A 72,089-nucleotide genomic window follows, 5' to 3' on the forward strand; every position below is an offset into this window, starting at 1 on the left:
TAATCAGAGATAATTACATCGACTTGCTCCTTCCACTCCCCTGCCACGTTAAATGTATGACCCAGATAAGTGTATGTCTCGTGTCTTGAGTAGACTCTCAGTGGCTTGTTGTTAACTGTAAATAAGGGATCGACCTCAAATTTTGCTCGATACCAGCGGTTCCCCCCAGACCGTCTTTCATAAAAAACTGCACATTTTGAATCTTTGACCTCTAATCCAGACCACTCTAAGAAGGAGTCGGTTCTGGAGAGCATAGTGTTTATGACTTCCTTTAGGGGAGCAAAATCACAAAGCCACTTTAACCATGGGTTAATAGCAAGTATACAATTGACTGTGCTCCATGGACAGCCTGTCTTTATACCTACTTGGAGAGAGATTGGGTCTGTGAGCTGTTTGCCACAAATCACCTGTATGTATGAACCAGAGTCCTAACTATGTCATAAAAGACCTGGGGCAGATGTATTACCTCTAAGGCTTTCAACATGACATTATGAGCACACACACACAACATGACATTATGAGCACACACACACACACACACACACACACACACACACACACACACACACACACACACACACACACACACACACACACACACACACACACACACACAGAGTATGCTTTTAGTTCAGCCTCTGCATAGTAAAGCAACATGTATTTGCATTTATTGTGTTTACCCACAGCTACATGACTAAGTTGTCTGTTGTCTGATCTCACCCTCTCATTTGACTGGGAAATGTGATGATGTGTCAAAGATGTTGTGTTTTATGTATTGTGAATAGTTACACTTACTACATGATGCACTTACTCTGGGGTGAGGAATCTCGTACAGGACCGTGTAAACTTCGTCGACTAAAACTATGATGAAAAATATCCGTCGACTACCTTTTTACACTGACAAAAACTAAATAAGAACTAAGCTATGATGACTAAACTCAACAAATAAAAACTAGACTAAAATGTTGGGGAGGGACTAGTGGAGATCCAGTAGAACTAATAAGAGTCATTTTATGTCTGGTTGCGATTAGGTGTTGCGCTATAGGAAATAGCAGATCAGATCTAAGCTAGGGGTGCAGGAAAAAAATCGATTCGAATCGTGTTTCTAACATGGTAAGATTCAGAATCGATTCTCATTTTCCAAAAATCGATTTTTTTATTAGATATTATTTATTAGATATTATGATTTTTAAGATTTTTATTTTAAGATTTGTTATTATGATTTTTTAATTACAATAATGTATTAGATATTATGTTGTGTTTGTACAAGTTAAAAGAATGTGTGCAAGCATGAATAAATCAGACATGTTGTCTTGGAGAGTACATTTACTCTGCTTTCATGCCAGCAGACTGGAGTAGATCCGGATATATGAATTGAATAGAGAATCGTTTTGAATCGGGAATTATTTTTAAATCGGAAAATAATCGTTTCTCATGCATAGAAGGAAGCATGAGGTCAGTCCGTTGTCTCCCCAGGCGTGGCAGAGGGAGAGCAGAGCCCAGGATTACATAGGCAATTGGCACTGGGTGGAAAAATGGATTACAAAATTGTGGGATAAAAAATTAAAAAAAAAAAAAAAAAAACGTTTCTGAATTCGAATCGTTTGGATTTGAAAGAATCGAAAAGAATCGTGAATCGTGACCCCAAGAATCGATTCTGAATCGAATCGTGGGATACTCAAAGATTCGCAGCCCTAATATAAGCTCTGTGACATGTTGTGAGCTTGTAGACCTGCCTTTTTCAGCATGCAACCAATTGTAAAATCAGGTATAACATTTCAGATGACTAAAATATGACTAAAACCGATGACCGATTTTATTCAAAAGACTATGACTAAAATGTAATCAAAACTTGCTGTCAAAATTAACCTCATGGTTTCTTGGGGGTTCCAAATGAACCATCACGTGTGTTTCCAGTGAGCCAACATGCACTATATCAGCAGCCTAACTGCTGTCTGACCTGAAATCTTTAGTATTATTGTGAAGGAAGTGAGAAGAGACCCAACTTCTCTCCAACAGTGTGCATATCTATAACTCAGAGAGTGTACCAAATGGAACATGGTCCATGTGGACCCCTCTCAAGGACCCCACTTTGAGAACCAGTGATTTAGGCCGATCCAACAGCCTTTCACTTCCATTATGAATGATTTAGTAAGGGAAAGTTAGCCTTATGCTGGACCAATCTGGGAACTAAATAATTTCCAATATCTTTCTTCACAAATGTGTTCATAAAGGTGTCTACTATCACCTCTGAACTTTCTCAATCACAACTCCCTCTGGAAACTTTGTGGGAGCCAATCAAAGTAGGGGGTATCCCGGGGGCCTGGGATTAAAGGGGGAAAAAGTAACATATTGTCAATATTAACGTATGAGGTGAGTAATTAGGGTATTTTGGGGCTGCTGAATCCATTCCAACCATTAGTCATCAGTAAACATGACTCCTTGGCCATAACATAGGCCACGCTTACTTTTGTATGTCCATGAGACATATAATATTTGCAATAAAAAAATGGTTCGAGTAGGATTTGAATTCATGAAAACTATTCTAGATCAGGTGGGTAAGCACACATCATGACACACAGGATAACATGATGCAATCTGACAAGGAACACTCAAACACAGGGTTTAAAATTTAGGGACTAACAGGACACAGGTGAACTTGAATGACATGATTGGCTAAGCCTTAGCCAATTAGGCCTATTTTATGGCCAAGGAGTCATTTTAACTGAAAACGAATGGTTGGAATGGATTCAGCAGCCCAAAAATACCCAAATTACACACCTCATACGCTCATATTGGCCATTTTTTATTTTTTCCCCTTTAATCCCAGGCCCAGGTATCCCGATACCCCTAACTTTGATTGGCTCCCACAATGTTTCCAGAGGGAGTTGTGATTGAGAAAGTTCAGAGGTGATAGTAGACACCTTTATGAACACATTTGTGAAGAAAGATATTGGAAATGATTTAGTTCCCAGATTGGTCCACTGGTCCAGCATAAGGCTAACTTTCCCTTACTAATTTGTTTTGTACGGAGCCCCTGAGGCAGGGGTGGGCAACTTTGATGATGGGGAGGGCCACTATATGTCCACCCCCTTCACTCCAAAGGGCCACATTACATATTGCTACTTCCTACTTCGTCACTTTCTAGTATCTCATACAGAAGAAGTAAAAATAGCAGATCTACAGCTGCGATGCGTTTTGAGCTTGTAGATCGGCTATTTTTGCTTCTTTTGAATTGGAATCCTGAATTATTTTTTTATATTTTTAATTGGAATCCTGAAATGTAACATTTTTATTTAATTTCAAACGCATTTAGTTATATAGTCATGTTAACTTTATGAACTTAAAATACAAATAACTTGGACATAAAAAATACATTTTAATACTACTATACTAGTCATTAAGCTACTAATATAGACTGACGAAATTAAAGCAGGTCATGTTTGGAATTGTAACAGCTGAAATCAATAATATATCAGTATTCCGGTATTAACCTGCGGGCTGCATAAAGTGAAGGTGGGGGCCGCATGTGGCCCCCGGGCCGCCAGTTGCCCATGTATGCCCTGAGGGGACATACAGTAATAGGTAGAATCTTATTTTTAGGGGATGACATTTTTGGGGGATTTTTCTAGGGGAGCCTGGGATCGAACTGGGAACCCTTTGGGAACCCTTTGTGTTCAAACCTCCACTCTACCCCTGAGCCACTGCCGCCCCTCCATGTACATAAGGACACATTAAACTCACAAACTTATGGCACATGATGTCTTCACGATAGAACAACAATTACAAGAATGTCATTCAGTAGTGTCTCACTCTCTGCCGTATGTGGCGTACGAGAGTCAGTACAACAGAGACAGTACAACATTTGCCAGTCCTTCAGTCTCATCGCTGGACATCACAAGCTGTCGAAATGTCCAACAACTCCCAGGCTGCCCCAGGAGAAAGCAAAGTTTCCACCACTCTCGCACCATCGCCCGGTGACAAAGCGCCAGCCGCTCCCATGAAACTGGAAGTCCACCACTCCCCACATCCCAAACCTTCAATGACTAAGATTTAAAAATATTACCTTTACATGTATACTATGGTTGTTAATCATTACCACATGCCTCATCTTACTGGTCTAGTGAATCAGTACCTCAACAGCTTCCCAGAAGCTTCCAGTCAATGACAGAATGTTATCATCTCTCAGAAGAGATCACAGTGAGGTCAAGAGCTGATGCTCTGAATCTACGTAGCTTGATTGAGTTGCACTGTGGAGACAATACATTCAAAGAGAAACCACCATTGAAAAGTGTGGTTTCATCAGCACTTGTATCATAATGGGGCAAAGAATTATATTCTGCCATTTGCAAAATTGGCACAGCCGCTCCCATGGGCCTCACACTGCTGCCCTGAATGAACTCATTTGTTTGTACAACTAGACCTTACCCGTTCGAAGATATGTGCTCCGAAATGATGTGAGGAGCATTAATATGTAATGTAATAAAATCAATATAGCATGGTGAAAGTAGCCTTTCTGTGTTGTCAGGGTGTGTTAGGGTAATTGGCAATGGAGCTACACTTGTAGATTAGTCTAACTGTAACTTTCCTTTGCAAACTACTATGTCATGAACACTTCTTACCTTGTGTGCACATCGTATCCAAAAAGTCAAGGCAGGCGTTCCATCTCTTGGGTGTTTACTTTAGCGTTCACAAAAGGTAAGAAGTGTTGCAACTTTCCGATTTGGGATTGTAGAGGAGGGAGAGGTTCCGAAAGGAGCTATGGAAATATTTCAGTGTTTTGTGAAGAAGCTAAAGCTCTATATTCTGCAAATCATTGCCAGCAATGCCAAAGGCTTATTTAAGGATCTGGCGGGGTAACATGGCATTGCTCTGGCAGTAGTCTCACGTAGCCAGACAACTATTCCACAATCTCCGAATGCTATATAGAGTTTGGAACCACAGCTCCTGAACGGCGAGTAATGGAAGCTGGCATTTCCGTTCAAGAAAATATATTTTAAAGATTAGTTTTTGGGCTTTTTTAATGCCTTTATTCGATAGGACAGTAGACTGACAGGAAATGAGGAGAGAGATGGGGAATGACATGGGTCAAAGGTCGTCCGGATCGGGAATCGAACCGGCGACGCCAGCAGGCATCATGACTAAAATATGGACGAAATAAAAAGAAAATAAACAAAAATAAAAATAAAACAATTCACAATGTGGTATGCGCCTTGACCACCAGGCCAGCGGGCGCCCCAAGAAAATATATTTTAAAATGTAATTTCTGCAGCAAGCTAAGTATGCTTAGATGATTTTTATTTATATTAGGATAAATGTGCGCGATGTGAGACGGAAACGGAAGTGAGGAGGAGGCTTCACTTCTGCTTTAACCGGTTACTCATCATTCTTCTAACGTTATTCTAGACTGTATGACGGGATCGTTTGCAAATCGTGGAGTCAACAGTCTGGCCACGCAAGACAAGCCTTGCGAGACTTCTCTGGCGAGAGTACTCTGGCAGCCCATTTCAAGAGCTAAAGCGGCTGGTGGGAGTGGTTCTGCAGAATCTGCACATATCTCCGTGCAACCCCACGGAGATTTTAAATTGGTAATCCGACCAAAAATATGTTTTTCAAACTTTTTTCATGTTAAAGACCCCCAAAATTATAGTTATTTGGCTGTGGACCCCCATCTCAAAATATTTTGTTCCAGGGACGCACAGTAGCAAAGATTTGAGTTACAAAGGTTTGCTTTGAAAATTATATATTCAAAGATTTACACAAATGTTCACGATTTTTCAATTGAGAAACGGACCTTCGCTCTTGTGGTCACGGAAGTGCCATAAATGACCCAGCTACTTCTAGATGCCTCTGTCAGATAAAACATCTGCCACGCCTCCAGCTCTGTTGCGCGCACACACACACACACACATGCACACACACACGCACACATGCACACACCGACACGCGCACACGCGATGGTGTTAGATTAGAGGTTGTGGAGGAGGAGGTTCTTGGAGCAAAAAGAGGAAGCTTGTCTTGTTCAGTGTCCCTCAGTCAGTCAGTCAGTCAGTCTGTCGTTCCTGGAGGCTTGATCATCACCCGAACTTCAGTGGAGGAAGGTAATTACTGTAAGAGTACTTTTACTGCACCTATACAGTAAGTACATTATGTATGTGTTTACCTTCCTTTTTGTACTGTACATTTCAGAGACAAATATTGTACTTTGCAGATTTTGATTCTTATTTCAAAACATGCATGGTTCCAATTAAGCCATATTTTATACCTTTGTCTAAAGCCATCTACAAGCTCTGCTCTTTTCAGAACATTCTGGCACATTTTGAAATGTTTTGAAGAAAAAAAAAGAAAGAAAGAAAAGAAATGTGTGAAATGGCACATCCTGCACATTTTGATGCCAACACCTTTGTTCTTTTACTCAACCACCCGCTTCTGATGTTATCATGTCATAAACTTTTGAAAACAGGATATGTAACAGTTGTTGTATTTGCTACTACTTTTTTCCCTTTTTACTTTCTTCTTGTAGATTGATTGATTATTGTTATAAAACATACAGTAACCTCTTCTGCTCTATACATTTGAAACATTCAAAAAATTGCAGATCTACAAGCTCTTTGGTAGTTGGCAGGGACTTTACCACATTGCTGCCACCCTAGCACGATGCTTTTACTTAACTAACTTTTACTAACTTTTCCAACCACTGTGTGTGCGTGCGTGCGTTCGTGTGTGTGTGTGTGCGTGTGTGTGTGTGCCCATGCAGAGTGAGCAGCAGTGCCATCACCATGCCATCCTACACAGTGACGGTGGCTACAGGCAGCCAGTGGTTCGCGGGCACCGATGACTACATCTACATAACCCTGGTGGGCACGGAGGGATGCAGCGACAGGACACTGCTGGACAAGCCTCTGTACAACGACTTCGAGAGGGGCGCCGTAAGTTTGCAACGTGCGTGCGTGTGTGTTAGGGATGGGACCATGCTCGTTGTTATCGTTTATCGGGATAAGAAACACAATTGTCGTATCGTGGAGATTTTAATTTAGCGTGAAATTATCCTCCCCCATGCACTGGGATCAATTCACCTCTATTTGACGAGCGCCATATCCATTACCATTTAAACCCTCTATAAAGCGCACAACAACGCGTTGTGAGCTTGTAGATCGGCAATTTTTTGGCAAATGTTACGCCCCAGGATAGAGTATGTTGAGGATATTCTGATTATCGCCATAATATTGTAAATCGCAATTTCTTTGGTCACTAATAATCGTGACACAAAATTTTCATAATATCCCATAGTGTGTGTGTGTGTGTGGGCTGCCCACACAGTGCCCGCAAAGTGTACAAAACACTGACGTTGGCCGACAAAGCAACCAAAGGTATGGCACCCCCATACTGTATATCTTCAAAGGCTGATCCAACCCTACAACCCCTCCCACTCACTCAGATCAGCTAAACACATGCAGGGAAGCTGACAGAACCTTCACTAAAACATCTGGGACAACGCTCCACTCGTCACAGACTCTTAGTACTAAGTACTATGGGCTAAGGTGCGTGGAGTCTGAAGAGGAGAGTCTTAAGATTGCAGTTCTAATTGCAATGGAGAGCTCAGAGTTCAAGCCACAGTTTGCCCACAGCCACTCCCTCCTGGCCCCTGAAGTATACTTGAAGACCGTTACGTCTACGATAATACCCAGAGTTACTGAGAGACTGAGTTTAACCATTTTAACCACAGAGGAGAAGTTAAGAGAGGAAGGGCAGGCACAAATACAGACAAGAGATGCAGAGATTGTTTCAGAGTTTCTAGCATGGTTTATAGCCGGGGACCCACTAGCCCAAAAGCTCAAGGAATAGGGTAGGACCTGTGATTTTCTGCCGTACTTTTTATTTCTGTTTTATCTATTAGTTTGGTCATTAAGGTCCACAGAATGAGAGGCCTGCTCTGCTGGAAACATCGCGAAAAAAAAGTTGTATATTCACTGTCCCATTGACTCCACTAGAAATATTTAAAAATAAAAAAGATCTGCTTTAAGTAGCATGTGAGGGGTCAAACTAGGGGTTCTTCATGATTCTGAATCCATTGCAAGCGTTTGTTGTAGAAATGACAGTACAGTAAGTACATCATGTGAATATGGTTTCCATAATATACGGCACCCCCAAACTGTGGCTTGAACTCTGAGCTCTCCGTTGCAATTAGAACTGCCGACTCACTCCCAATCTTCTGCCATAGACTCTCCTCTTCAGACTCTACGCACCTTAGCCCATAGTACTTAGTTTCAGCCTGACAGCAATGATATGTTTTACATGCAGTATCTTATTTTATTTTTTTCTTCACTTGAGCAGAACCGACCGTAACCTCAAGGAAACACTGACGAAACAACCCTGCTTGTGTAAGAGTCCCTAACGTTGGTTAAATGCTACTATAGATTTACTACAGGGTGGAAACTGAGAGACTACACAATTCACTATAACAGTACAGATACATACATCGCAATTTACAACACTTTAACAGTGTTACAGTATAGGTACATTGCAACTGCAACTAATACACTCACACTGTAACAGTAGAGATACACTGTAATATATGGTGCAGTACGAGGCTTCCGTAGGATTTTTGCTAGGATAGGATAGGAATAGGAATAGTACGATGGACAATTAAAGGTGTTCCCGGTAAACAATGTCGGCTGTTCCATTATCATTACCTACAATGAAAACTTTGACAGAGCTGGCTTTCTTTCCTATTGAGAAGGCTGTGTAGAGTTGGTGTAGAGCGAACACGGCCAAATTGAGTAGATGCCAATTCTGTCATTCTCTTGGCCCTAACCTTTATTGATGGGAACTGAGAAAGCTAACCAGGACCAGCAAGTTTAAAATGAATCCCTAACTGAAAATGTTATCCGAGTTTCAAGTAGTATGTGCAGCAACAGCATTAAAATGAATCCAGGTTTTTTCTGTGAAAACTAAAAAAAAGGTTTAAAAGGATAGTGTAAAACTAAACCTGATTAGTGAAAACTAGGTTTAAAGCTTTGTGCAAAACTGGATTAACAGATAAGAGCGTGGTTGGAACCAGGTTAAAGTTTATAATCCTTGTTGGTTAAAGCTGGCTTCAGCCTTTTAAGTGATGTGCAGAATGGTAGTACAGCATACTGATGCATCAACACATGCACATCCTTGCTGTCGGGGGAGAAACCTCTTAACTCCATATTTTTATAAAACTCTTTTTGTAAATCCACGCCCTACTTGATCACACTGCGCAACACAAAAGCACCAAAACTAGCAGATGTACTCATCTCTAAAGAGGGGTGCTGGAAAACCCTTTTCTTTGACGATGGGTTCCCAGATTGCACAACTACAAGCTCGAAACTCTGCTATCTTGATGCTTTGGAATTTGAATCCTGAAACGTAACGGTTACGGACATTTGATATTTCCAACCGACAATATTAACACAAATGGTTCACACACACACATACAAGCACGCACGCACGCACGCACGCGCGCGCGCGCGCGTGCGTGCGTGAGTGCGTGCTTGTATGTGTGCACGCACGCACGCACACACACACACACACACAATCTCGTTTTTGTGACATACTGAGGACATTACATAGACTTCCATTCATTTCCTGTGGCCTTACCCTAACCTCTATCCCTAAACCTAAACCTAAACCTAACCCCTAACCCAAACCCTAAACCTAAACGTTGTGAGGACCGACAAATGTCCTCACTTTGTCAATCTTTTCCAATTCTACTATGCTTGTGAGGACCTCGATCTGGTCCTCAGTATGTCACAAAAACGAGTACACACACACACACACACACACACACACACACACACACACTCACACACACACACACACACACACACACACACACACACACACACACACACACACACACACACACACAATCTCGTCTTTGTGACATACTGAGGACATTACATAGACTTCCATTCATTTCCTGTGGCCTTACCCTAACCTCTATCCCTAAACCTAACCCCTAACCCCTAACCCTAACCCTAAACCTAACCCCTAACCCAAACCCTAAACTTTGTGAGGACCGGCAAATGTCCTCACTTTGTCAATCTTTTCCAATTCTACTATGCTTGTGAGGACCTCGATCTGGTCCTCAATATGTCACCAAAATGAGTACACACACACACACACACACACACACACACACACACACACACACACACACACACACACACACACACACACACACACAAAATGGTACAGTACACGTCAGCACTGAAGTTCCTCTGTGATGTATGATGTGTGAATGTGGATTTGACACATAAAAACCACATTAACGCTGTTAGTGTTCACTGTTTAATATAGTAAATTATATTGTTGCTTTTTTTGGGCAGAAACATATTTATTTTAGCTTTCCGTGCCTCTCTTCAAAAGAAGAGGAAGGAAGAGCAGATCTGAAATTACTTTAAATCCGGGTGGAGAAAGGTTACATATAGTATAGTGCTGCTTTACAAATCGTCAATTAAATCCTTAACCAGAGCTAAATCCTTCACCTTAACTTGGTTGTTAGTTTGCCATATTGGATTTGCTGTGTAAATAAGCAGCAATAACCTTAACTCTCTTCAGCCCAATCATCATCGTTAACGATGTTTCAGACCAACATTCCTTTATTATCCTCTGTCATACGATGGTGTCACTTGCTAAAAAAAGAACAGATCTATAAGTTCACTGCATCTCACTGTGGTGCTTTATGGGTATATAGATCTGTTCTTTTTGAATTCTGCTCAATTTTTACCTTTAGCCCATTCAAACCGGGAAAGCATCTGTATCGTTTTAGATATCTTTGGCTATTCAAAAATAGCAGATCTACAAGCTCATGAGCTTGTAGATCTGCTACTTTAGCAAAATTAGTGAATATAAATATTTTTCAAAGCAAACATTTTTAACTCATATCTTTGCTTCCGGAGGGGCCCCTGGAACAAAATAATTAGAGATGGGGGGTCGGAAACCAAATATATAATTTGGGGGTCCTTGCCATGAAAAGGTTTGAGCTCCACTGACCCTTTGTCTCATCATGGAAGATACAATTTGTGTGCAAGGCATTTATTTGCACTTCTAAAACATGCATAGTGAGCAACATGTAGTATTTAGTAGTATGTAGTATTTAGACTTGCAGTGGATGACATCACATCTTCATCTCAGCCTCTTCCAAAGAAGAGGAAGGAAGAGCAGATCTGAAACAAAGTCAAAAGGTTGTCATGTATTCTTCGGCCTTTCACGGCAGTCGGAACGCCGCATTTATGATTTGAAAAAGTCGACCTACTGGTGGCTCTATAACAAGCCAATGTGAAAAGGGTGGCATTTGTTCCTTGACCTAGTGGGAATGTGCGTGGAAATTGCACGCTGCGTTAATGATTTGAGGCATTATGTTCAAAACCTGCAAACTTTAGATGTCCGTCTTAGCAATCAGTATGGAATATGAGAAAGCAAAGATATCCGTATTGATCACATGACTAATAGAGATAATGGTTGCTGATTTGTGTGAAATTTTGATCAAATCTGAAGGACTAATATAAAAAGATATGTTACATAAGTCTGCCTCCTGGTGGCGCTATAAAAGGCAGATGTGAAAAATGCAGGGCAAAGGTTTTTCCCTGGCCTTTAGGGAGTACACATACAGCGTTTTACACTGATCGGTGGAGTTATAGGTAAAAACACGAATCGGCCTGTTATAGCGCCACCATGAGGCTGATTGGGAAAGAAATCTAGTGGCATTTCTTCCTCTGCCTTGTGTGAATTTCGCACTGATTTGAGGCATTTTGTTCAAAAGGGAACACTCGTGCAAACTTTGGAAGCCAATCTTAGCCAATCAGGATGGAATCTGAAAAATCTGAAAGACCTGTTTCGTTTAATGACTATAGAGATACTGTATACCGATTTCAGTGATTTTTGGAAACAATCTTCAAATCCGCCTCCTGGAGAGGCCCATGTGAAGAATTGGGGTCAGAGGTACTGCTCTGGCACCCAGGGAGTGTGCGTGCACAGTTTCAATGCCATTGATTGAAGATTGATTGAAGACTTTATTCGAAGTTTGCATAGAAAAAGGTACAGGTTCATGACGGTACAGTTCACTGGTACAAGGTCAACTAAAAGGAGATCCTCGAAAAGCACTTGGCTTATTTACACAGGAAACCATTGAAGTATCTCATATAACATTGAATGACAGACGGATAGAACACAGTACTATGCAGTAGATATAGTCAGGAGAAAATAAAATAAAAAAGTGACTAAAAAAGCTTGCAAAAATATATATATACAGTAGGTAAATACAAAGAAGGACAGGGTAAGGCTGGGCTAGGTTGTTATTGCCAGTTGAGAACGGCTGCCGCCTGTAAGTGGTTTTTCAGGGCGATTTTAAAGGATGCTATAGGGAACCACACTCCTTTAAGGCCTTCGGTAAGGTGTTCCATTTTGGTGGCCATCGTGCCAACGGTGCCGGATATTAGCTGTCCACAGACGGAAGGACGGACACGGACGGACGGACGGACGGACAGACAGACAGACAGGACGCAAAACATAAAACATGTCTCCCTATGCCTCTCCCCCAGACAATTATGCCCAAAGAGAATCAGTAAATTCAGAAATGCACGATCTATTCGTCTTTGTCATCGTCATCTTGAATGTCCTCCCTAATAGTGTTAGACAGTCTACACTCATATAGCATTATACTCCACCATAGCATTTGCAGTGAGAATTGCAAGGCAGGTTATTGCTTGAGCAGCTGTACCGTCCACATTTGATGGGCTCAAGCAGCCTACTGCCTTTGGAGGAGGGAGGGCAAGACTGGAACATACTGTACCCTCCACTCTTTGAATTCCATCCATTTTCTTTAATTGGTGGAAGCTCAGGGCAATTTGTCAGGTATGGTTTATACTGCATTGTGTCGTAGTTGCATGGAGGATATGTGGTAGCAGTGCAGCACGACTTGGAGATAGCATCTCACCCTCCAGCAAGTTATTTGACGGAAATAGTTCATCTGTGCGATGGCAAATAGATGGCTTAAACGGAACTTGTTGTCCCGCATTCTTGCCGATGTACCATGTCCATGCATGGATCAATACCCTGTGAACCAAAGTAGAACTCTACCTTACTGTGGGAATGAGAGACTATGCACGATACACTCATTACACTGTAACAGTATTAGATGCACTGTAACCAGGGTGGGGAAAACCCTAACTGCACGCGTAGCCACATAGAGTAATGAGATGTCGGACTTATGGCAGTCCCTGGGGAAAATATCATCAAACTGTATTAAATAAGCACATTCCACTGTCCTCTGGAATGTGCAGTTCATGTCTGAACAGCATTAGACAACACACGATAACAGATTATTTTGAACCACATTCCCAGGTGGTTTGAAATGTGATTTAAATCAGATTTTCTGCACAGCGGCGCAGTCGGTATCGCTGTCGCCTCACAGCTAAAAGGTCCTGGGTTTGATTCCCGCTGTGGGCACTGGAGGCGTGTTCTCTCCTCCACATCATCAGTGCCCACACCCTAGGTGGAGTTCGAAAGGGCCTTTCTGTGTGAGTTTGCATGTTCCTCTAGGGTAGGTATACCCTGACAAAAAAACATGCAGTAATCCTGGTCTCTATAATGCCTCCCCCTGGCCAGCCTGATGGAGGGGAAAGCAACTGGTTGGAATATCGTGTTCCTTCCACGCGCTACGTCCAACCGGGGAAACTCCCCTCTGTCAGGTGATAAGAAGCGGCCTGCACACTCCTCGTGCACTGAAGGAAGCATGAGCTCATTGAGACTCTCTGACACCGAAAGCGCCATTCCCACTGGGCACGATAACTATAAAGACAACTAATAGTTCACCACTGCCATCCACTTGAGTTAGAAATATTTGTAATGCTATAGTCAGGGGTCGTCGCCATGCCACCAAATGGACCCTTGCAGGTCCATTTGGTTCCATTTGTACACACAGTGTTATGGGGGTCCTTGCAAATGAAACATTTCAGAACCACTAGTGGACTGCTAATATGCCATAGTGTCATAGTAAATGCAGTGTCATACATATTCCGAAGAAAACCTGGAGACTTCACTTGACGTTCAGTAATTGGGTCATACGATGAAAATAATGATACAATTCTAATGGTTTGTAAAAAAGAAAATCGAGAATTTGCCACAGACAAGACCAAGTCTTGCCACGGACACGTTTGTCTGTGTATGGACATAGTCAGTCAGTTAGTCAGTCAGTCAGAAAACCATCCAGTCAGACAAACGCGTACACCAGGGTTCCCTAATTAGTTTTCCCCAAGTGCAGGGGGCGACGGTGGCATTCCCGCTACTCCAGCGACAGTTCAGATATCATCGTTGTCGGGTGAAAATCTTGTATGTCCAAAACCGTTCGTTTTGCATTTATCATTTAAAAAATGATTTAAACTAGTGAAAACAGCCGATCTGCTGTTTTCACTAGTTTTGTGCGACGGCCTTGTATGATTTGCGAAAGAACGTACACATTTGGAGATACAAGATTTCCACCCGACAACGATATACAACCACAACGATATACTAGTGTTGTTGCTGCTCTTATACCACCATTATTACTGGGGTTGGTGTGGGCCAGACAATAGCCCCCCGCGGGCCGCAAATGGCCTGCGGGCCGCCTATTGGGGAACCCTGGCGTACACCAACTGTAACAAACAAAGTGAATGTAACTCTGCGTATTTCTTCTGTTTGGCCGTGTTGCGCTGCAGGTGGACTCGTACGAGGTGAGCGTCGGGGAGAACCTGGGCGACGTGGAGATGGTGAGGGTGGAGAAGAAGAAGTACTGGGTGCAGGACGACTGGTACTGCAGGTACATCACGGTGAAGACCCCGCAGGGAGAATACCTGGAGTTCCCCTGCTTCCGCTGGCTGGTGGGCGACAAGGAGGTGCAGCTCCGCGACGGGCGAGGTGCGTCGTTCATTCATTCATTCATTCATCCATTCATTCATTCATTCATTCATTCATTCATTCAAACCAGGGATGCACCGATATGGAAATTCTTGGCCTGATACAGATACCTAAAATATCAATTTAGAAACGATACCGATAGGCTACTGATATTTCCTTGCGCCACCAGAGCGTGCAAGTACTGCGTTCGGCTGCGTATGTAGGTATGTACTGTAGGTGTCCGTGTGTGTTTAAGCCCGTAGCCCAATCAGGGACCAGCATTTCTGGCAGCATCGTCGTTAACAGCCAATGAGGGACCAGCATTCCTGGTGAAGCCAGTGGTGAGCGCACGTCATGGCTCGCTCTGCTGGCACACAAATTGGCCATACATGGCCTACTTGTGCACAAGACGCAAGTTGGCACCTCGACAGAGTGCAGTTGTTTATATATTTATTTCCCCCTTTTGTGCCAGGGGAACAAATACATCTTCATTATAAGAAATAACTGTTCAGAATCCGCAGCTTGGTAGGCTGCAGATAACCAACACACCAACATAGCCATCACAAAATGTATAAATATCGGCTATTGCTGTCGGTTACTTTATTTGCCGATACCGATATTGACCAAAAACTGCAAATATCGGCCGATATCAATATTTGGCCGATACGATGGTGCATCCCTAATTCAAACCTTTATTTGTTTTCAGTGACTCAGTGAAATAGCAGAATAGTTCCAACAGCCATAGCCCTTGATCACTGTATCACTGTTGCACTGCTGCTATGTCATGGGATGCATTTTATATAGTTTTAATGCGTTTTGTATTTTATGTATGTTTTATTGTTGTATACTGACTGACTGCCTGTGTGCCAAAGACAAATTTAAATTTTATTCAAAATATGATGGACAATAAAGTTTTCTTTTCTTATCTTATCTACAAGCTCCCTAGCACATCACTTTGTGATCCACCGTGAGCTTGTACGTACATCTGCTATTTTATAAAATGTTCTGAAAAAGATAAAAAATATTTGGTGCATTTTCAGTGGTCTTGAATTTTAACACAAATCTTCTCTTCTGGGGATCCGTGGAACAAAATCTTTTCAGAAGGGGGGGTCCGTGGCCAAAACTCATATATCAATTTGGGGTTCTGTTAGCCTCGTGTAGCCAGGCTTACTCATCTGCGAAGAGAAAAGCCTGGTGACAATATGAGGCAGGGGCACTTCTAGGAGGTGGGGCAGAATTTGTCTTCTTTTCACAGTGCGGTGTCCCTGCAAATGTATTCCCCGCTGGAAAAAAATCTGTTCTACTTCTCCCGCTCCGTTGGTTGCACGTGCAATAAACAATATACAAACAAAAACATTGATTCAGGCGATGTTACACCTATTAAGAGCGAGTTAAGAGCTACAATCTATTTTTGTTTTTTCGCTGGGGAAGGTCAACAGACCCGCACCGCATGGCATGACGTAACTTCCGTTAAACACAGCACTTCCGCTAGAAATCTTGGTACCAAGCGGAAGTCATATTGTGCCCAGGGTGGGGGTCCGTGTCATGACAAAGTTTGAGGACCACTGTAGGCAGATCAACTCTGCCTACCTGACTGTGTGTCTGCCTTATATTGTCGAGGCAGGTAGTATGTCAGTCTGACTTAGAAATCAAATCAAAGTTTATTTTTAGATTAGAACATTTCGCAATTTTGAGAAAATATGTCTCAACATCATCATTAGGACACGCAGACAGTATGTCTGTGAGTCTTTTTTATCTCTCCTCCTTTTGATCGTTTTGATCTCTCCTCCACTATTCTATCTGTTTGTTATCTGTGTGTTTTCTAGCACGTTTGCCACAGGACGATAAGACAATGCAGGCCAAACAGCACCGATACAAGGAGCTGGAATGGAGGCGAAAAGTGTACAGGCAAGGTCCACGTTTACTTCACAGAGATGTTGAATCACTGAAACACCACCTTCCATTCAGTTTACATTTATTAACAGACAGCACATCTGAGATGTTTGCATCCTGTTGCCAGGGGCAACCTGTACAGCAGCAACAATGTTGTAAATGTTGTGCTGAACATTGTAACTAAATGTGTTGAGTCTCGTAGATCAGTGGTTCTCAACCTGTGGGTCGGGACCCTCAGGGGGCTCCCCACATTATTAATTATAAAAAAGAAGGAAAAGAGTCCATCACTGCATCAATAGTAATCAACAAACTGTACTATAAGGTCAACTTGTCAAGTACTATTAGAAAGAGGCACATTTTTTAAATAGCCGGTCTACAAGCTTGCAGATCTGCTATTTTGACAATATTTATCAGTGGGAAATGAGTCACTAAATGTAATGCCTCAACTCCTACATTCCAAGTGCTTGTCCGAGTGGGGGGGTACCCAGTTAACAATATGATTATTTTGGGGTGTCAAGGCCTGAAAAGGTTGAGAAACACTGGTGTAGTGAACGTTGTCGTTGTAACTAAAGTGTGGACCGGACTCTACCTTCGATGGAGTGTAGTGAACGTCGTAACTAAAGTGTGGATCGGACTCTCCTTTATAGGTGGAGTGAGTGGCAGCCTGGCTTTCCCATGAACATCGACGCTAAGTGCTACAGTGAGCTGCCGCGGGACATCCAGTTTGACAGCGACAAAGGAGTGGACTTCATACTGAACTACAGCAAAGCGTACGTACAGTACACTGCTAGCTCAGCTGAGCTGAAATGTGAGCCAACCAAAGTAGTAGTAGAGTGACACCATCTTGAAGGAACTCTTCACAATTTGTCCTCACCATATATCGTTCATCCTAAAGGCTCATTCATACTCCAGAGCAGGCACGCGCACAAATAGACATCAAAGAGGGCTTGAGCCCCTGCCCTTTTACCCGTCTGTAAAAAGTGTCCTCTCCAGACCATGAATGCAGTTTTTACTATGGTGAAAGAAATGCAAATGCCCTCTTTCCATGCCATACCTGAAGGCGGCATTCAAGAGAATTGCCTGGTGCAAACTCTCCTGAACTTGAATGCAACATCATGTTGAAAGAATTGCCCTCTCTGAATGTGTAGAACTCCATGCCGTACGCCACATCTCAAGTATTCACTATATGCTTAGTTCAGTGTGGTATCAGGTACCGAAAATAGCCGACCTCCAAGTTCACAACGCGTCGCAGCACAATGCGTTGTGAGCTTGGAGGTCTGCTATTTTCAATATTTTCACCAAAAGGCCCTTTTAGAAATGTCAGCCAGGCAGTCAACAAACATTTTTCATCATACAGTAGTTTTAGTCGATGAAATTAACACTACTAGTATAGCTTTATTAAGACAAGCCACAAAGATTTATTAATGAGCTGCTAGTTGCGTTCACTGTATTGTTCTACAGTAGCAGGAACACCGTACATGTATTATGTTACTCTGTGTGGAGTCAGAGTCACAAGCACGTTATTGTCACATCACAGGTTTACAGCCACAGGGTGAAAGCTCCTTCAAAGATAGATAGATAGATATATACCTTTATTATCCCAAGGGGGAAAATGTGTTGCCCAGAGGCAGCACAGCAGTATAAGGTTATTTACAAAGTTACAGAGAAGTATGAAAAAGATAAAAAGAAAAAACAAGAACAGAGTACAGAGTACAGTAAGTACAGTAAGAGCAAGGTACAACAGGAAAGGGAACGAATAATATACATAAAGTGTCTTAAAGCACGACTCAAAAAATAATACAGTGCCCAAATCAAAGTGACCATAACATTCAATGCTAGTTAGTGCAACAAGTATCTCTACATCATGTCAAACACAAGCAGAAATACTAAAAGAAAACTACTAACACAACCTAATAGTGCAGTGTCAAAAGGTCAGAGAAGAAAGGAAGACGAATAGGGAAGATAACAGGGAGTGCCAGGAATACAGTACAGTTGTCATGTTACTATCAGGTGAAATATTTGCATGAGAAACCACAGAGGATAAACACAGCCTGCAGGGCCCTGTAGACTTTCGTTTTTAAAACAATAGGCCATTATCCATTCGTCACTCATATGTACGATATTCTATGCATTTTTCTAACCACCATATTCCTTGTGACCACAAAGTAACCCCCTTAATAACACATGTCTTTCGTAAAATGATAAGACACTGTGGTTATAGCAGAGACAGAAGTTGGAGAGTGCACCGAACGCGCCCGCGCATTCATTCGCTGGCCGCCCGAACGCAAAAGTTGTTCTGGCAAAAGTTGAAACTGGCTAAACAACACCTAAAACAACAGCAACTAATATAATAAGTAATAAGTAATAAAATATTAATATAATATATTATTTAAGGAGTAATATACTAGTAAGACACCTCGCCACGGGCCACAGTAAGGTGGACATCAGGGCTGTGGACATCAGGGATCTCCATATATGGGCATATAAGGGATTTGTTCCCCTGGCATCACAGGGATCTCCATATCTCCATATATGGGCATAAAAGGAATTTGTTCCCCCTGGCATCACAGGGGCAGGGCATCATCAATATTGATGACATAGTAGTGTGACATCATAGTGAAGCCAGAGCGTGACGTCAGAGCGGGAAAACCGTTAGAGTGGTTCCCCTGGAATCACAGAGCGGCAAACCCATAGGCCGTAAAAATGTGTACACGTCTACACAGATGGACACGGACAAGCTGTGACATTTCTCATTGTAAAACTCTCCTGAGTAATATTGCACAACACTGTTCGTTACTCCCAACAGATTTAGTTTAGAAGAGAAGAGACGACAGTTTAGGATTTTGGAGCAAATATCTCTTTTTATCTCCAGTGATTGCAGAGCTGCTTGCCATGGCTGATGCCTCAGATAGAAACACGATTCAGATGGCTCCGGGAAGAGTAAACATGTAACAACATGTTACATGCTTTCCCTCAATGTGAGGGGATATCGGTTGACGTATCCTGCATTTACCTCTTTGACCTTAGAGGTCAAAGAGGTCCTTAGAGGTCCTTTGACCTCTAAGGACCTTCCAGGAAGAGTGCTCATGTGCGCCTTGCGGTGACACGCTTCCTAGTTTCTTCTTTTTTTCGCACTGATTTTTGACACTGCACTATTAGGTTGTTAGTGTTGGTAGTTTCTGAGTATTTTTGCTTTGTTTAACATTGACAGTGAGATACTTGTTTGCACTAACTAGCATTGACTGCTATGGTCTCTTTTGCAAGACACTTTATGTATATATTCTTATATATTATTCGCCCCCTCTATTGATGCACCTTCTCCTTATTGTCTCCACCAGCCGAAGGCTGAGGGAGAGTATGTTTTCCCCTCCGTCCGTCCGTCCGTCCGTCCGTCCGTGCGTGCGTGCGTCCGTGGCTGCTTTCAAAGTTTGCAGGATTGGTCAGTTTTGAATAAAATGCCTGAAATCCTGAACGCAGTGTGCGATTTTGGTGAAATTGTGCATGCACATTCCCAATAGGCAGAGGAATAAATGCCACTTAAGAAAAATCAAATCAGCCTCATGGTGGCGCTATAACAGGCCGATTCATGTTTTCACCTATAACTCCACCGATTAGTGTCAAACTTTGTATGCGCACTCCTTAGAGGCCAAGGTAAAACCTTTTCCCTGCATTTTTTACATCAGCCTTTCATAGCGCCATCAGGAGGCCGACTTATGTAAAACACATTACATGCCTGACCTGGTGGAGACCTGTGCTCGGAAGAGCACTGCTTCTAGTTGGTACTGTACTGCTCTTGTCTTTGTTTTTTTTTTGTTTTTTTCCCTCTTATCTATCTTTCTTACGTCTCTGTAACTTTGTAAATAACTGTATACTGCTGTGCTACTACTGGACAACTACATTTCCCCCTTGGGATAATAAAGGTATCTATCTATCTATCTATTTACAATTGACCAATATAGGCATTTATCAGACTCGCTCATCCAGAGTGACTTCCAAGTGCGAGACCGGAATGCACGGAATAAACATGAACCCTAGTCCAGTGGTTCTCAACCTTTTCAGGCCGTGACCAGAGCCTTGTATAGAGAGTTCTGCCGATGCGGGGAATGCGCCGGAAATGTCAGTTTTTCCCCATAGACTCCAAAGCATTCCGTAAACTTCCGGTTCAGCGCTTTGTCACTATTCGCCAATAAATGTGTATGTACTGTAGAAGACATACACATGAAGTGAGATGACTCGACTCTCCATTAGAGGGCTCTGGCCGTGACCCCCCAAAATAATCATATTTTGGAGGGTAAAACATTAGGAGTTGAGGCGTTATATTTAGTTTGATTTAGTTGTAAGGCTATATTCTATTGATTTTTATTATTAGTATTATATTTTTTCATTTTCGTTTTTCTATTTTCAAATATGCCTTCCCCCCCATCATACACAAACAATGGCTGATAATGATCATTTCTGAGGAAGTGCTTTGGGGTTGATATGAAGACATGTTTCATCATGTCTTGGTTCACAAGCGTGAGAAATGGTTTTCGCATTACTGGACAGTGCATTGTGCAAAATGCAACATTGATTCCTGCTCCCAATGTGCTCCTACTGTGCTGCTGTAATGTAGCTTAAAATCTCACATTTAATCACAACACTCACAACACTTACAAGAGGTTTTAAGATGCTGCAAGGCCAAACAATATCACAAAAGAGGGGAAATAATCAAGCTATCAGTTTGTCAGCTTTTGTGTTGGAACCGATGAGGCAAATACATTTATAAAGGACGGACATTGTTGAGTGCTTGCTTTTACATCTTTAATGTGTTCAGTTTTTTTTGTTTTTGTTTTCCCCATTGTATGGCTGACTGTGTATGTTTACAGTACATAGGCCTACAGTATATGCATACAGTATTAATGTGGTTTAACTTGAAACCTGGGGCGCGTTCGGAAATGCGCACTCAACGCACCATGTTGTCGTTCGTTTATTCGGTGCACTTGGTGCGTTGTCGTTCGGAAATCCAGTGCGCGGCGCACTGGTGTGTTGAGTGCACGCACTCACCAACCCTACTCAGAGGATGGGGTTAGGCAGTGTGGTGCGGTGGTGTGGTGTTCTGATTGGTTGGTTTTCATGGCCGTGTCTCGAATGCTTCTCAGCTGTGAACAATGGAGGAAATTACCACAAAATGCAGCATTTGCAGCTTAATTGGTCGTTTGGCCTTGATAGTTTCACACGCATTAACGTGTAAACTAACGTCAGGTATGCCAATGTTACATCTCCTTTCAATATCAACGTTACGTTAGCATACTTAGCAACTGCTGCTTTTCAGAAAGTTTGCCTTCAGAGTTCAGAGTGAATAAGCACACCGCTGCCTGTTAAAACTGGTCGTTCGTAAATAAGCCACACTGAACGCACTCTCCAACGTCACGCCCACTGCACTCACTACACTGAGCACACACCCGGTGCGGGTTTCCGAACGCACCCCTGGCCTCCCTATTTTGGGCATGCGAAAACATTTTGGAAATGTTTGGAAATTTAGTCTGAACTACAAGCTCACTTTTTGATTAATTTGACAACAATGACGATGATGATGATGATGGTGATAATGGTGGTGGTTGTGGTGTCATTCTTCTTCTACAGAATAGAGAACCTGTGTGTGAACCAGTTCATGCACATGTTCCAGTCCTCCTGGGGAGACTTTGCCGACTTTGAACGGATCTTTGTTCGGATCAAAAACACCATCTCAGGTCAGTCTCACATCACAATGAACGAGGCATTTCTGGTCACATGCTGAGATTTTTGACAGTGTACGCAAAAAAATAAAACAAGAAAAATTGCAGCCACCTGTAAGCACTCTTCTAGAGAGTAAGAATTCACACTTTTTGAGCGGTGGTAGACCGCTCCATAGTATGGCCGTGTGTGTGTGTCTGTAGCCTGTACATCCTAGACTTAAATCCTAGTCTGAAGACGTTATGCAAGCACGACCACCGCTCACTTCACATTGGGTGTGATTTTTGTAATGACTGTTGGTAGGGCATTCCACATGTTGTTGGCATAGCAGAACAAATCTAACCCACTTGTTTGAGCCAAATCTGTGTTGAAAGTGACATGTGGAGCTCCCTCTGGTGGTGTTGGTATTTGTGGACATCGAGTATGACTAGAACATGCAACTCATATCATTGTAGCACAGAGGTCAGTCTATCTGATGAAGAGCTGATGGTCAGAAGTGTGTCAGTGTGTGACTGTGTGTGCTTAAGGAGTGGTTCACCCCAAAATGACCTTTTTTCTATCGATTACTCACGCCATGGAGACTTGAGTTCAATAATATATTTTTATATTTGTCGCATTCTTAAGACAATAATGTGATTACAATAAATACAACCCCATTGTTTCCAAATGCATTTAGGTCCCCATCCGGAATCAATTGGGATAAATTTACTTGCCTATAAAAATATATATTTTTTTGTCTTAGGGATGAGACAATTAAATACATTTTTTATTGAATTCTCCATGGTGTGAGTAATCCATAGGGGTGTAACGATACATTTTAATAGCGATTCGATACATATCACGATACATGGTTGACGATACGATACATGGACGATATTGTTTCATTCATGGCGATACGATACGATTCGATTCATTGATTTAAAATCGATATAGTAACTATTTAGCAAATAAATTAAATCTGTGTGAAAGGTGTGGATAGTGCAGGTTTTTAAGGGAAACATGAATTATTATGGATATAAATACGTAAACACAGTGATTATCTGCCAAATACATGGACATTGTATATTGACAAACCTGCACCTTGACATGAACCCAGAGATTACACTCATTTATTGATAGACCAGTGCAGCTATATGGAAAGGAAAAGCAAATAAAACCCCTCCTTTTAGTTTTTTCATCTTAAAAATTCTAAATACAATGCCCAAGTAGGTAGTATCGATACAATCGATTCTTTGCACTGCCGATTCGATACGATACAAAATAAAACAATACGATTCGATTTTTGCTGTTTTCATTTCGATATACTTCGATTTTTTAAGTTAAAAACGATATTTCGATACAGTTACTATATTGTTACATCCCTAGTAATCCATAGAAACAAAGTCATTTTGGGGGTGAACTACTCCTTTAACACAGACGAGAGTGGTTCAACACATGTATGCTCTGGGTCAACTCAATCAGATGCGTGTCACTGTCAGTCCTATATTAATAATCATATAATCATCATGCACACAGAGTACGTGATGCAACACTGGAAGGAGGACTTCATCTTTGGCTACCAGTTCCTGAACGGCGTCAACCCAGTGATGATCCGGAAATGCCTCAAGCTCCCGGACAAGTTCCCCGTCAGCCATGAGATGGTGGCTACCTGTCTGGAGAGGGACATGACTCTGGAGCAGGAGATAGAGGTACTGTAGTGTGTAGTAGACCTCACTCTGTCTTTGTCTGTCTGTCTGTCTGTCTGTCAGACTGTCTGTCTGTCTCTCTACTCTCTGTCTCTCTCTCTCACACACACACACACACACGCACGCACGCACGCACGCACGCACGCACGCACGCACGCACGCACGCACGCACGCACGCACGCACGCACGCACGCACGCACGCACGCACGCACACACACACACACACACACACACACACACACAAGTGTTGAGCAATTCATGGGTTTCAAATGTAGGCCTACATCAGCCATGTGGAAGACCAACACAGGAGTTCTGATTGGCGTAGGTTAGAACATCAGTTCTATGCCAATCAGACAAATTGAAACACCAGTGTGTTGGTCCTCAACATGGCCGTGTAGGACTACATTTGAAACCCGTAAATTAGGATAATTAGCCTAATTAATCCTTAATTGGCCAATAAAAGTCCCAACAGGACCGAGTGGGGTATACTTTGGATATCTTTTTTAAGAGGGTTTTAGACCATTCAATGCCTTATTTAAAAATGTCCAACTGCTAACATTTGAAAATCTTTCAGAATCAGGTAACTTTATTAGAATACATGCAAGCACAGACTCTCTCGCTCTCACTCACTCACTCACTCACTCACTCACTCACTCACTCACTCACTCACTCACTCACTCACTCCACTCCACTCCACTCACTCACTCACTCACTCACTCACTCACTCACTCACTCACTCACTCACTCACTCACTCACTCACTCAATTCAATTCAATTCAAAGGGCTTTATTGGCATGAGAAAACATACGTTTACATTGCCAAAGCAGAAGTGTACACAATACAATACAATACAATACAATACGATGCAATACAATACAATCGGAGCAAAATATGTACAGGTGAAAAGAGTGTAACCGTTTTCATGCATCAAGGTTACGTGTAGGCAGAGCAGGGATATATACAATGTTTTTTTTTTAAGGTGGTTGGATTCCATTTGATATCCTTCTTCTATCGCAGCAGCTCACAAATCTTGCTGCTGTGTTTGCACATTGTTTTACTTCACCCAGCAGGTATGGGAGTTTTTCATCATTGGTCATGTTTTCAAATTCTCCTTGGATGGTTATGATCTGTGGGAAGTATGTGTCTATGTATGTCTTGGTACAGTGGACAGGTGGTTAAGAAGTGTAGCTCAGTTTCCACTTCATTTTGTGTGCAACACACTCACTCACTATGTTCTCCTGTGTATCCAGGCAGGTAACATGTACATAGCAGACTACGAGACGCTGGAAGGCATCAGTCCCAACTGCACGGACCCCTGCACCCAGCAGTACCTGGCGGCACCCATCTGTCTGCTGTACAGGAACAATGACAACAAGATCATGCCTCTGGCCATACAGGTGGGTGTCGTCATGGTGGGTGGGTGTCATGTGGGAACATCACTGAAAACCACTCTGTCTGCCGCGTACAGTCATGGGAACACCATGAGCTAGCATGCCTGTCATGCTTTGATTTACAAAACAAACGAAACAAAAACATAACATTGGGTGTTCTAGTGGTGGAGGGGTAAAGTTTCAAATCCTCTAGCTTGTCTGAGCGTGGCCTCAGACTACAGGATAAAAGAAAAACAAGATCTGTATCGATTGGGAAATCAGGCTGTATCTCACACTAAAGCCGGGGTAGGTGACCTTAGGTTCCAACATTGGCACAGGGGAGGTTAATCACTAGCACACTGGCATACATTTAAGTGTGAGGGGATGTATGGTTTGAAATTTAAAATATATCATCACTGTCAGGCAGAAACCTTGTACCTCCAAGTTTCTAATGTGTACGTCTTTTCACCAAGTAAAGCCCTGCTTCATCATACAAGGCTGTCGCACAAAATTAGTGAAAACAGCTGATCTACAAGCACACAACGCCTGGCGGTGCAAGGCGTTGTGTGCTTGTAGATCGGCTGTTTTCACTAGTTTAGTTCATTTTTAAAATGATAAATACAAAACGAACGTTTTTTCACCCGACAACAACAATATAATAATATAATAATATATAAAGCAATTAAAGTCCCTGACATCTGTATGCAAATTCTACATTTATTCAAACTCAACAAAGGTTGTCTTATTTACTGTATAGACAATCAAAATCTGTCAGAAATATGTTGTGTGATGTGGTGTCATAAATAAACATATAATGTTGATATGGCACAGTGACTATCAAGAAAATAAAAACATGGCACCAAATGTCAAAATGGTTATCGACCGTTTGGATAACTAGAAATTCTAATTGTCTCTAGGATATGTTATATTCAGTACAGACTGAACTGGCAAACGCAGCCTTTTGTTTTAGTGCTGCAGGAAGAGCAGGCAGACAACCCAAAGGATTGAATGAATTAAAGGGATATTTCAAAACAATTTGGTCATTTTATCGTCTACTCAGGCTTTTGGGAGCACCCAAGACAGATTCTAAGATTTCACGATTGAGTATTTAGATATTTGATATTCATAAATCAGACATGCCCCCTTCCTATACAAACCCATTGTAACTTCAAAGTCCATTTTAACCATGTAGATTCATCGAAAGCACCGGTCCTTGGTTCTGCGGACTCATACTGTCCTCCCACTGATTACTAGTCTAAAATGGTCTAAAAGTGAACGTTTTTTAGGCTACTGTAAGCTTAGATTAGACGTCTAATAGACATCTATAGCCGTCCAACCTCTCGAGACAAGAGTCAATGATGGCTACGCAGAAAAGGGACAAGTGGGCGGTCCCTTTTCGTGACGATGGCTAGCCAGATTGATAGCCGTCTAATCAACGTCTAATCTAAGCTTAGATGAATAGACGTCTAAAAAAACGTTTGACCAATTAGACTCAGTGCGCTCCTAATACGTACATTTTTGATAATTATTTTCTTTCTTATTTATTTATTTATTTTCATTTGCCAAAAAGAATATTAAATATAATTGAAAAAAAGTGAAAATTAATATCAACTATCTAAAAACGGAATTAAGCAACTTAAAAACTATCCGGGGTGCTCCCTGAGTAGATGATAAAAATTTTTAAAAGTGAAAATATCCCTTGAATGAATGAATGGATCCATCCATCCACCGTGTCCTTCTGTCCTCATGTCCCCAGCTGGGACAGACTCCCGGGGACGACTGTCCCATCTTCCTGCCCAGCGACGACGAGTACGACTGGCTGCTGGCCAAGATCTGGGTGCGTTCGGCAGACTTCCACATCCACCAGACCATCACACACCTGCTGAGGACCCACCTCATGTCAGAGGTGTTCGGTGTGGCCATGTACCGGCAGCTGCCTGCCGTCCACCCCGTCTACAAGGTGAGCAGAGGCGGGAAAGTAACTTTAAAGCTATACTGTGTAAGATGCTCAACTAGTGGTCAGTAGCCCTATAGCAAACCGCGGTCGCGTTCGCGTCTTTCGCCCGTTTTTCGTACCTTCACACCCCCGCGTCTGCCTCCACAACGCCGAGAGCTATCTTTAGAGGGGTCCCTGGTTCCTGTGCGTTCAGGCATTCCGGAGAAACGGACTACTTCACCCTGCCTGGTAGGCGAGATTACCTTTTGAGTAAAGAGACACACGGGCGACTACAAATATGGCGACCCCACTTCAAGATGCGCTGTGATTGGCCGGTAGTGTACCATGTGTGCATGATCGGCGATGTGATTGGGCAACGTATACACAACGTATACAGATGATGCAGATTACGTCATTTTGGCGCGAAATCCGGTCCACGGCCAGGATCATAGAAAACATATAAAGAGAAGGCTTCAGAAGCTGAAAATAACGGAGTGGGTGTTCTAAAACTTTAGCGATTTAACAGTTAGGACAATTTTAAGATTTGTTTTATAAAAAAAGTTACATGGTACAACTTTAAGTACATTTACTTAAAGGAGTAGTTCACCACTTTTCAACCTGTCTTCATATAATAGGTCCTCACTAATGTTCATGATAAAATATCAAAACAAAATTCTACTCAGTCCAAGTCTCCTAGGAGAGCTGTGGGAAGTTCAGAATCCATCGTCTTGTGACATCATAATTTTCCAAAAAAAAAAAAAAAAGTGGTGGAGTGCCCCTTGGCTTTAAGTACTGTACTTATAACTAAGACCTGTATGGCTTCGTTCTCACATTAGAAGCACACGTCTAGCATGCAATTGGGGAAGGAGGGGGGAAGGGCAGCGTCCAATTCATTCCCTATGGAAGATTGCCTCTAGCGTACCTCTAGCTAGCATTAAGGCAAACTTGCCTTATTGGAATGAATTGGACGCTTTACCCCCCGCCTCCCACAAGGGCGAGCTAGAGACTTTTGCATCTAATGTCTGTCTGGTGCCTTTGAGGGCGATTCTACAAATGCCTCCTAAATCAGTAGTTCTCACACTTTTCAGCTGAAAGCTTGTATATCTGCTATTTTTGAATAGCCAATGGCATGCAAAAATCTAAAATGCTTTGCCCGGTTTTATCAATTTTACATTACTTGAGTATGTCTGTTTTTTCAATACTTGATAGTTCTACTTCTGAGGCAAATAGGTTATAGTACTTTTTACTCTATATAAAATAAAATACGTTTGTAGGTTTAGATTATTATTTTAAACCATGTATTATGAACTAATTAAGCCCCATGTTTGACTGCAGGACTTGCAACAGATATCGAATGCTACTTTTACTTTATTGACAGTAAAATGTATTCCTCCACTGCCCTAGGATTCATCTCATTCTTCATAGATATTTGTTTGGTCGGCTTATTTTCTGTTTGATTGATTGATTGATTGATTGATTGATTGATTGATTTCTTCTAGCTACTCATCCCACACATTCGTTTCACCATCGCCATCAACACTAAGGCCAGAGAGCAGCTCATCTGTGAGTGTGGCATCTTTGACAAGGTGAGAGAGAGAGAGAGAGAGAGAGAGAGAGAGAGAGAGAGAGAGAGAGAGAGAGAGAGAGAGAGATAATATCTCCCTTAATATGATAAATAATTATTTCATGCTTTGGTTTCCTTTTAGCCTCAAAATATTGTTTTAAATTTGAAAAGCTTGTTATGGAACATTCTGCATAATGAGTACGCTTACTTTTGGTACATATCTACATTGCAGTATTGATACTCTTACTTAACTAGGCCTACAAAATGTGATGATTCATATTTCCACCACTGGTCCTGGTCCACCCAGGCCAACGGTACGGGTGGAGGCGGTCACGTGCAGCTGGTCCAGAAGGCCATGAAGACGCTGACGTTCCGCTCGCTGTGCTTCCCCGACGCCATCGCCGCCCGCGGCGTGGACAGCACGGAGGAGCTGCCCACCTACTTCTACAGAGACGACGGCTACAAAGTGTGGGACGCCATTAAGAGGTGTGTTCATGTTCACTGTTTAAAACCCATTTAGACCCCAGGACCCCATTCTATAAATGTCTTCTAAATCCAGTTTTCTGAAAAACCTATGGTCACGGTCGGGCAGAAACCTTGTATCTCCAAGTTTAACATTTGTACATTTTTTCGTAAAGAAAAGCCCTGCTTCATCACACAAGACTGTTGCACATGCTTGTAGATCGGCTATTTTCCCTAGTTTAAATCATAAAATGATAAATACAACACAAATGGTTTTGGACATACAGTACAAGGTTTCCACCCGAAAACGCTATGTTTCTATATCTGTGGTGCTCTAACTGTTTCATGTCAAGGACCCTACACGCTTTACAAAATATATATTAAAAGATTTGCACAAATTTTCATGATTTAAAAATAGATATAGATATACAAGCTCATGAGCTTGTAGATCTGCTATTTTTGAATAGCTAAATATAAAATCTAATGTGACACAGATGCTTTCCAGGTGTAAAAAGGCCTAAATAGCATTTCCCAAAGCATTTTCCTGCTAAATGGCATTTTCTCTTTGCCCTGTGATTCGTTGTGAGCTTGTAGATCAGCTATTTTCGGCAAGGAGGTTTGGCATAGGTAACCAAGTATACAGAGCCGACAGTACAGTTCACTGGTACTAGGATTTACGCCTCAAGAAAGCTTTTGGGCATATAACATTGAATGACAGACAAATAAAACACAGTACTCAAATAAAACACAGTAGGCCTACTATAAAATGTATATAATCTGCAACACAATTTTAGACAATATGCAGTGGGTGTCCCTGCTTCATCTCTCTCTCTCTCTCTCTCTCTCTCTCTCTCTCTCTCTCTCTCTCTCTCTCTCTCTCTCTCTCTCTCTCTCTCTCTCTTCTTGGTCTGGTACGTGAAAAAAAGTAGAAAATGGGAATATGTATTTTAGTGTTATGGTCAATGATAAAACATTGACAGACTTTATGTGAACCTGCTCATCTGTAGATTGCTAAATGTACATCAATACCTTGAATAGTACAACTGTTATTGAATAGAAAGCAATGTTTATTTGCCAAATGCCATTATGTTGTTTTGTTTTGAACATATAAGCAAAATGCTATAGTCAGGGGAAGGTGTACTCGGCTTCAGAAATCAGTATCCACCTCTTTCCGCGGGGATTTACTGGAGACATTTTTGCACCACACTTCCGGTTAACAGCAGACATACAAGCTCACGTCGCGTCGCAGATGCAGCCGTTGTGAGCTTGTAGATCACACTCGGCTGCGGCGCCGGAAGCTCCGTGCAACTTCTGCGCAATGCACGATGGGATGTTGGAAAGTTGTGGATAAGGGGGTACTGCAGCCCAAAAAAGTTTGAAAACCACTGTTCTTAGAGGATGCATGTGGCAGTCATGTATTTTTTTGTCCCTTGCAGCTTCGTGTCGGCTGTGGTGAACATCTACTACCACAGTGACGCAGCAGTAGAGGGAGACGAGGAGATACAAGCCTTCGTTAAAGACGTGTGCAGCTTTGGCATGCAGGACTTCGACTACTGTGGTGGGTGCAGATTCATGTGTGTGCTAGTGCAGGGGTGTCGCACCAAATTCTGGGCCCTGGGTACATTGATTCACTACGGGCCCCCCATGAATGTTCAAATATTTGCACACATTCTCACGACTTTTCAAAAATAGCAGATCTACAAGCTCGCAGTGCGGCACTCGGTGGCGCGCTGTGTGTGTGTGTGTGTGTGCGTGCGTGCGTGTGCGTGTGCGTGTGCGTGTGCGTGTGTGTGTGTGTGTGTGTGTGTGTGTGTGTGTGTGTGTGTGTGTGTGTGTGTGTGCGTGCGTGCGTGTGTGCGTGCGTGCATGTGTGTGTGTGCGTGCGCATTTTAATTTAAACAAATTGTGTTCCCCTTTCAATGTGTCATCATCGATTTGTACTGTAAGATGCGGACAGACAGAGGACAAATCCCCTCACACATTAAAAAGACATCATCAGTCATCTGAACAGAGTTTGAGGTTTAATGGGTTCATACAGGAGGGGGAGCGTGTCAAATGAATATCAAATATCAGAAACCTTTTTCTGTTAAGCTGCTTAAAATCTCCCCAAAAGTGAAATACCCTTTTGAAGTGGTCAATGATTTGACCTTGACCTGCTTGGTGTATGTGAATGGTCATGTGATATGTGTTTTCAGCCGTTTTATTATTGACTAATACTGCTTCTACAATGGTGTGCTTGTGTGAATAATGACTAGAAGATGGTTTAAAATGCGGTTCTCAAACAAAACTGCTTTAGTGTGGCCGTGACCTGTGTGTAGGAGATGACAGTACTGTAGTGTGATGCCATCTCATTGTGAAAAGTCTGCTTCCTGCATTTCCCCACATTTTGCACTAAAGCAAAAAAAAAAAAAAAAGAAAACTCAAAACAAAGAAGGCTATCAGATCTACAAGAATAGCTGTTTCTGTCTGTCTGTCTGTCTGTCTGTCTGTCTGTCTGTCTGTCTGTCTGTCTTTCTCGCGCATAATTCCAGCACCGTTTGACTTGATTGATTGAAACTTTCGGGCCTCAACGGCACTGTGATGCCTTATTTAGACCAGGGTGCGTGCATAAAATAACTGATCTACAAGTTCACAACGCGCCAAGCAGCGACGTGTTGTGAACTTGTGGATATGCTATTTTCGGAGTGCGACGACCACACACAACCAATCTTAAAATGACTTGTCTTAGTTCTACTGGATCTCTTGTCCTCACTGACAGTCTAGGTTTTATTATTTGACATCGTTGTTAATATGTGTCACAGTTTTGGTCATCATTACTTGTTTTTTATTTAGTTTTCATTCCTTTTTTGTCATTGACCAAAGGTAGTCGACGGACATTGTTCGTCATTATTTAAGTCTTCAAAAATAACACATTTTTTGTGTCAACGTGTAGAATTTCCCAAGTCGCTTAAAAGCCGCGAGGAGCTGACAGAATACCTGACGGTGGCCATCTTCACAGCCTCAGCTCAGCACGCAGCCGTCAACTCTGGACAGGTGGGTTCTTTACCACAGTTTTTTTTATCATAACATCAAAATCCTTTTTAGTTTCTCTTTTTATTCCATGATTTTTGTAACCCATTTTTTCACCCAGTGTCAATTATCTAATGTAATCCTGGGCGCTACACTCCATCTGCCAACCTGGGGAGAGCAACGGACTGACCTCATGCTTCCTTCTATGCATGAGGAGTCCAAGCCTATTCTTTTCACATGACAGGGGGAGGTTCCCCAGTTGGACGTACTGTATATACCCAGTTCCTTTCCCCTCCACCAGGCACCCCGGCTGGCCAGGGGGAGGCAGTATAGAGACCAGGATTACTGCAGGTTTTTAAGAGGGTACCTATCCTAGATATACTGTACATTTGAATCCTAATTTATATACATCGGATACTTGCAAATAGCAGATCTATAAGCTCACAACTTCAAAGAATCTTGGAAAATGTTTACACATTTTGAATATGTTCTAGAGGTCCCTGGCACAAAGTGTTTTCAGACTGGGGTCCCTGGCAAAATATTTATAGCCTACATTTTGGGGTCCTTGGCCACATGAAAATGTTTGAAGACCAGCTACAGTACCTACCGTAGAGTCTCTTTACATGCACCAGCAGAGCGTGCAAGTACAGCGTTATGCTGGTACAGTACTAGGTAGGTAGCCGTGTGTGTTTAAGCCTGTAGCCCAATCAGGGACCAGCATTTCTGGTAAGGTCATCATTAACAGCCAATGAGGGACCAGCATTCCTGGTAATACCAGCTGTGATGCCAGTGGTGAGCACACCTCATGCCTCGATAGAGTTTTGTTTTGTGTGTGTGCGCGCTAGGGCATTCACGAATAGTGATTTTTAGTATTCGAATTATTCAACCTCAAAGTATTCGAATAGTTGAATGTTCAACAGGACTGGCCAAACTGTCAAATATTAAGTAAGCAAGAGGCGAACATTGTGAGCGCGTTGTGAGGTGTTGTGAGAATGTAGATCTGCTATTTTCACAATATTTATCTCTGGAACCGAGTCACATTAAATGTAATGCCTACAATTCCTACAAGTGCTTGTCAGGGTGGGGGTCCCCAGTTCAAATATGTTTATTTTGGGGGTCACGGCCTAAAAAGGTTTGAGAACCCCTGGTATAGAGCATTAACAAATTCATCCACCAGGGGCATTGACAACTCATTCTTATGACTTCCTATCTAGCCAAGTTTTATAAATTATATATTTATTAAAGAGAAAACAATAAAAAAATGTAAATAAGAGAATATTCGACTTTGGTGAACAACGTCGAATAGTGACTTTGATATTCGAATATTTGGAGAATGCCCTAGTGTGCACAAGCGCACATAATATAGTATAACGGGTTTCTATGTGTGTGTATTTCTCAGTATGACTGGTGCTCGTGGATTCCCAACGCCCCCTCCACCATGCGTAAGCCCCCTCCCGCCCAGAAGGGGGCAGCGGATATGCAGCTCATCGTGGACAGCCTGCCGGACCGTGGCCGCTCCTGCTGGCACCTGGGGGCCGTGTGGGCCCTCAGCCAGTACCAGGACAACGAGGTACACACTAACTACACACTGCAATAGACACTACAGTACCAGGACAATGAGGTACACACTAACTACACACTGCAATAGACACTACAGTACCAGGACAACGAGGTACACACTAACTACACACTGCAATAGACACTACAGTACCAGGACAACGAGGTACACACTAACTACACACTGCAATAGACACTACAGTACCAGGACAACCAGGTACACACTAACTACACACTGCAATAGACACTACAGTACCAGGACAACGAGGTACACACTAACGACACACTGCAATAGACACTACAGTACCAGGACAACGAGGTACACACTAACCACACACTGCAATAGACACTACAGTACCAGGACAACGAGGTACACACTAACCACACACTGCAATAGACACTACAATACCAGGACAACGAGGTACACACTAACCACACACTGCAATAGACACTACAATACCAGGACAACGAGGTACACACTAACCACACACTGCAATAGACACTACAGTACCAGGACAACGAGGTACACACTAACTAGACACTGCAGTACCAAAACAATGAGGTACACACTAAGTACTGCACACCACAATGCTGATTTCTAAAAGGGCCTTTTGGTGAAAATAGTGAAAATAGCAGTTGTGAGCTCGGAGGTCGGCTATTTTCGGTGCTGAACTAAGCATCATTAAGTCAATTCTGGATATGTGGCCTAAATTCCATTTTTGCCACGGACATACATAATGAGTGGACAAAAATATCACCAGAAACACATTCAGAGAATGACCATAACAGGTGTGTAACTCTGAGAGTGTACAAATGGAACCAAATCATTTTTGGTTCCATTTGTACACTCTCAGAGTTATGGGGGTCCTTTCCTTGCACATAATATCTTTGAAAACTAGTAGAGTACTAATAATGTCATAAATGAGACTTGGCATTCAGTAATTGGGTATTATGTTCAATAAGAACAATATAATGGTGTGTAAAACAGAAAATCGAACATTTGCCATGGATAAGACCAAGTCTTAGCCACGGACACATTTGTCTGTGTACGGACATATTCACGACCCCTGGTAAGAGGAAAATGACCTCCATGTTGGCACCGAAATAAGGTCAGTTTGTGGTTTGCCCTTTCCAGCCAGGCACGTACACACATAGACATCCAAGGGGGCTCGAGCCCCTGCCCTTTTATCCATCTGTAAAAAGTCCATGAATGCAGTTTTTACTATCTTGAAAGAAATGCAAATGCCCTCTTTCCATGCCACAACTGAAGGCAGCATTCAAGAGAATCGCCTTGTCCAAACTCTCCTGAACTTGAATGCAGCATCTTATGTTGAAATCAAGAAATGTGTAGAAATCAAGCATCGAAAAAAGCTGACCTCCAAAGCTCTTGGAGGTCTGCCATTTTCGATATTTTCACCAAAAGGCAGTTTTAGAAATTTCAGCCCCTGCCTCTAACATTCTCTGCACGTTTCCAGCTGTACCTAGGCATGTACCCCGACGAGCACTTCATCGAGAAGCCGGTCAAAGAGGCCATGGAGAGCTTCAGGAGGGAGCTGGCGGGCATCGGCAGCGCCATCAAGAAACGCAACGAGGGAAAGAGGCTGCCCTTCTACTACCTGTCCCCCGACAAGATCCCCAACAGTGTCGCTCTGTGACGGACCGTTACTGGCTCTCTGGGCTCTGTTTTGATTGTCTTAAGTACCAGCTCTTATGTTATGCCTTAACTAAACCCATTTAGAACGGGTACACATTATTGTGTATCATTATTTTATGCTTTAACTATTGAAAAATAGCAGATATACAAGCTCACAGCGCGCTGCGAGCTTGTAGATCTGCTATTTTTGAAAAATCGTGAAAATTCGCATTTTGACCCGATTCTATAAGTGTCTTTTGAATCCTTCTAAGGTTTTTTGAAAAACCCATGTTTCTATGTCAGCAATCTGGCTCGCCATCGTCAAAGAAAAGGTCACTTAACTGGAGCTCAGTTAGTCTGTTCTTGAGTGACTACTATGTCAGTGGTTCTCAAACCTTTTCATGTGAAGGACCCCCAAAATGATATGTAGGCTGTTTGGCCACGGACCTGCATCTCAAAATATTTAGTTCCAGGGACCACCCAGAAGCAAAATTTGAGTTACAAACGTTCGCTTTGAAAATACATATATTCAAAGATTTGCACACATTTTCACGACTTTTTCAAAAATAGCACATCTACTCGAGTGCCGCGCTGCGAGCTTGTATATCTGCTATTTTTCACTGGTTAAAGCATTCAATAATTCTAAGCCTAAATGGGTTAAAGGCCTGTCCATACTGTCTCGGACCACCAAACGTTTCGTTGGAAAGATCCGGTTCAACTACAAAACGACGTCACTAGCATCTTCTGAAAAGCAATACAAACCCCAAAATCAATCCTCCAGTTCTAGGCAACACAGAAGGAGGGATTTTTTTTTATTTCCACACAACTCATCTAAGGTATATTAATGACATAGTTCAATATTGAAAATGGGTGGTCTTGCCCTTTACGTTAAAGTTGGTGCTTAAGACAATCAAAATACAGCCATCTGTGTCCCTGCATTTCACAGTGACGTTGTCGGGTTGACACCAATCATATCGTTTCAACTTGGATCCAATGTAGTTATTATTTAGCCACAAGCTCTTGTTAATAGTTTTAATTGGTTAAATATTTATGAAACCCACAGAAACACTTGCATGACCATGCATTTCAAAATTTCAAAAATATCCAATCTACAAGCTCACAACGCGTCATGATGCAACGCGTTGTGAGCTTGTACTGTAGATGGGATATTTTTGCGTGCCACTGTAGTTGGACGAAGTAGGGCATTAGTTTACGAGAAAAACATAAAAAGTTGAATGTGGAGATACATGGTTTCTGCCTGACAGCAACAATATTGTAGAAGTTCCTCCAATTGTGTTATTATTTAGTTGGATTTTCTTTTTTTATGATTGTGTGTTAAAAGTGACGTTAAGAGATATCTTGTTATAAGAATTGTTAAAAAGCTCTATATTCAGATCTGTACTCATTTCAAAAATATACAATGTAATAATACAATATGTAATTGGTAAATTAAATGTTCTTATTTTTACTTTAACTTTTTTTTTATTCTTTGAGTTTCTTCTCTGTGCATCGACTCCAGTTCTGAATGCATCTGCTAGACTAGCAAGTATACACTTAATTTTATCAGACACTCCCTTCCTATACACACACTCATTGTAACGTCAAACTCCATTTTAAACATGATAGATTAATCAAAAACACCAGTTTTCGCAATTACTTTCACTTGTTGTGCCTGGTGACCCCTAGGCCAGGTTGTAACAATCTAATAAATCAAAATGCAACACAATGTGAGCTTGTAGATTTGCTATTTTTAGATAGCTAAAATGTCCCTGTCCAAATTGTGTAATGTTTTCAATTTCAAAATTACACATTTTCATCCATCCACCCAGAAAGATGGCCTCATTTTTACATCAATATCTTTTTCTTTTTCATATAAAAAAACTGCCCCATAAGACTATGCTTTAGTGGGGGCCGTTTTAGCCCAAGGAATGTTTTTCGTGCAAAACAAATGCTTGCAATGGATTCAGAACCATGAAAAAACTCTAGTTTGACCCCTCATATGCTACTTAAAGCAGATTCATTTTTTGCTTTTTTCCCCCCTGTATACGGTAGTAAAGTTAATGGGACACCAACTCTAGCGGCTGATAACACCAATTTAGCTGCGTCTCAGAAAGGGTTATCATACTAAAATATAATCTACAGATATAGAGCTTTTCAAAAATGCATGGTAACCTTTGCCACCTTTTAGATACCGACATCTCGTATGGCCCATGGACTATAGTGACAGTGACAAGAGTGACTGACTACCATTCAAATTCAGGAGCTTAAATGGTGTGTCCCCTAGTTGGATCAAACCAACTATCCCTGACCAACTACACGGTCTACACCTTAAATTCAAGTGTAAAAATCAAGAAAACATTTTACAATAAAGCATAATGTACAGTATTTGGTTAAGTAGGTATAAATCATGTTTTTGTAGCAACATTCATTCATAAAATAGATCACACTGAAAAATACACACCCCCCTGGCAAGTGGTATGACCCAATTGCAGTCAGATGACAGAGGTATTGCAACCCTAGATTCAACATGTTAAAAAAAGATCTAATGTTGCGATTTGCAGATACGCCTACTGTAGTGTGAACAAAATATCCCCTTAAACAGGATTAATCGATGAGGCTTCACTTTGATGAAAAATGGACAATCATTATTACAGAATAATTAACAAAACCCATCAGTTTAACTTTAGTCAAGTATGAGACCACCCTACCCAAACACTAGGCCACATGAACACATATGAACACACCTGCCGCCCGCACTCACCCACATGTGACAGCCTTACAGAGCTTCAGTTCAGCTTTGTCTGAGATGTTTCTTAGTCACTACAATACTCATTACTGTACAGTATGTCACAGGAGCAATCCATATGAAGACAACAGTTACAGCATTATTCCTTTCCACGTGGGATAAGTAATCACCGAAAATCATTATTCCATATATTGTGTTTATGTTACTAAGCACCATAACATGACAAGTTGGTAGGCTATTGAATGTTTAGCTGTAATAATAATAATAATTATTATTATTATAATAACCCTGTCAAAGCTTCCATTTAGTGCTAGTATGGTGTGGTATGGTATTATATTATCTATCACAAACATAAAAGCTACTTGTCTGTTATAGTTGAGTGTTCTGTTCATGTTACTGACAACATCACACAAATTGAATGTGGCTTTTGACATACATTTACTATTCTACTCTTGTTGAATATTGGCATATTGACTATTGGTAAGCTAATTTGATGACATAAGACAAGCATGTTTTCATAATACCATTGTATATATATGTCACCGGATGTTAGAGAAACAGGACGGCCGAGAAACGGAGCACTCGCGGTGCCGCACGGGGCGGAACAAGCGGTCGCCCACAACAACGTCCTCCAGGCGGAGCCCATCGATTGTCCACGACATTGCAAGCGGCGCGAAGGCCAGCGGACCTTGGTCCTGCTCTTCGCCCCCGAGCGCCGCAGGCGCGAGTGGCCGCGAAGAGCGGGCCAGGGCCGCGCGGCCGGCGGAGCGCCGCGCGAGTTACGAAGCCGTGGTGAATGCAATCGTTATATTTATGCCCAGGCCGTAAGGCCTGGGCAAGCCCAAGATAAACGCTCATAGTAAGCTAATGGCTAAGCTAATGGCTAAGCTAATGGCTAAACACCGCCCAGCTAGGCTAGTAAATAAAGAAAGGGAGTCGCAAACGAGTGACGTCAGCGCCTGCACTAGTGAATGGCTGTCTATGGGCTGTCGTCGCCATCTGGTGGTGATTAGTGTGTGGTGAACGAAACAAGCGCTCTTACAATGAACGTCCTGAGTCACACACACACACACACACACACACACACACACACACACACACACACACACACACACACACACACACACACACACACACACACACACACACACACACACACACACACACACACACACACACACACACACACACACACACACACACACACTCTCTCTGGAAGAGGTTGCACACGAACTCCAGACCTGCCAACCTTGGGAAACTTTTTGCCAGACCCAGGGGGTCGGCCTACAAAAGGCTTTGTCGGTCGGTCGGTCGGTCGGTCCCTCTTTTCCTCAGTGTGCCTGTGTTTGCCTCTGACTGCTCATCTGCCCCTCCCTTCCCTTGCTCGGCTGATTGCCTTGAGTGCCGTCACCTGTACAGGACCAGCTGAGTTGAGTTGGCTGACGAGCTGCTGACACTATAAATTCCTCAGCCCATCTACAAGCTCAGAAACATTTCCAGCTGCTCAGCCTATACAATCCTGTGTGTTCATGTGTTAGTTCAGTGCCATACTAGTGAAAACAGCCGATCTACAAGCTCACGCTTGCCGGACAGGTCAAAGGAGAGAGGCCAGACTAAGATTGATCCACCCCCCCCTTCCTTGCATTCTGATTTTCATTGCGGGTCTGGCAGAACCAGGTGACCTGGTCTAGTTTGAGTACACATGCTTTTGCGTTTTTTTTTCTTTTCTTTTTTTTGCACGAAAGGCACACAGCGTATATTTTGGGGGGGTCCCACGCGCCTTTTTGGGTGGGACCTTTACATGTTAAAGAAATTTCACACCAGAAATGTAGCACAGCATGCCATTTGGTCCAGAGAAAAAGTAGTATTAATGTTGCATTGGCAATATTGTTGACAAACTGCACTTGCTCAGAGTTAGTTAACAATAGACTAGCAAAACAGTCTCAGACTTAATGAATGAACATACATCAATATAATCATGTTATTCAAATTGAAAATAGCTTTTCATTGTATATTGTATATTTCAAGTATATAGGCTATTACATAAACCTGTGTCTTTGTTAAACATTGTTAATTGAGCAGCCTAAATACAACCACATTTCTGTGCATGATTTGCAAGAAGTTGAAAGTATTCAACTCATGTAGGTTTCTATTCCATTCATTAATTGATATATAGGCCTACATTGTGTATAGATCACATACAGCCTAGTCTGTATGTTCATTCATATAGGCTACAGGCTATTCATTGTTGATAGACCATTAATGTCTTCATATATTCACAGGTAATAAATAATTAGTTCACTGTTTAACTTGAGTCAAACTGCTCAAAATGGAAAATCTAAGGGCAGAGCTTACTGAAAAAAAGAGACAGGCATATTCCTCTTGAGTCAAGGCACATGTGTAAGCAAGTTGTGTGGTTTTATGCCAAAGGAAATATGACTTATGCCCATTTAAAGTTTGAATGTTGAAACACATGGTGCACCCACTTTGACCAATTGGAGTAAGATTGGTTTCAGTGATATTTGGACTAATCCTCTACATCTTTGTCAAATGTCATGAACATGTGACTTTGCATACATGTTTTAGAGGCAGAAGAGTAATTTGCATAAAACTGCAATATTCATTGAATTATTACAAAAATAATTATTTCACATACTAACTTCTCACCCCATGAGTAGATATTGGTCCAAAGTTCATGTGAAAAAAGTTTAGTGCAAATTACACGAAAATCCCAGGAGAAGATAGATTTTAACTGTTTTTCATATAATACAAAATAGTGGGAGATCTAAAGGACAGAGGTCAAAAGTCAGACACAAAGTTGTTCGGCATGAGGAGACGCATGAGTATAATTGTGTCATGGCTGTATGTCAAACAGGGCATGAGCTATACCTGTTCAAAGTTTCCACTTTCAAACAATGCCACCCTTTGTCCAAGTGTTATGAGTTTCGTGTTTTCGCCGTTTGGCATAGCCGTCTACCATATTTCCGAGTTTAGAAAAAAGTGACTACACGGTCAAGCCAGGAGTGACGGAAGAAATTAGAAATTACAAATAATAATGAAGGCCCTCCAGGCCGTAACGGCTACTGATTTAAGGTTAATGTTAATAATAAATAATGTTACTGTTAATGTTGTTTAACAGCCCCCTAACCTACAAGTATTTTCAGAAGTGGTAGTATTCTTGTTTTGCTGGATGGCCGTTCATTTTACAAGTTATTTAGGAATAAATAAGCATCTGTAATTTTTTGTACAATCTCCTCAGGGAATTAATGTTAATATCTTGCTCAATACTGAGCGAGCGAAACAACAACTTTGTCACCTTTTTTCACCTCAGGCTGTTTGCAGACATGCTACTCCATTCCATTATTTGTATTCTATTCTTATTCTAATAAATCTTAGTTTGGTTCTTGACTCATAAGCTGTCCTCTCCTGTATTTCAATTCAGAGCTTTATTGGCATGAGTTTACCAAAGCAAGTACATAATAAAAAATATTTAAGGAAAACAAGGTGAAAGTATGTACAGTTGGAGAGGGTACAGTATTGTTTTGAACAGAGCTATATCACATTGTGACATTATGTTGGGTACGAAACTATTAACTTCTATTTCTGCTAAATGTATGACAACTGAATTTACCTCTGGTTGTTGTGAGGAAAGCTTTATCTTCATTTATCTCATCCGAGTCTCTTATTTCTATAAAAAAGCTTTGATCAAACATCTGTACTAATGCATTAACTGTGTTTCTCTTATTGTCAACTGTTCATTAAATAATACACTCTAATCATCCATTAGTCTAATGGATATGAATTCTAATAACACAATATTTCTACTTTAAACAAATAAATTAGACATTTTGATCAATTACAATATTTATTTGATGATTTACAGTAAATGACAGTCAGAAAAATAGCTCAATCGACTAATCGAATAGCATCCATGTATTATGTTACAGGCCTTTTGATTGGCTCACACCAAAGGTCAAATAAAATAATAATAGGACGTAGTCAGGTCAAAAGTACAAATACTTTCCTTTTTCAGTTGCAGTGGTAGGGTTTACAAACAACGCAAAAAGGCAACCTGACAATAAGTCCTAACTTAAACTAGCAACAAAAAACCGATGGCAGGCCCAAACTAAAGAAAAGAGGGGAGCTGGGTGAGCCAGCCACTATGTGGCCGCCGACCCACCACAGCTCCCATACACTGCCAAAACAAATGAACAAACTAAACTAGCAAAGAAAACGCCAAAACCATACTTACGACCAGCACATCAGAACTGAAAAGAAACAAGCAAACAAACAATACAGAACTCAGGGGAATAACAACTATTCAGGCTGGGAAAGACAACAGTATGTGTAGACTGCTCCCTTTTATAGTTCTGGCTCCAATCGGTCATGAGCCCCAGCTGAGTCAGGGCGGAGCAGGCACAGGTGAGCACAGTTCTCCCAACGAGCCCACAGCCAACCAGCATAGACACATGTAGTCACTATACAGAGAGAGAACAAAACATATTAGTGACCACCCTAAACATAAAGACATTAATGACATATGTGCGAACACATTACCAATGTGCCCGCACATAACATACCACTTACAGTATATCATATTTTGTTAAGGTTTCCAAATTTAAAAGTGACATTTGAAAAAATGTGTTATATATTTTTTTCCAGTAAATAACTCTCAAAGCTTACATTTAATGATTTTTGAATGATTTGTTTACAGAGTAAAATAATTAAAGAGGTGGTGCCATAGTTTTTTTTTTGCGTCCAATATGTTTGTCAGGAACAAAGCATGAGATTAGTCAATGACCTTTAATAAAAAATGAGCAAAATAAATGTATATCTGATCGCTCAAATTCCCTACTAGAAATATTTCTTCATCCTTTTTTTTCATTCATTCTCATTACACCTATTCTACAGTAAAATATAGATATGTAAAGTCACATTTGGAAATCTCAAAACTTAACTCAATCAGGCAGACCTTCTAAACAGTCACCTCTGTAAATCTGTGTGTGTGTGTGTGTCTGTCTGTCCTGGGCTAATCTCGTAAATCGGTGTAATGATCAGCACCACATTTTTGTGCACACTAAAAGTAGGCCATGGAAGTTTTATTTATTTTCACCAACTGGTAAAATAAATATGAAAATATGAGAGACACATGTAAGCCATGCTGTTATTAGACCACATCTTATGATGTCCATATTTAGCGGTTAGTTCTTTTAAGAATAATCAAACAATAGTATTGGATTGTGTTCATTTGAAGAGGGTTGTGGCTGTTTCCAGTCTCAGACTACAACTCCTCCAAGCTTTCGATAGCTTCCTCTTCGGTAATCTCTCTCCATTGTTCTGGAATCTCGTGGTTGCCCTCAAACCTTTTGTCATAATACTCCTCCAGTTCGTCTTGAAATCGACAGACAAACCATTTCCAGTATGGCAGTTTCGAATCATCAGGGGTAATTTTCCAGTTGGCAAAATCTGGACCACCTTCTCGATACTTTTTAAATGGAAAGTACGTATCTTTGCTGTGACTGTAGAAACGTCCATCACCTCCAACCTCTGTTGTACAGAAAGTAACAGTAAGTATTGGTTCATTAGAGACGTGCATTCCACTAACACCAGATGGGCGATGAAAACGGACAATGTGATCATCGGGACTGTGATCCTCTAGGGTGTTGTTACAACATGCCCAACAGAAAGGACACTTCACCCAGCAACACTTGCACAAATGATCGATTAGAATTTGATCTGGCATCACACGGACATCCACCATGTTGAATGAGAGGCTGTTTAAATCCACCATCATGGAATCAATGCCTTTCTTAATCTCATCTTTAAGAAAATCAAATTGGTTTATGTCATTGAAGTTTTCATAGCAGTTGGTGTCAAATCTTAGATCATCTTCTAACAGACTGGAAAACTCCTCCAGCCACATGTCTGTGTCTCCTTTCTGAGTTGTGACTGTTTCTGTCGCCTCATGCACTGCTTGATTCAGAAGCCTGCATACATCCTCCAGATTATTCTGCATGATACCGAGTACCTTGTCCTGATTGGTGGAGATGTATTCCTCAACAGTTTCTGTTATAAACGTCTCCATGTGTTGCCTTGGATTTGTGATGTAGTTCATGTAACTTTTAAAGTCCTCTTGCTCTGCCAGTGATTGTAAAACATGTTTCTCCAAGTTAAACCTATTCCCACTGAAGGGAGGGAGACAACCTTTCATCTCATCAGCCAAGTGACGGGCAGTCTTGTCATGGACAGCCTGAGTGACAGACTCCTTCAGTTTGCTACAAAGCAATTCACCAAGTACAGCAGCAGAAGAGTTGCCTTTACAATAGCCTTTGAACGCGTTGTAGTATTGATCCTTTTTGTTTTCTAAATAAGTGAGTGGATCATTGTTCTTCTTGAATTCTTTGTGAGACTTGGAAAGACAATTCTCTACAAATTGAAATACGCAAAGTAAAAGATCAACTTTAAACGTCGGTCTAAGGGTGTATGTCTCGCCTGAATCAAATTCTTTGAACTTGTTTATGACCAACTTTGCTACTTCATGCAAGTAACTGGTATTGTACCCTCTGGTTCTAACAGGTTTGCTATCAATTAAGGCAATGGATTGCTCCATGACATTGAGAATGAAGGTTCTAGCCTTTTGAAAAGGAAGTAGTTCTGTACTAATCCCAAACATTTGTTTCACTTTAGAGCTTTTAGATATTTTGACATAATCTGAATAATTCCCAAGATGTGGTAATGTTTTGTAATTACCACAGCTTCTGCGGTCATGAGAACCCTCAATGCCCATCTCCCGAAGGATATCATCCACATCCTCTTGAATGTTGATCCCCTTTATGGAAGGAATATCTGCAGTGAAGTCTTTAACCCAACCTTCCCAAAGAGCATTGAATGCCTTTTTGAGTTCCTTTTCTTGCGTTGCCTTGACCTTTAACTTGCAGGCAAGCTCTTTGCTCTCCTGTAGGAGCTTGTTCTCGTAGACGGTCTTCTTATCATCCAGCTTGCTTCGAGCATCCCTCTGCTGAATAATTTCCTCTAGCTTCCGTTGAGCTCCTTTCACTAGTTCATCGTGGAACTCTTTAATTTTGTTTTCAAATCGTCCTTTCCACTGAACCAGTACATCTTTCACTTTAACGTCATCAAAGTGCTTTCTCATGTTTTCTTCCTCTTCTTCACGAGTCTTATTTATTCCATTGAGTAGCTCTTTTTTAATATTGCCAATGGTCTTTCCATTATCAATCCTTGTGTGAAGTTTGTCTTCAATTTCCAACATGGCTTTCCTTAAAGCCCAGGTCCATTTCCCATACTCTTCTTCAAGTGTTCTGTACAGTGAAATTTCACGTGTGTTTTTGAAACTGAAAACAAAGTTTTCATTCAACAGGGCATTCCAGAGGTCTTCAATGGTGCGTTTGAATTCTGAAAGTGTAATTCCATGAGACAGCGATGCTTTTGAGAGGATCATGTCCTTCAGCTCTTGGATGCTCTCACAATAACCTGGGTTTGGAGGTGCCATGGGTGGACTGCCTTCCCACAGCTGGGCAAAGTATTTCACATCCTTTCCCACATCAAATGCAATGACATCACTGAATAACTCTGCATCAAACCCTTCCTCTTTTGCAGCTAGCTTGGTCATCTCATCAAGATCCTCTTGTAGGCGTCTCTTCCCCTCCTTGTTTTTGTCACCAGCTTCAATATCTGCAACATTCTGATGAACAAACAGACAATTTGGAGACATCCTAACCTTCTTCATCCTCATGAAGGCCTGAACAGCAATATGAAGAATGTCTTGCATGTCAGATGTATTCTCCCCAAAGATGTTGATCAAAGTCATGTTTCCCAGGCCAATGACGAATGTTGCCAATTCATTGTCATGGTGATAAGTGTTCTTCCCTGCAAGCTCAAGAGCACGCAGTCCTTCAGTATCCACAACCAGGACATAGTCAAACTGGAAGACTTTCTGTTTCTCCTCTGACACTTTCACTAGCTGCATGAAGGCTCCTCTAGTGCACCTGCCAGCACTCACTGCAAACTGCAATCCAAACATTGCATTCAGCATGGTAGATTTGCCACTGCTCTGGATGCCTAAAACCGACAAGACAAATATCCTCTTGTCTCCGAGTTTCTTGATGACCTCATCTAGAACACTAGTGATCCATGTTAAAGGCACATGTGCTGCATCTCCATCCATCAGCTCCATTGGATGTCCTGCTATCATAAGCTCTGCAGCCAACTTAGGGTATTGAGACCAGTCTCCTTTTTTTGGAGATGCGTGAGCTTCATACATTTGTCCTAGTTCTCTCAAGATGTGCTCAAATCCGACTGTTGCTGAATGCAGTTGCTCTGAAATTTTTTCCAACTCCTTTTGCTTCTCGTTCAGCTGATCTGATTTGTCACGCTTCTTTTTCAAATCCAAGACCTCAGACCACTTTGCATCATATTCCTGGTTGATTTGATAAAGATCATCTGTTGAGAACGTATCCAGTAAGATTCCAATCCATTTTAGGAAGTAAAGTTTTTCATCCCGTTTCAGAGACTGCAGGTTTTTAATAAACAGCTTCATCAGTGCGCTGGAGGATTTGTCTCGTTGTTCACTTCTTTTTTGTTCCATTTCCTTTTCTTTTGTACATTTGGCTTTCTCCTTCTCATCTCCTTTAAGACGGTAGAGGTCTTTATTGATTTTGCACCACTCATGCCACAACTTTCCTTGACATGGCAGAAATGTGTCTTTGATCTCTGAAAGCTTCTTTCCTTTAAGCAATTTCAGAATCTGCACGGCAGCAGATTTCCCTTTTTGGCAGGCAGGGTCAGCTTCATCCGTTTTGATTTCAGAGACGCTTGCCATGGTATCAAGTTGGAAGGATGCATCTAGTGTTGACAAAAGGTTTCTAAGTATTATTTTCAATTCTGCCGCCACATCTGACTGACTTCTATCCTTCAGACCCATTTTATATTTTCCTTGTCCTATCTCAACTGCTTCAGAGTCATCATCAGCTAGGAGACAAATGAGAGGTTTTGGACCCTTCCGAAGGTCTGACAGAATCTTCCTACCTTTGTCACCTTTTCCAAGAGTAGGCACAAGGACAACATTGACTGAAGATTTATCTATCAGAATTCTGCGTTGTTTGTCATGTGATGCAGCATTTCCATGAAGATTACAGAAGGCAACGCAGTCTGAGAACGCATCATTAGGTTTTCCAGCAGGGCAGTACCATGCGATCTCTGCCATGCCATTTATCAGGTAGTGAGATTTTGTGGCACCTGGACAATTCCTATGAAAGAACGTGCTGTGGCGGTCATTGATGATGGTATTCATCAGCTGAGATTTAGATGATGACATGGGGGTGTCATCATCTCCGACGGAGCCAAGACGGAAAAATGACACCATAGGTGTCTCAGCTTGGCAGATAGGCATGTTCTTACTTGTGATGGCACCTGATTTATCAGTTACCTTCCAGGCTTTACTTATTTGTCTAAAAGTCCATAAAGGACACTCAATGTCCCCTGTGAACAGATCAGGCACTAGCAACGGTAAGGCATACTGACACTTTGATAGTTTGGAAATCATGTTCTGCCTGAGGAAGCTGTCTGAGCAGTGAAACACAGCCATCTGAACATCAATTGGATGGACATGACTCTGCTTCAGGCTCTGACTAGTGACTACACTGGACCTGAATAGATCATCACAGTCACTGTCATCTGTATCAAACTCATCTGCAAGTTGTGTAACTGTTGAATGCTTGTCTTCTGTACTGTCCACTGTTACTGGGATGTACCTGGCCCTATGGTCTAGCATCAACAACTTCTGAAGGAATGTATGAGCTACGTCTTTCTCAGTTATCTCATCGTGCTTCTTTATATAGGGGAGAATTTTCAGAAAGTCAGCAGTTGTCAACTTATCTTGATCGTTGTGTTTGAGGTTAAGTCTAGAAAACAGTTCATGAACTTCTCTCTGATGTTTGATGTCTTCTGGGCTGCCCTTTTCTGATTTCTTCACAGATTTGTGTCCTTTGCCAACCTTTAAAATTAACAATCAAACATGAAGAAAACAAAGTTAATACTTGTCCTATCGGATGTTACAGTAATACAATAATATGATGCAAAAAGGTTTTTTTTTCAATTATCTTAAAAATACTGTTAATTATTTACCTCTGTGTTGTTCTTGACCCCCTCTTCAATGGTATTGCCTATTTGCATCAATAAGGATTCACGTTAAACATACAGTAAGCATAATGATACTTAATTTAAAGTTATTTTGTGATTGCTATTTTTTCCTGAAAGTTATTGCAAATGTTGTGTTTTTAATGAGTACAGTCAACTTTTCTAATACTCAAGTATTGAAATGATGAATACATGTTTATACCTGACTCAGCTGTATCAGGATCAGGGCTGCTGGTCTTTGAAGACTTGTGAACTTTTCCACCCTTCTTCTCTGAGCTTCCAGGATCAACAGCTTTGGATACACTCTAAGAAAATGCATACCACATGTGAATGATCTGCAGTAAAAACATCTTTACCTTTATTGTAGACAGTCTTACTTGGCCAAGGAAATATACTGTATGGACCTCAGTAGTTGAATGAAAAACAGTTTACCCATATTATGCTCTGATCAGTATATTATTAAATTTGAATTGTACTTAGGGCATGGTCAAACCAAACTTTCTGCCAATGCTTTTCAATGGCAACCGAATCATTTTTTGATGATGGTAGTTAACAATAACAAAAACTCAGTCTCAAAATACAGTGGATATGGATGAAGCTCATAAATTCCAAGCTTCATCGGAAGAAAAAAAGAAAAAGAAAAATTGTATATAACTTATTATTGATTAGTCTCCTTTACAGCTATAAGTTGTAAGGATTGTGCAATCGTAACTAAATGTGTGGGTAACACAGGAGTAACAGGAGTGTGCTAGTCATGCAGGAATGTGCCAGTCACAGGTGTGTGCCAGTCACAGGAGTTATGGTGTTCCTTTATTTATTTTATTTTTCCTTCTATAAATAGCACATCTAAAGGCTTACATTTTCTGCTATTTCCCCCCTGGAATAAGGATTCTGGGGTTTATGTGGACGTAGATAATAAAGGGATATTTCATTTAATCCAGAGTTGTCTGGCTTTTGTGAACAACAGGTGTTTAAGTTGCTGACATGGTTTTTATTGTTTTATTGTTTTTATCTCTTACTGCATTACCCCCCCCCCCCCCCACACACACACACACACACACACACACACACACACACACACACACACACACCCTTGTAAAGCAACTGTGGGTACACAGAAAAGCGCTATATACATTCCAGATAGTATTATTATTATTACTATTACATGTTTGAAAGTGAAATATTCCTTAAACAACCATCAAAACAACTTAAACGAAATAATACAAAAAACTTTTCGAAGGTATGTCATCTTACCGTATCCATTTTCTCTCCATCTCCATCACTGGAACCTATTTGGATTAAAAATAATAATAATCAGGTTAAACATTATACAGTTAAAATCTTGTGCTGTATTATTTCAATGTATTTTGAGATAGCCCACACTTTCCTGACAATCAGTAGCCTATAATAACACACTGACTGTAACTAACGTCCATAAGTATTGTAACACGGGAACAAATGCCAGCCTATATCCAGCTACAGTATTGCTTTCAGCCTATTGTGTTTTGGATGTAATGTGTTCTTATTGGCTCAAAGACACAGTGAGTTCCCAGGTATATTTGCACAGCCCGCCTGTTTAGTCAGTCGTGTTCCGGTTTCCAAAGTGTATGGACGTTGAGTGACTTTCCTCCGCCTATACCAGGGAACCACGGAACGACCACCAAAGACTTATTGCAAAGTGTATGAGAGAGTTATTCATCATCATCCTACCTGTACTGCTGCTGTATATCGCCGACCTGTCAAGTCCTGTCATTATTGCCATCCTGTTAAAGTGTAACCTGCCATTCTGCCAGTAAACATCCTGCACTGGATAGTCCTTGTTGTGGCATTATTGTACCCACTCGCCTCCAACACCACACCAAGTGCAGCCGAAGTAAGCCCACAACAGTATATTATGTACGGTGTAGATCTACTGCTATGCTCACGCACCTTATCTCAATATGTAAATATGTAGATAACTTTATATCAGGGGTGTCCAAACTTTTTTCAAAGGGGGCCACATTAGAAATAATTATTAAAATACCCAAGGAAGGGCCGACTATATCTCATGACATAATGTACTTTCGGTCGGACCATAACAAGTCACATGCATCGCATTTTAACAAATGTATTTAACTATCATCATCAATATTTAATATCAATGGTCTTTTAATGTCAGGTGTATGCTCTGAACAAAACAAATAACTCAGCCTTATTTACATTACCAAATGTAACCAGATGTGCAAGGTAAAATTACAATAAAATAGCCTTTCTTTGAACCCTTCAGAATGAGACAACAGGAAACAAGGAATCCTGACAAATTATACTCTGGAAAAATATTCTTGTTTGACGGTGCTGGCGGGTCGTTTACAATACAATTTAAAAGTTGTCCTCGGGCCGCATTTGGCCCCCGGGCTGGACTTTGGGCACCCCTAACCTCGCCCACCAGGCTTTCAGAGAGAAAGCCTGGTGTTTGTTCACAACAGTTTCCGCCCAACGCGGAAACCACTAGAAGAAGCGGCGTCGCTCTGATTTGGTTCCCTCCGTTTGTTTCCCCAATCCCTTTTAAAATGCTCGAGTAGCCTAGTGTAGTCTTTCCAGTCGCTACGAGTTGAACTAAAAAAAGATGCATACCAAACAATTTTTTCAAAAGCAAAACTACTCAGCATCAAGGAGTTTATTAGGTAGGCCTTAAAAGTATGTCCTTGAGTGCAGGGGAATTATTTTGGGTTAAAACTGTTTCCGGTGAATAGTTCCGGCCAAATTGTAGTCCTTTGAGTACTACAACATGACGTTTTGAGGTTTCCGCTCCAGACCGGTTACAAGTCCGAAAAAGTGAAGTGATCCCAGACTAGGGCACCCCTGCTTTCTTAACTCAGTAGGCCTACTACGCCTCCCCCACTACTTCTTCCTTTTCTTTTTTATGGACATAACAAAACGATATGTGACAATAAAGCTGATTCTAATGTGTTGTTAATTTATTTCTGTGCTGGATTTAATATGCATTCACTAAGTTCCATTTTTCTTAACTTTTGTATTGAATGATGAATAAATGTTTTTACCTGTCTCCATTGTATCAGGACCAGAGCTGCAGGTGTCCGATCCCCTTCTCAGTTGTGTTGTCATCTTCTCCAACTATCTTTCATCTCTCAGCTTCAGCATCAACAGCTTTGAGAGAGAAAACAGGACATTAGCGGCTTTGTTTCGTTATTCTTAAACTGTGCTCAAATTGTGATGAATTCAATGGATAAAATGGCACATTGTTTCTGTCATTCCCTCACCAGTACACAAGTGAAAATGTTCTTGGTTGTAAGTAGTTGCACGTGTACGTGTGTGTGTGTGTGTGTGTGTGTGTGTGTGTGTGTGTGTGTGTGTGTGTGTGTGTGTGTGTGTGTGTGTGTGTGTGTGTGTGTGTGTGTGTGTGCGTGCGTGCGTGCGTGCGCGCGCGCGCGTGCGTGCGTGCGTGCGTGTGTGTGTCAAAATACACAATTATATAATTCATGAATTGCATATAACAATTATATGGTCAACAAAATCATGATCGTGGCAGTGCTCAAAACTGGTACCTGGCTGCAAGGAACTCTGATGGTCCTCACGATCCCGATGAATTCAACAAAACCAGTCACGCCAAAGCTGCAAAGCATAACATAGTTAAAAGGGTCAATATTTATTATAATGCTACCGTAAAATCATATTCTGTGTAGTCTGAAATTACAACATTAAAACATATAGATTACTAAGTTTGTATAGTGACTACAAAGACAAAAACACTGCTTTGCAGAATAAAAAAAAATAAGAAAAAAAAGAGAGAAAAAAACATACTTATTTGATTTCACTCCCTGTTGTCCATGTGTAGAAAGGTGCTTGTTCCTTGTCAGTGATCTGTGTAACTTCTCATTGCTGATCACACAGTATATATACTGTACTGTAGGGACCATGAGCACAGTGAGTTAATGTTTCATAAAACATTAACGTATGTACTTTCATAGATCATCTGATGTGTGACATATCTATTGTCTATATGTTATCTATATGTTTTTTAACGTGATAAGAAATGTAGGTGGATGATTTCCATGAAACCATGTGGTTTCTGCTCAGCATGTCAGTGAGTATAGGCTATAAAATACAGTCATGGTACAAAGTGCAGTCTAGACCATGCATGGGCAACTAGAGGCACCTTCACTTTATGCGGCCCTCACCCTCAGGTTAATATCGTAATACAGATTATTATTTATTTAATATCAAACATGCAAACATGACACGCTTTAATTGCTTCAGCCTATAATTAGTTGAATGACTAGTATTATTACAATGTTTGTCTTTTTTATGTGCAAAGTATTTGTATTTAAGTTCATAAAGTTAACATAAATATAACTGAATGCATTTAAACTAAATCAAAATGTTACATTTCAGGTTTATGATTAAAAAAGAACAAAAGATAATTCAGGATTCCAATTCAATTCAGTTGCAAAAATAGCAGATCTACAAGCTCAAAACGCGTCGCAGCACGGTTTGAACTTGTAGATCGGCTATTTGTGCTACTCTACACTGGAGATAAGCGACCCAGTCTCATATAAGAGGTCTTTGCTCGACAGTAACAATATGCAATATGGCCCAGTGGAGTGAGTGTGGAAATATAGTGGCCCATCAAAGTTACCCACCCCTGAACTAGACCATACCTGGAGATTAGAGTTCTCAACGGGCCTGAAAATTAAGGCCCGGCCCTAACTGGGCCCTAACTGGGCAGACCCGAGGCCCTACCCGGCCCTACTAGTTGGCATACATTTTAGGCCCTACCCGGCCCAAAAATGTCTGGTCGCGTCGGGTATGGTCGTGTCTATCATATAGTAATACTATTTTTTTTTTTTAAACAAATATTTTATTTTTTCATTGAGCCCGAGGCCCTACCCGGCCCTACTAATTAGCATACATTTTAGGCCCTACCCTACCCTAAATGTCGGTCGGGTTCGGGTATGGTCGGGTTCGGGCAGAATTTGAGAACTCTACTGGAGATACAGTTTGCACAACCAGAACTAATCTGTACTAGACCAGGAGTTCCCAATGATTGATGGTGGAGTCGCGAAATTATAAAAATTATAAATATATAAATAATAAACACACACACACACACACACACACACACACACACACACACACACACCAGCGGGCACCCCAACATTGCTTATCTTTTAATCAAATTAGACTACTTAAACAAAACCAACAGAACAGATCAGTGCAATTATTTTGACGGTAGCGCAGCAATTTTAGGAACAGTTGAGATTCAGGTAGCCTATATAAATTCAAGGACCTACTGTAAACTCAACACTTATATTATCCCCTATACATTATGCTTAAATAAGAAATATTTTCTTATCTGGCCAGAAGGTTAAACGTGAGGTGGGGTGCTCCGTGTGTTCCCTACGGAAAGTAGGTTTTCAACATCTTAAAACCGTCTTTGTTTTAGATTAAATGTATTTTTCACTTTTTACTACAGACGAAACTGAGCAGCCTGGGCTGTATATTGTGGCTGTCATCATCGGTCCATAGCAGAACTCCTATGGACCGGATGTAGGGTGGCGGACTTACTTTAGCCCCCACGCTATTGTGGAAGCTAACGTTAGTCATCCTCCATAAACGTGCTTGTTTTGTAAATGTAAATTCACAGGGGCAAGCAACATATACTTTCTCACTGGACGAGTTTCAGCGATCATACCAGTGCACTAACCAACAGACAACAAACCCCAGTGCACGCAATGGGAGAAGAAGCCGATTTGACCGCTTGTTTGCTCGGCCTAGCGGATGAAAAAGAAAGAAAGAAAAAAGAAAACTCACCTGTATACCAAAATGTGTTTTAATTGAAATAAATGTGCTTCTCAGGTCAAATAACTATATGCGATTAAACATGTGATTAATTTTGATTAATTAATTACAAAGATTAGATTTTTTGAATTGAGTCCCAGCCCTACATAGCCCTATTGGCTGCTATGGTTGCAAACTGAAAAGTTTGGGAACCACTGTCTGTATAGACCATTACCTGGGGATATGCACATTGAACAACCAGAACCCATCTGTACTAGTTACTATAATAAGAAGGACAACCTCATCGGGGGGCTCTGTTCATTCTGACATGTCGCCACTCCGACAGTGACTTCTTATTGTCGGAGTGGCAACACTTCCATAGAGGTTAAGGTTAAGGTAAGTTTAAGAGATAGGGTTAGTGTCTGTCGGAAAGGAGACATGTCGGAATGGAGAGATGCACCCAATGTCAGAAAGGGAAGCAGAGACGTGTGGAATTCAAAATGTACTTGAGTAAAAGTACAAAGGTATTGGCATCAAAATGTACCAAAAGTAAAAGTACAATTTTTATTTTTTGAAGATCTACAAGCTCACAACGTGTCGTGATGCAACGTGTTATAGATCGGCTATTTTAAAGGTGTATAATAGGGATAAGTGGTTAATGTCTGTTTTATTAAGTATAAGTAACTTGTAACTAAAGTTTGTCTGTTTTATTAAGTATAAGTAACTTGTAACTAAAGTTTTCATATAAATGTAGTGAAGTAAACGTATTTGGATCCGAGATGTAGTGAAGTAGAAGTAAAAGTATTGGAAATTGGAAATACTCAAGCAAATACAAATTCCTCAAAACTGTACAGTACTTAAGTAAATGTACTTAGAGTTTACACCACTGCATGTATGACCCAATGTTACTGATGTGGTTTCACTTTCACATACGTGTGACAAAGTCTAAATCATATCAGCAGTTTTTTTCTTTCTTTTTTTTTCTTGGTTGGTGCATCGCTATGATCGGTATGCCCGAAACTGAAGGTTCTGTGGTGCAAAAACTAGGTGCGATTAAAATGCGTTAATTTTCTGTAATTAATTAATCGCAATTAATCAGTTAAAGTCCCAGCCTTAATATATATATATATATATATATATATATATATATACATACATTTGTAATCATTTTTAAGTGTGATAAAGTCTAAAACTTATCAGCAGTTACAACATCATGGTAATAATAATAAAAGAAAACAACCCACATCAGTGAATGGACCTTGAGCTTCCTCCTTTTTGGCTGTGGGTGACATGGTGTCCTCCTCAGTGTGTAAAAATATAAATGGGCATTTATAGAGTGCCTCAATCCAAGGTGCTTTACAGAGACTGTGCATTACATTCACCCATTCACACACATATTCAAGGCAAGGCTATGGGTGGTGGGTGTTATACCCAGGGGGCAAACCAGCCTTTTTTTAGGAAACCTGCATTTGCCCCGACATAAAAGGTTTTCCACCAGAAATATTATCTATGACCCAGTAGGATCACAACCTATATGGACAACCCGGTCAATTTGTACGGCAAAGTTCCAATATGGCCGCCTCAATATTAGCCCCTATTAGTTTTAATGGGGGGTGAATAGGGAAAAATTTTAAACTGAGGGATATTTCCACGAAACTTCACAGGTTGATCAATGGTATACATATGAACATTTGTTGTATTGCAAGTTTCCATGAAATCCAATATGGCCACCACAATATGGCCGCCATAATGTAAGGACCCAGAAAATAGGTTTTGCCTCTAACTTCTGAACCAGATGAGCTAGAAACGCAAACTTGGTGTCTATTTCATGGTGTCTGACCATGGGAGACTCAATGGAATAGCTAATTTTATTATTGGGTGTGTCTGGACCTTTATTGTGCATATTTGCAAGATGGTGGATTCCCAAAATAGAGCTTTAACATAATTTCTACCATGATTGTTGACTGCTTTTGCAAATACAAGCAATATGAATCCATTTGCTAAGATTTATGGCACAGAAGGGACTTATACCTGTATTATTCTTGAGTTTGCATGTTGTCAAAATGGCTGTAAACGAGATATTATATTTCCTGTCCGATTCTACTGTATGTAGTTGTAGCAATGACTTCAGATAAAATCAGAGACCAAAACAATGTATCTTAGAAATTATTTTTTTATTTAAAAAATTAATAGAAAAAGAGAGAGATTATCTCAATGAAATGAATGCAACTGCCTTTTTGGGTCTTTCACACATAGACATGCACATGCTTTCCAACAACTTCAGCTTCAGGGAAATTATAATGAACACATGATTAAAACAGGCTGCATTATAATGCAAATAATTGCTAGTCACTATCACTGTCATGTGTACCTATCCTGCTGCATCTTGTCTCCAGTCCTTGGCAACGACACCCCAAGTAGCATGCAATTCCCTTCTTCGCACATGAAGTTCAATCACCCGAGAGAGACTTGGAGTAGAACCGCTGCTCCTTCACTTGGAAAGGAGTCAGCTTAGGTGGTTCGGGCATCTAGTACGGATGCCCCCCGAGCGCCTTCCTAGGAAGGTCCTCGATGCACGTCCCACTGGGAGGAGACCCCGTGGCAGACCTAAGACCAGATGGAAGGATTATATCTCCAGACTGGCCTGGGAACGCCTCGGTATACTCCCAGAGGGAGTGGAGGAAGTTACGCAGGATAAGGAAATCTGGAAGTCTCAGTTGGAACCGTTACCCCCGCGACCCGATTCCGGATAAGCGGTTGAAGATGGATGGATGGATGGATGGCACATGAACAGTTTTTCTGGCAGCCTTTGATACAGCTACATGATATTGCCTTGTCCATTGATATAGGCCAGGCTGGCTCTGTAGATGGACAGGGGACTGCCTTCCCATCACTGAGAGACCATCCATATTCAGTGAAGCAAGGGATGTCTGGCTTCGCGATGTGTGCAGTTTTATCTATTATGGCTGCAAGAGCAGCTCTTTTCAGGTGCAGGCCAAAGGCATTTTCTGTAGGTGGCAGCAGCTTCAACAGGGTTGATCGGTTATTTAGGAACTTGTACACTCTCAGCTTTGCCAGGTCTAAGTCCTCCGAATGGTCAGCTTTTGATGCATATACAGCTATCGTGAGGTCTCTAGCCTGATTCTTGACATCCTCTGAGAGGGAATAAGAGGAATTTTCACCAAACTCCTGAAGTGCAGGGAGATCTAGACCCATGCTGGTCTTGAACCATGCCTTCTTTCCAGTGAAAAAGGGATAGCTGGTGGTATCTCTGCCACTCAGGCTGTGAATAAAGGGCAGGGCACGACACTGTGCGAGTCCAAGGGCTGAGACCATGTGATGGATAGGAAGATATGCATCCTGCTCTGTTCTCACCCACAGCTCTGGAAGGTCTAGGAGGTGGGTGGCAGCATGATATAGATGCCTATATCATGCTGCCGCCATGGGAAGGCAGTCCCCTGTCCATCTACAGAGCCAGCCTGGCCTATATCACTGGACAAGGCAATATCATGTAGCTGTATCAAAGGCTGCCAGAAAAACTGTTCATGTGCGAAGAAGGGAATTGCATGCTACGTACTTGGGGTGTCGTTGCCAAGGACTGGAGACAAGATGCAGCAGGATAGGTACACATGACAGTGATAGTGACTAGCAATTATTTGCATTATAATGCAGCCTGTTTTAATCATGTGTTCATTATAATTTCCCTGAAGCTGAAGTTGTTGGAAAGCATGTGCATGTCTATGTGTGAAAGACCCAAAAAGGCAGTTGCATTCATTTCATTGAGATAATCTCTCTCTTTTTTATTAATTTTTTAAATAAAAAAATAATTTCTAAGATACATTGTTTTGGTCTCTGATTTTATCTGAAGTCATTGCTACAACTACATACAGTAGAATCGGACAGGAAATATAATATCTCGTTTACAGCCATTTTGACAACATGCAAACTCAAGAATAATACAGGTATAAGTCCCTTCTGTGCCATAAATCTTAGCAAATGGATTCATATTGCTTGTATTTGCAAAAGCAGTCAACAATCATGGTAGAAATTATGTTAAAGCTCTATTTTGGGAGTCCACCATCTTGCAAATATGCACAATAAAGGTCCAGACACACCCAATAATAAAATTAGCTATTCCATTGAGTCTCCCATGGTCAGACACCATGAAATAGACACCAAGTTTGCGTTTCTAGCTCATCTGGTTCAGAAGTTAGAGGCAAAACCTATTTTCTGGGTCCTTACATTATGGCGGCCATATTGTGGTGGCCATATTGGATTTCATGGAAACTTGCAATACAACAAATGTTCATATGTATACCATTGATCAACCTGTGAAGTTTCGTGGAAATATCCCTCAGTTTAAAATTTTTCCCTATTCACCCCCCATTAAAACTAATAGGGGCTAATATTGAGGCGGCCATATTGGAACTTTGCCGTACAAATTGACCGGGTTGTCCATATAGGTTGTGATCCTACTGGGTCATAGATAATATTTCTGGTGGACAACCTTTTATGTCGGGGCAAATGCAGCACACCTTCCTTTGCCCCCTGGGTATTACTCACACACAGCTGTGAGAGAGTTGACAACTACACTTCTCAAATATTAGGAGAATACTTTTAATGATAATAAATTATAGAGTGCACAAAAAAATCTGCTTAGGGTTAGATAAAGGAGCGGTTTTGTATTTGGGGGTGAGAATATGTTGGTATTTCATAGGTTTTGGGGCATTTTTAGCTTATTTTATTTACATTTCGTGATCCTGAGTGATCACTGGGACACAGAGTAGGAGAATAATTGTCATCATAATAAATTATACAGTGCACACAAAAAAGAAAAACAAAATAAAAGAAAAAAAAGGAAAAAAGAAAATACAACTTTTATCTGCTTAGAGTTAGATAAAGGAGCGATTTCATAGGTCTTGGGGCATTTTTTGCGTATTTTATTAACATTTTGTAGCCTCTGTTAGCTAACAGAGGCAATCTCGTTTGAAATTAGACAACACAGCTTTGTTGATGAACATTTCCAACACCACAATTCTTTGGTTGCACTGGTGCATGTTGTAGTTTATATAACAGCATTGTGTGGAGATGTTTTCTGTCCATCTGGGGTGGGGAAAAAAGTGATATCTGTCGTCAATCTGTAGTTGAAAGGTGATTATTTATCGTTGTACCCTAAAGATTGATGCCGCTGTACCAAATCACACACCCCTTGATGATGACACTTTGCTATGCAACTAACTATATGATGATGCTTTATTTCATAATTACAAACGTTTCAGTTGGACAGAAATATTTGGCTTGTATATTTTTACGAAAAGTCGTGGAAGGAGAGTAATAGTTTTGATTTGATTTAGATTTGATTTGGATCTCTTTTAGCCATCGGCTAATCTTCGAAGAGTCCAGCAAACACAATACACATAACATTACAGCATACACAAAATAAGAATTACAGCATAAACATCAAAATACAATACTAGGTCGGCTATTTTCGATGCTGAACTAAGCATCATCAAGGCAATACTGGATATGTGGCGTACTTGGTCTAAATTCCATTTTTGCCACGGACATACAAAATGGGTGGACAATAATATCACCAGAAACACATTCAGAGAAAGCCCTAAATGACCATAGCAGGTGTGTAACTCTGAGAGTGTACAAATGGAACCAAATCATTTGGTTCCATTTGTACACTCTCAGCGTTATGGGGGTCCTTTCCTTGCACATAATATCTTTGAAAACTAGTAGAGTACTACCGGTAATAATGTCATAAATGAGACTTGGCATTCAGTAATTGGGTATTATGTTCAATAAGAACAATATAATGGTGTGTAAAACAGAAAATCGAACATTTGCCATGGATAAGACCAAGTCTTAGCCACGGACGCATTTGTCTGTGTACGGACATATTCACGACCCCTGGTAAGAGGAAAATGGCCTCCATGTTGACACCGAAATAAGGTCAGTTTGTGGTTTGCCCTTTCCAGCCAGGCACGTACACACATAGACATCCAAGGGGGCTCGAGCCCCTGCCCTTTTATCCATCTGTAAAAAGTCCATGAATGCAGTTTTTACTATGGTGAAAGAAATGCAAATGCCCTCTTTCCATGCCATATCTGAAGGCAGCATTCAAGAGAATCGCCTTGTCCAAACTCTCCTGGACTTGAATGCAGCATCTTATGTTGAAATCAAGAAATGTGTAGAAATCAAGCATCGAAAAAAGCTGACCTCCAAAGCTCTTGGAGGTCTGCCATTTTCGATATTTTCACCAAAAGGCAGTTTTAGAAATTTCAGCCCCTGCCTCTAACATTCTCTGCACGTTTCCAGCTGTACCTAGGAATGTACCCCGACGAGCACTTCATCGAGAAGCCGGTCAAAGAGGCCATGGAGAGCTTCAGGAGGGAGCTGGCGGACATCGGCAGCGCCATCAAGAAACGCAACGAGGGAAAGAGGCTGCCCTTCTACTACCTGTCCCCCGACAAGATCCCCAACCTTGTCGCTCTGTGACGGACCGTTACTGGCTCTCTGGGCTCTATTATGATTGTCTTAAGTACCAGCTCTTATGCCTTAAAGCTATACTGTGTAAGTTGCTCAACTAGTGGTCAGTAGCGTTATAGCAAACCGCGGTCGCGTCTGCTTTTTTTTGTTCCCTAAATCCAACACGGGGCGGCCAGGTGGAAATCATCAAGCATGGAGAGGAAGTGCAACAAATAAGCTGTAACGGGGCGGCCAGATGAAAATCATCAGGCCTGGAGCAATACCTGACACACAAGCTTCCGAGGGTGTCTCATCGCCCTAGAACCAAGAAACCTTCCTTGAACATTACATATAGCCTCTGAAGGACTTCTTTTAAGACTCTTCAATGCCTAATCCTCTATCTGGAGTGTTGTGCCTAGCTTAGTTATTGCAATGCTTAGCTTAGTGGTTCTCCCTGTAGTCGACTGGAGGCGAGTCTATGGAATCATATTGGTGATGTCAGTCTGACACGTATGCCGTTCATACCTGGTTGCCATTGACTCCGGCCTAACAACTGGCTACTGTCTATGACGGTAGTCCCACATGACATGATGGAATGGACTATAGTGATGTGTCGGTCATGAATGACCCGTTCAAATGAACGGATCTTTATGGTGAACGAGATCGAACGGGTCACCATCCGGAAAAGACCCGTTCAACCGTTCACGGCGTTGAGTTGCAAATGCGACGAGAGAGAGAGAGAGACGGTTCATTCAACGTATCTCACAAGAGAAGACAGACCCGACCGACCGTTCCGTCCCTCCTTTCCACCGTTCCTCTTTCCTTAGACACTGTAGTGGGCTGGAGGCGGGCTCTCCCTCAGAGAAGCAGGACTGTGTGTGCGTGGGGGTGTGGAACAGAAATCAGGGACCTACAGTTACGGAGCAGCAGAGTGCCTCCGACCGCGAGAAGAGTTGTGACTGATGATTGATTGACCGAGACCGACTGACTGACTGCGAGTGAAAAGGGTGTTATCGTTCATTCTTTGAACGGGATGTTCTAATTAGTAGCCTGATTACTAGCCTACCCTACGAGACTGCAGACTGACTGACTGACTGACTGACTGACTACTGTATTAAGTTTGCAAAAAAAGCGGTACAGTTCTATACAAAAGAATGCTAGAAGATACGCCATAGAAAACACTATGGCATTAATCTATCCTACAAGTAGCCTATAGTAACACATCTCATCTCATACAATGGACCATTGAGCCAGTGTCATGTTAATTCATGAAGTGTGAACGCAATGCTAATAGTAAGGGATAATCGTTCATTCTCTGAACGGGTGAAATGTTAATTTGCGCTTTATGTTGGCCGTTTTATAATGATAGAGCGTGTCAATCAATACATCATCTTCGTCAGGTCACGTTCACATTATAGGCAGCAGGCAGGCCAGGCGTGAGTCTGTCATCTGACCGAAACAGTCAGGCAGAGAGGAAAGAGCCGTGTGTTTTTGACTGCTTGTGCTTGACTGACTGACTGACTGAACTCGACTGATTATCGGTCACGGCTCTGAACGAGAATGATGTGGCGACCGTCTCAACGCCGGCTCCAATACCCCCCCCCCCCCCCCCCCCCCCCGCTTCCCGAAAGTTGTGAACGACCGATTGAACGATAATGACCGAATCTATCTTGTGAACGAACGAACCATGATTCGGTTCACGGAAATGAACGAAAATTCCCACCACTAATGGACTATCTCCATATGTAGTGTTCTCCACATCTCCATGTTAGGCCAAACAGGTTCGCTCCATATCTCCATGTATAGGTCTAAATGCCCAACGTTGAGCTTGGCAACAAAACGTTAACATACAGTATGTATTCTAGTCTGTGTCCCGGGGGTGTGTGATGGAGAACCCAGACCGGGGCCTGTGGGGCAGAATAGCCACCATCGATCGCACACAACAGATTCATGGAGTGTATTTGGTGTGGTCAGACAATGACACAATTCAAGTCGTCGGCATGCGAGGGACCACAGTGAAAAACTGCTATTTGTGCTACTTTTGTGTGACATAGAATGGTAGGTAGTAGGACATTAATTCACGTAAGTTAGCTAACCTCTGATCAAAGTTACAGTAGGTGTCTTCGCATTAAACTATTGTGACATTGCATTTAATTCAATTCCTGGCATGGCTTCATTAATCGCTCATTATGTAGGCCTATATATATTTTTGTCAAGTCGCCTTGTTCCAGTGTTCCATTGGCATTTATGCTTCCGTGAGAAGCATTTAACATTTAATTATTTCATCAAATAAATCAAATCAAGTTAAGCTTGTAGGGTGCGTATTTCTTTCCATTGTTACATGTTCGTGACTTTCTCATCAACAGAGAAAACCTGATCAGCTTTGGAAACCACCACTAGCTACCATACCATTGCCAAACAACCACTGGTTTAGCTGGTAGAACTTGATCTCCTTCTGTCCTCATAGTCTAGTAGCCAAAATGTGAACCCGGACATTTTGAGTACCCTAAAGTTTTATGTTAGAAATGTTGAGTATGGGTCCCCAGCATGTAGAAACTGCCAGATGCTAACTTGTGTATGTTGAGCAATTTGCATAATTTGCATAATAAGCTTTAATTAGCATAATCACCTATATGGATAATGATGTCAAAAACTGATAGGACGATTTGAACAATATTGGAGTGGTTTTGGGGGTTATTGAAGATGCTGAATCCATTTCTGTAATTTACTAAATTCAAAATGGCCGCTTTAAACCGTAAATGGCCATATACCAACTTAAATTGGGATGATTTTGATACTTTTTAGTTGATTTTGATTATGAATTAAATTATAAATGTGGTTATTTATATGCTTATACATTATCTGCATTTCAAAAGCCACATATAGACAATCCACACAAAATGATTAGAACAATGACTGCCACAATAGCCTAGCAAAAATAGAGTGTTACAGAATAAGCTTGCTGTTACAAATATGCACTGGGTCATGAGTATACGGCTACTTCATTCCTATCGTGTAAATCATTTTTAATTTATTGTAATTTTTACTAATGTCATATAATTAGTGTACATATATTATGTTTAATTTCCAGAACCACATCAGAACAGCAGTACTATCAGTGAGTGACAATATCAAAAGAGTGTTGACATTCCTTGTTGTAGCACAGACATCTGAGGAAGAATAAACATCCCCACATCAACCCTACCTCAGTTAAAGGAATCCTAGTTGTGCAATACCTGTTGTATCCGTCTGTCTGGCTGGCACTCTTTTATGCCCATATATTGTGTTCTGTGTCTAAGCCAGTCTCTAATGTGATGGCATTGTTAATACCTTGTTTAGTATCAGTGATGTCAGTATGCAGACAGACGGCTGACGGACAGACATTCGGTAAATTAATTAATATTAATTAGATATGGGGAAAATTAATTCACAAATAAATTAATGGCCATATATGGCCATATAAGGTCAGTTGTCAGTCCTTGTCCCTTTTATGCCCATATATGGAGATCCCTGATGTCATGAATATCAAGCCCATATCTTGGAAAGCCCATATGGACATTATGTTATTTTATGTTTTATTTATTTGACATGGACATCACAATCACATTGGACGAACCAGATGCATTGATATAAGTGATTTTAGCACAAGTACTAATTCTCATCACCTGTCCACAGGAGGCTTTTCTATTTTACAATAATCAAATCTAACAAGTACAAACAAGAACTATCATACCACAATCTGACCCTTCAGCTTGTGAGACATACAACATCATAAATAGCCATAATCAAACAAGTCACACAGCAGGTAGAAATTCAGAAACTATTCATGTGAACACAGTTGATTTGATTTCAACCATAACTTGAGTCCTCTGTAAAAAACATTACCATCCGTCTCTAGTTTTAAAACGGTAGGCAAGGAGTTCCAAAGGTCTACCCCCTTAACTGAGAAGGCAGACTGTCCAAATGAGTTACTGCAGGTGGGAACAATACAGTCACCATTTGTTGAAGCTCGTGTTGCTCTACCAGGGCTTGGACGTCTCTGTATCAGTCCAGAGAACAGAGGCGAGACATGATTATGTAGACATTTAAAAACCAGTTTGGTTGTACAAAAACTCACACAATCTTCAAACGTAAAAAGGTTGTGTCTTCTTATAATGCCACAGTGGTGATATCTATATTTACTATATATTCTGGGCTCTATATGGATTGTCTTAAGTACCAGCTCTTATTAACTTAAATGCCTGTCCATACTGTCTCCGACTCCGACCACCGAACTATTTCGTCGGAAATGTCCGGTTCATCTTCTGAAAAGCATTAGCCTTGAATTAGAGTTCGGAAAGCTGCACATCGAAAAGTCGGAACTCTCTGACGAAAAGCTGGTGGTCGGAGACAGTATGGACACATTGGACAGGCCTTTAAGTTAAGGCATAAGAGCTGGTACTTGAGACAATCAAAATACGGCCCTCTGTGTCAGTCCCATGCGATCTATGATGTCATCTCCATATTTGGGAAAAGTTTAATAATTTTTAATTACCGGTAAAGTCAATGGAGAAAATGTATTCAACAATAAATGTATATTAATGAAACAATATAACGTATTTCTTAGCAAAATGCAAGGATTTGATTCCCGATGAAGCCAGTTGATTTGACCTATGGCTAAAGTGCGTGCCACCAAAACTGTGGGAGGAGTGGTGCGGGGAAAAAAGAGAGACGGTTCTGGCACTTATGTTTTGATTTTCCAATTTTCATTGTATATAATACGTTATTTGAACACTTGAACATTTAAAACCTATATACCTCGTTGAGTGCCCCAGAGGTCTGTACTTACAGTATATCTTCGCCAATGAACAGATGATCTACAAACCCACCACGAGTCACAATGCAACATGATGAGCTGTCAATCATGGCTCCTGTCAGTAATAATAGAGCAGTAATCCTCTGTCAGTTCACATTCCAAACAAAGCAGAGAGTAAGGAAGTTCATTAAACATGGGGTGTTACCAGGAACTTGAACAATGTATTATTGTGTATGCTAACCCATACTGCTCCTGGGAAGAATTGATTTGATTTGATTGATTTCAAACAAAGTACACCGTGATGAAATCACAGCAATACAACCCCCCAAATCAATCCTCCAGTTTTTTGCAACACAGAAGGGGGGGAACTTTTTTCTTATTTCCACAAAACTCCTCTAAGGTATATTAATGACAGTTCAATATTGAAAATGGGTGTTTCTCCCCTGAAAGCACAAGTATCAATACAGCAATATAGAAAATATTTACTCTGTTACAAGTAAACGTCTGGAATTCAAAATGTAGCCTACGTGAGTAAAAGTACAAAACTATTTGTTATCAAAGTGTACTTAAAGTGCCTAGAGTAAAAGTTCAAAATGTTTGAAAATAGCATATCTACAAGCCCACAACGTGTCGCATTTTAGATGGATTGTGGAGCTTCTAGATCAGCTATTTTCAAATAGCCTAGGTATAAAATAGGCCTAAAGTGCTTAATGTGTATTTATTTATAACTGAAAAGTAACTAACCAAAGTGTTTAAAAAAAGTGTGGAATATTTGGATCCGAGATGTAGTGGAGTAGAAATTAAAGTATTGGAAATTGTAAATACTCAAGTAAAGTACAAATGCCTCAAAATGTTACTTAAGTACATGTACTTAGTTACTTTACACCACTGCCAGTGTCTCTGGGATCATGTAAGGGTTAAGTGTCTTGCTCAGGGACACTTCGACACATTGCCGGGGCCTGGAATCGAACCTGGGACCTCTGGGTTAAGGGTTTCCAAGACTGGGAGAGTGGGACTGAGTTACTTACTTACTGACTGAGGTTTTAATTTTCATGATTTCTCAAAAATAGCAGATCTACAAGCTCGCAGCGTGCTGTGAGCTTGTATATCTGTTATTATTCAATAGTTAAAGCACAAAATGTGAGTGAATCCTTGTACCTAGGGCCCAGAATTTGGTGCGACACCCCTGTCTAATCATTCAACTATGGCCGGCTACACGCCTACACCTTCTGCCGCACATGTTTGGAATGATGTGCAGTAATCCTCTGCCTGTTCACATTCCAAAAACAGGCAGAGAGTTTCCAGTAAGGAAGTTCATTAAATTGATGGGCGTTGAATGATGTCTTATTTGTTTTACCCTGCTCTTAACCCTTAAAGGACAACTTTATTTTTTTTACAACAAGGGTTCATATTTTAGATTGTAATTAGAGAAAAGAAAAAGTGAGAGTTAAAATGTTTTCATTTGCTTCGTTCTATTGTTTTATCGTGTTTACCGTGCTAAAATGTGGGGCATGCGTACGCATGGGGGCATGCGTACAAGTGGCTAAATATGTCTTTTTAGACACAATAAGCTAGCAGTTTCTTTATTGCTATTTACAGTAACACTTCTAGCCCCCATAAGTCACGTCCAACCATGAAAGGTTGGGAATGGGCTTATTCTGTGTAAAATGACATATTTAGCCAATTGTACGCATGCCCCCAACCACTGAAATAAGAATCTCGAAAACAATAGAAAGAAGTAAATGAAATAATTTTAACACTAATCTTTTCTATTCTTTAATTACAATCTAAAATATGAACCCTTGTTGTAAAAAACTAAAGTTGTCATTTAAGAGCACCCTTCTTCTACAAATGCCTTCCAAATCAGTATGCCTAGTTCTCAAACCTTTTGAGATGAGAAGCGTGAATAGACCTTGTGATGAATGAACAAGTCTGGTGTCTCGGTGTGTCCATCAGAGCTAATCTCCAGCCGGCCATACAGGATAGCCAGGACTCTAGATCAGTGTTTCTCAAACTTTCAAATTTCAAGGTCCCCCCGACATTGTACACATGTACACCGTCACAGTTGTACACTGTCAGAGTTACAGACTTGTTTGGGTCAATTTAGCCTGGGTGCCAGCCCGTTCGCTCCGTTCCGCGATTTGTTTCGTCTGAGAGACAAAACAATTGGACGGCACAGAGCAATAAGTGCAGCTCTATTTTGGACCAATTGTAATTTCACTAAAAGCAAACCATTGGACAATAATCCAAATGAGTGAGTGCTGGTGTTTGCACAATTTGGGGAATGCATTGTTGGGGTATAGGTATATTTGGCATATTTGTTTGTGTGTGTGTGTGTGTGTGTGTGTGTGTGTGTGTGTGTGTGTGTGTGTGTGTGTGTGTGTGTGTGTGTGTGTGTGTGCGTGCGTGCGTGCGTGTGTGCGTGCGTGTGCGTGTGCGTGTGTGTGTGTCATTTGAGGGACAGAAGTACAGTTTTTTTGGGACAATGTGGGACGGGCAGGCGTGGGGGTTAATAGCAACTTGAGCTACTTAGGTTGCTAATAAATGCTTTGAGGTCACTTAATACTGCCTATCGTTTTGTTAGTAACCTGCTTGTTGCCTAGGGGATATTTCTCTTGTTATTATAACAGGCTTAAAAACATCTTGCAGGACAAGAGACTATGAGAGAGATTTACAATGGAAAGCCAACTATTAGGAGGATATCCTAGCCCATAATGTATTCACGTGCTGCTAGAGCAGTGCTGTGTCCAGTGTGGTCCAGTCTAGCTTGGTCACCTATCAACACCTGCACATTGATTATTACTGGAGCCTGCCAGTCACAATGTGGGACAGGGCCTTCCTGCCCTGGCATTCGGCCTTTGTGTGCTAAAAAAAAAAAAAAAAACAACAAAGGCCAAGTGGCATTGCCCCTAAAAGGACGACATTTTTAGGCCTGGTCACACGCAAAGGGGTGTGCGTGTCCGTTTGCGTGCGCAAGTGTGCATGCGTGTGTAGGCCTACTTACTGTTTGTAACTGAAATATATTGGCAGCCACAATGGTCAGACCGGTCTGCTGGCAGAATACCTTTACCTATCATACCATCTCTTTGGAGTCAATACGTCAGAATTCGTAACTATAAAAGGGTGTTCTCTACTAACACAGACTGCATTGAACCTTCTACTGGAGCGGAGTACGGTATACACTCAACACACCTTTGATCTGAACAACAACAACATGCCATTCATAGACTTCAAGATACTTGTTGTTGCAGTCCTGTTGCTGGCTGTAACAGTCCACCCTGCTCCTCGTTCTGATCTCGACCTGGTTCTGGACTGTGATGAAATCTACGAAAGGGCTGTCTCCGCAGAGAGTGGCGTGTACACCATCTACCCCATTAATTCACCTGTCAAGGTCTACTGTGACATGCACACCGATGGAGGGAAGTGGACGGTCATCCTGAGCAGAATGGACGGCAGTGTGAACTTTTACAGACCCTGGGCTCAGTACAAGGCTGGGTTTGGAGACGCGTCGAGCGAGTACTGGCTGGGCCTGGAGAACATGCACCTCCTTACCAAGAACAAAACGTATCACCTGAGGGTGGACATGGAGGACTTTGAGGGAAACGCAGTCTTTGCCTTTTACTCTACTTTCTCCGTGGGTCCTGAGGCTGAGGGCTACAAGTTGCAGGTTGCCGGCTTCAAGAATGGAGGAGCAGGAGACTCACTGACCTATCACAATGGAATGAAATTCTCAACCTTTGACAAAGATCAGGACAAGTGGGGCTATCCCTGTGCATATTGGTACGCCGGTGCATTTTGGTACAAGAACTGTCACGATGCTCATCCCACTGGTGTTTACCTTTGGGGAGGAGCTAGACATGGTGGAATGGGTGTACTCTGGAACAGGTGGAAGGGTGATAGATACTCCCTAAAGACAATGGCGATGAAGATCAGACGTGCTCCTTAAACATGTTAACACGCGCTACATCAGGATTTGGAAACCTTTTTGACACCAAGTGCCATTTTTTTATTGACAGTCATTGTGCGATCAACATTCCATTATATTATACATAATACTGTACATAATTGTTTTCTTCTTCTTTCGAAATCTTTTCTTTCACAACAGACTTAGTTGTGACAGACAAGTTTTTTATTTTCTTGATAGTCATGTGCCATGTCAACAATCCATTATTCATTACACATTACTTGTACTGTAGTTTTTGTCTTCTTCTTTTGAAATATTTTCTTTCACAACGGGATGTAATGATCATCCGACTCAGTTTCAGAGCAATAACCCACCTATCTACTCTACCAGACTCTCTCCCCAGTCAGGGTTAGCAGTTTGAATGAATATAGAATTGTGTGCAGAATGAGGGGACTTAATTTAACAGACTACACTTTTTTTGAATATTTAATTAAAAGAAGAAAAAAAAATCTCTCTTAATATGCCAGCGATAACCCACTCCTGTGCTACATGTTTGAAATGCAAAGCCACGGTGTGTAAAATAAATGATGCAATATTTCTCTTTTTCATGGTTTGAATTTGTTTTTTTCCCTTTCCGGGTATCTTAACACCTTCTAAGCCTGGCCGTACTCCCTCGGACTTCCTACTGGGTCCCATCAGCCACGCCGTCTATTCCCGGACTTTTGATATAAATTATAATTAAAAAAAAAAAAACATCGGAAATTCTTCTCTGTGTCTTTTTGGAGCGATCTGAAAGGGTTAATATGCTCTGACAGTCATTTTCTGGTGCTGGGTGTGATACTCCTAATATCCAGCAGGCCACGCCGTTGACTCACATTCTGGATGGATGGCTGGCCAGGAGGAGCCTCATCCTCTCCCCAGTGTTGAAACTCAGCAAGAAGCTCAAACAAGATGGCTGGTCTTTGTCTCTGTTCGTGGATCGCGGTTTCAATCACGTTCGGGCGCCGCTTCTCTATCGCTCCTTTCCCTGCTTCGCCGCACGTAAACGAATGGAATTGATCTCCCCTCCGCCTCGCCAAAGTAAGATCGCCGACCTCTGCAGGATGAATATGTACGCTGTGTCGAGCACTCCAGTACGTGTTGTTATCATGTGGGCTTTGTTTTTTTAAAACATGTTTGTAAATAAATGGCTTATTTCTTCGGCGCTACCTCTGTTCAGAGGGTTCTGCCGCGGCTTGCAACGTGTTAATGTTTAATCATAAACTCAGACAATACATTTACTCAAGTGTGTTACATATTAGTCAGGGGCTCTTGTGGGTATTTGTAGAGGAATGAAAAGTGTGTTATTTTCCCAAGCTGTTGGAAACATATTGTTTGACTGTCACATTCGTATGAATAAAGAAATATGAGTTGTACTTTCATTCAACGCTATAGATATTACTGAAACAATGCAGCTAATAGTGTTTTAAGAGGTTTGTCATGGAGAAGATACAGAAATATTGTTTGTGAAATGTTTCTTGCAGGGGTGTAATGTAACTAACAAGTACTGCACTTAAGTACGGTGGTGTAAAGTAACTAAGTACATTTTCTCAAGTAGGCCATAGCTCTGAAAGTAACCACATCTCTGGGAGGAGAGTTCCCCCCAGTGGCCATACATAACACTGCTTCTTATGTCAGGGTGCAAGAGTTAATAGAACTTATCAATGTAATCAATTGTAAACAACTATTAATAAGAAATAATGTAATACAATTATCTATTAATAATTGATTGCTATTTTGGGCATAAAATGAAATATAAAATGTTTAAAAAACGACACTAAAACGTGTCACTGATATCTTCACTATGTTGATACAAGTTGTTAATTGTTTGGATTAAGTGTATTTTTTTAAATAAAAAAGAACACGCTTCTCGATTATTTTAATGAGAAAAAGTAATCGATAGAATAATCACCGGTAGGATGACAGATAATTGCAGCACCAATTTGCTAAGCATCTGCATAAAGTGTAAACCAGTGCTTTTCAAACTAATTTAAATGTCATTAAAAAACAGAACATCATAAGAATCTACACTGGCTCTGAAGTGGGTATGAACCCTAACCCTCACAAAGGGAGTCAGGAGGAGACCAGTAATAAGAGGTCGTTCTTCGCCAGGTGATCTTAATTAGGTCAGCCTTGTTTCCTTCTCCCCGCTGATGGGCGGCTTTGGGGATCCGCTCTGGAGCCATTCATAGCATGTGTCCATTAGGTTCCATTGGTAGACTCTCAGTCAGTTAATGGAGAATTCCGGACTACCCATTTTCTTACCTTAATCTGATAGGTGATAATATCCCAGAACGAGTGGTAACACCGCTACCGCTCTCGATCGGAGCTACGGTGGACCAGAAATAACTGGGATATTATAACATAAGAAAACAGGTATTCCGGAATTCTCATTTAATGGGAGTCCTTTAAAAGTCTAAAAACATATTACTGGACTCCTAAAGTGCCATAGTGTCATATTAAATCGGTGTCAAAT

The 72,089-nt window shown here is 41.3% G+C and overlaps 3 protein-coding genes across 3 annotated transcripts; 2 read left to right on the plus strand and 1 right to left on the minus strand.

The window, feature by feature from the left end:
* Nucleotides 1–6,779: 6,779 nt before the first annotated feature.
* On the plus strand, nt 6,780–35,744 carry LOC308297446 (polyunsaturated fatty acid 5-lipoxygenase-like; the record flags this gene model as incomplete). Its single annotated transcript, XM_080740852.1, has 14 exons — nt 6,780–6,929; nt 14,724–14,922; nt 16,728–16,809; nt 17,442–17,564; nt 22,417–22,523; nt 24,022–24,194; nt 25,442–25,588; nt 27,318–27,521; nt 28,997–29,083; nt 29,369–29,547; nt 30,960–31,081; nt 32,456–32,556; nt 33,932–34,102; nt 35,565–35,744. 14 exons carry the CDS (start codon nt 6,780–6,782, stop codon nt 35,742–35,744), a joined length of 2,025 nt encoding a protein of 674 aa, XP_080596978.1.
* An 8,005-nt stretch (nt 35,745–43,749) lies between these two features.
* On the minus strand, nt 43,750–48,391 carry LOC308297447 (interferon-induced very large GTPase 1-like; the record flags this gene model as incomplete). The annotated part of the gene is made up of 2 exons (XM_080740853.1): nt 45,219–48,391; nt 43,750–44,894 (listed from the first exon to the last, which is right to left on the minus strand). Exons 1-2 carry the CDS (start codon nt 48,256–48,258, stop codon nt 43,750–43,752), a joined length of 4,185 nt encoding a protein of 1,394 aa, XP_080596979.1. The 5' UTR covers nt 48,259–48,391.
* Nucleotides 48,392–68,884: 20,493 nt separating this feature from the next.
* LOC308297448 (microfibril-associated glycoprotein 4-like) lies at nt 68,885–69,616 on the plus strand (the record flags this gene model as incomplete). The annotated part of the gene is made up of 1 exon (XM_080740854.1): nt 68,885–69,616. The coding sequence occupies one exon, from the start codon at nt 68,885–68,887 to the stop codon at nt 69,614–69,616; it is 732 nt and encodes a 243-aa protein (XP_080596980.1).
* Between the last annotated feature and the right edge of the window lie 2,473 nt (nt 69,617–72,089).

The sequence above is a fragment of the Nannobrachium achirus genome (genome assembly GCF_963921795.1).
Source record: "Nannobrachium achirus genome assembly, chromosome: 13".
NCBI classification, from domain to species: Eukaryota; Metazoa; Chordata; class Actinopteri; order Myctophiformes; family Myctophidae; genus Nannobrachium; species Nannobrachium achirus.